General features: G+C 38.5%; 1 protein-coding gene and 2 pseudogenes across 1 annotated transcript; all 3 read right to left on the bottom strand.

Moving 5' to 3' along the window:
- Positions 1 to 8,638: 8,638 nt before the first annotated feature.
- LOC120291671 lies at positions 8,639 to 13,971 on the bottom strand (annotated as a pseudogene).
- Positions 13,972 to 33,829: 19,858 nt separating this feature from the next.
- Positions 33,830 to 39,602, bottom strand: LOC120291670 (annotated as a pseudogene).
- An 8,475-nt stretch (positions 39,603 to 48,077) lies between these two features.
- Positions 48,078 to 52,844, bottom strand: LOC104439480 (glutamate receptor 2.7-like). Its single transcript, XM_039309353.1, has 5 exons — positions 52,637 to 52,844; positions 49,440 to 50,779; positions 49,019 to 49,331; positions 48,523 to 48,923; positions 48,078 to 48,407 (listed from the first exon to the last, which is right to left on the bottom strand). Exons 1-5 carry the CDS (start codon positions 52,842 to 52,844, stop codon positions 48,078 to 48,080), a joined length of 2,592 nt encoding a protein of 863 aa, XP_039165287.1.
- Between the last annotated feature and the right edge of the window lie 10,770 nt (positions 52,845 to 63,614).

Below are 63,614 nucleotides of genomic sequence, written 5' to 3'. Positions count from 1 at the left end.
AAGCAAGCTAATCAGTCAATGCAAAGAGCAAAACCCCCATCTGGGTTCGACGAGATCACTCAAGAACGGCATCGACACGCACGAAAAACGACTAAAAACACACAGCAAAAGGATCCCGACTCGCACTAGCAGCTACTCGAACAACTAGAAAGATCAAGAAACAACAACAGAACAAGCGCGCACGAATGTCACGAAGGGCAGTGCAGATCTGACTGACCTTCTGGAGAGGAACGCGCATGGAGAGGGAGGGAGAGAGCAGGGGAGACTCAGCGGCAACCACAACGCCAGAAAGGTGAAATCTTTGGCCTTTATTTATTGCTGGGGAAGGAGGAAGTCGAGAGAAGACGCGAGACGCGATGATATTTCTACGATCCGTCCGATGGCGGTTTGGCGTCTTTGCGTGAGTACGCTGAAATGGGGGATACGTATCCGCGGGGGGGCCCAATTACCGGTTTGCCCCCCGCCGGTCCATTTAATTTTAATTTCTTGATAGTTGCTGCTACTCGATCAAAATATTATTTATGGTGAATTATGTGTAATTGCATATTTAGTACGATAAAATAGGATTAATACTATTAATAATTCTTAACTGATATACTTATGACAAATTCACACTTTGTTAATTTCCATTAAATTTTATTGTTAAATTACTAAGTTTGATGATAGTTTGAGGTTTTACGCTCCGTTTGTTACAAGTATAGAGTTTTGTGATTTTTCGTGGTATAAATTTAATTTAATGAAAACTGATATATGGTAAATTCGGCATAAATATACCGATTTTGAATTTTTGATTTTGATAAAATTGTCATAAGTGTATTAATTTGGGATTTTCATGATATTAATCTAAATATTATAATTTACAATTTATGAAAAGGGGAAAGAAACAACTGGCTTCAATATGAGAAATTTTGGTCACCTTATTCACTAGGGACAAGAGAAACGAGTCTCCATCTTAGATTTTATTATACCAAGATGAGCAGCATGCGTTAGATGGCTTTGATAATAATCCATTTGGAGCACCACGTTTGTAAAATTTTAGTCTAGGTGAAGATCAAATGCTTTGAAGAGAAGGTAGAGATGTTCTGACATCGTCTATTTAACGATTGCTGAGTAAATTTATGTTGATTGAAAATAAAAATAACATATAATGCGCTCAAGAATATCCCAAAGGGATCGCACTTGAATACTCCGCTTAGAAATTTCAACTCACTTGCTGACGAGGAGGAAATAATAAATGGCATCGAAGCATGCATTCCCGTGAGAGGACACAACACGCGCTATGTCTTGATTGTCAGATTTTATGAAATCACTATTAAAGGTGAGCATGATTTAGATTTGAAAATCAGCCCGATAAAAGCTGGTCTGCTTTCGACGAATTTTGGTGGGATTCGATCTAATTCCCGAGTCCATTGTTTTGAAACCTTACTATGCAGCTTGGTTCTTGATTCCATATAGGAATTGAACTAGATGTATCAAAAATAGATTCACTAAGGTCATGTTTGGTAACCGGCCAGTTGTTGACTATTTATGTTATTTTGTTCTTCAAAATTAAAAAATAACATAAATCCGTTTGCTAACATTAATTAATTTTTCAACTCCTAGGAGTAGATCATTGGCCAGGAAATATATTTAGAATAGAAACAATAAATAAATAAAAGTTACTTATTTGTTCTCGAGAATAATTTTTGAAATCGAGTAATTTTCTTTTTAGTTCTTTTCTTCCTTTTCTTTTCTTCTTCTTCCTCCTCTAGAAGAAAAGGTCAATAATCCGCCAAAGATGAGAATCAACGACCTTGCCATGGCTAGGCAAGGCGAACCTCTCTGATGGTCGACAAGGCTCCCTCAAGACTCGTAAGGTTGCCAACTCTCATTTCTAACCGGTCGCCAGCCATTATTGAGGCCCGACGACCAATTAGAGGAGGAAAAAGAAGAGAGGAAAAAAAGAAAAAAAATAATCTTAGAAAATTACTAAAAATTAAAAGAAATTTCATGTCACAAAAAAACAAATTGAGGATAGTACTAATTGCATTCCCTTTTTTTTTTTTTTTCTATTTCGAGAATGGTAATTTTGTACAATTATCAAATGTGTTCAAATGTTGAAAAACTCGTTCGGAGAATAGAATAAAAAAAAAAAAACTATTTCTAAGCAAAAATCGTTCCTAAAAATAGAATGATCACTAAACGTACCCTAAGTGGCCCTCATGAATTTATTTGTAAGAATTTATGCTTAAATTGTAAGTGAGTTGATAGCCAAATTTTCACGGATGATTGAGAACCGACATTCTATAATTTAAGTTTTATGTTACGTGTTATGAATTTTTTATAATTGATTTTATTTTACATTTTCATCTTTTATAGATTGTTGCTATTAATGAATGGGGATTTTCATTTTCGTTATTGCACTCACTTTCATCTTGCTTAACTAAAAAAAAAAAAAAACTAGCCAGTTTTTAGGTAGACTTTAAAATCGACCTCGGAACTTATGATAATGTAAGTTCTAGGTTTCAAGGTGTATGACAGATTTTAGGTTCCAAAAAATAAGGAGTTAATTCTGACAAGTAGGTCCTAAGTTATAGGTGGAATCTGGACTAACCCTAAAACTGCTTACCCCTAAACACTGCTAACCTTTTTTTTTTTTTTTTTTATAATAAATTTAAGCTTTTAGATAAAAGTGTTATTTAACATTTAAATATTTACGTATTGATCCCGTGGAGTCGTGCCTGAAAGACTATGCCAACTATTCGATTGTGGCGGTGATGCGTTGGCTTGTGCACTCCAAACGCGCGACAATATTATAGCGAGTTTGTCACGTTGTAGTCCTGACATAAAAATAGAGAGGTTATGTATGATTGATGACTAGAAGCCTAACCCCTAATAATCGCCATTCATACATCTTTTCTTTTTCAGTACTTGTCTCGCATGATTAGTTTGTTGGGTCATCATATGTTTCGTGTGGACATGAATATATAGATCCCAAATATTTAATTTGGATTTAAGTCAAGGGTAAGCACTGCTCCATGCTAGGCCTTGGAATCGAATTAGATCAACCCTACTTGGCCAATTCTAATCTAGTTTTAAATTCTACATAGTAGGTTCCGGGTTCCACAAACTGAAAACCAATCTCAGCAACTCACCATGGAACTGCTTACCCCTAACTTGCATGCCTTTTCTACCCATCCAGTGGAAGTTTTTGCACTTTGGTATGATGCTTATTTGTTCTATAACACCGAAAAAGTCACAATCACCTCCCTAGTTGAATGTTGTGCTCTGTAATTTCTAATGGCATCTAATCTGTATCCAACTTGGTGAATGCCGGCACATTGGGCAAACTTTGCAATGACATGCATCATTTGATCTCGACCTCCTTCAAAGAATCCAATTCTTTCAGGTCGTTGAAGGCTAGTTGAAGATGCCATAATGTTTTGTTTTGTTTTTTTTTTTTTCCATCTTTTATGGAATGTTTCTTGGAATTTCTATTGTCGCTTACTTAACTAAGTGATGAGTTGGACATATCCCAATTTCTTCATTTTGTTGTTTTGTACCGTATTTCTCCCAATTGCGTTACTTTACTATTTTGTTGTAACTGTTATTTATCTTGATTGTAAATTAGGAGATGTTTTACTAAAATTTGCCCTTTCAAGGAATATAAAAAATAAAATGAAAACATGAATTAGTTAGTTTCTAGGTAGACCTTGTAACAGGGTCGGTTCTAAGGTCGGCTTTAGAATCTACATGATAGATTCTAGATTTTAAAATTTGGGAACCTAAATTTTATTTAGGTTCCCACATTTTAAAATCTGGGAATTTAGGAATCGCTCACTCCTAATTAAGTGGGCTCGACAAACTCGAGAAATCACTGCCCCATTTAGCTAGTTTAAGTCATTCATATCCAAAGAGAATAAGACCACGTTTAGTTCTACATTAGAAGATAAAGTTTATTGTATTTTTGGTATTGCAACGTTGTTTGAATTTGTATCGATGGAGTCAATATAATTCCTAGATCGAAAGAAAGTGAAATACAAACAGCCAAGCCAGTTTCAACCCACTTAGGTGCATTTTGTTGAACTTTTGGGAAAAGCCTTTGGGAAAATGTAAAGGACTTTAAGTTAAAGGGGTTTTTCAAAATGCAAATTGTGTTTATTAAATTGTAATTTGAAAGTCCATTGTAAAGTACCTTTAAGTAAAAAAATATTTAGATAAATATATATATATATATATATATATATATATATATATATATATTGGTATAAAGAGAAATTATATTTACAAATGACTTTTGTGATTAAAAAAAATTGTTAAAAGAAAATTACAAAAGTTGGCTGATGAGGGTTGGCAGCCTCAGGTAGCCCTCGAAGACAACTGGTGAGGGCCACCTAGGGTCGAGCGACTTCGCGACCATCGACGAGAGCCACTTGAGGTCGAGCGACCCCTAACGGCCCTTCACGGAGGTTGCGTGACCTTTGGTGACACAAATCTGGTTATGGCAAGGTCATGCGACCTCCAGCCAATTGAGATTCGGGTTGCGTGATCTCGTCGTGACTAGCGACCCAGCCTGAGGTCACGCGACCTCTAGGGACACGTCTGGTCATGGCTAGGTCGCGCAACCTCGGGCGATCCAGATTTGGGTCGTGCCTGAGGTCACACGACCTTAGGCAGCCCTTCACGGGGGTGGCGTGACCCAGAGCTAGATCGTGGCAACGCGACTCACGGGCGGTCGCCACCACTCACCGAGGTTGTGCGATTGGCTAGTGACAGTTGCCGGGGTAGTCGTGACCTCGCTAGCCTCTCTCCAGCCCGTCGTCAACCAGCCACACGCAACCATGCCATTGGAGAAGAAGATGAATAGTAACTCATGGGGCCTTCCCAAAATGCTGAAAGCCCAAGGCAGCCTAAAGCATGTCTTGGGCTTTCAACCTTTCAAAGGCTAGTATTCTCTTAATGTGCGTTTTATAAATTTTACCAAACACTCAATTTTTGGCCAAATGGACTTTGGACAATCAAAATCCCTTCTCAAAGCAAATCCCAAACGCACCCTTAGAAGGGGCAGAAAAGGAAAAAAGGCCGACGCTTTGGCTCTAAGCACATGAAGGACGAAGCAAGAGCGGTCCAAATTAAGAAAGAGAGAAGATGAACGTGGGTACCACTTTTGTTGCATCGAGGTTTCGATGATTTTTAATGTCACGATTCCTTGATAGTTGCTAAGTCAAATTTCTTGTAACGTAGATCTAATTCTAGCTGAAGAAACCCTCAAAAGTGGTGCCAATTAGTCAGATCTAAAGCGACCTCGGGATCATGTACAAGCTCCCTAAAGAGCAACACCGATGCACATATTTCTCACTTATACTATAATAAAAACATTTTTTTTATAGAGAGATGGATAGAAATCCGGGAGAGTTTGAATGGCCCTCCGTCGTCGTAGTTAGTTCTGTCCAATCCAAAAGATCAGTAAAATTCCAAAAAATGGTCGATGGGTTCGATAAGGCGTCATACTAAATGACGTGACTTTGTTCATAAGAGAAGACATCATAGTTCTAATCGGCTGCTGAATGATTGATTTGTTGGACGGTAGGTTCCCTCGATGGAGGAAGCTTACCAAGAATTAACAATTGAGCAATTTAGTTGATAATTATGGGAGAGGATTTAACGCCGTTCGAAGAAAGTTATTTAATAATTCTTTGAAGTGATTGCGTTTTGCACTTTTCTATGCGAAATCAAATTTCTATTTCAAGTGGGTCTTCTTTAGTCTCCCAATGACCCATGAAGTAAAGTCAAAAGCGACAAAAATTAATTTGATATGGCTTAAAAAAGTAGTTATTGTTTTCCCATTTTGACAAGATTTTCAAGGTTCAAATTCAATCGGAAGTCAGATAGGTCAAAAAAAAAAAAGTTGAAAGAACAGTCTATCAGTATCCCGTCCACATTGCAAGGTGATTTATAAATTAATAATTAGAAGACAAGTTAGAGCAACTATTTTGCTGGAATTTCTCCCACAAATGAAATAGGCTTTATCGAAAGTCATTTTTAGTTTTATTAGAGGAAAACAAGTTCTGTGCTAACCACCACCTGAGGTGGCTCAGTTGGATAAGGTTTTGCTGATCCTTTGCGAGGAGGTGAGGAGTTCGAATCCCACTGGACGCACGGGGTTTTAAGCGCGACGTTGTCGCTCTAAGATTTACCCGCCGACTACCGGCTATACGGGGTTTCCTGGGTAACCAAAAAAAAGAAAAACAAGTTCTACGCTGACTTCGAACATGAAATATCCAAGCAGATAAGAAAATCAAGGCTCGGAAAGTACAACTATTACAAGCGAACCAAATATAAACAAACTCTACCAAAATTTTATTGACAAGAAAGCCTGAGTACGCCAAGATAAAGATACATGTTGGAATTTCATTGATAGTGCGAATTTGAAAAATAAAAGTTTAGCGCAGTAAAGTAAATATATTAGAAGATAATAAATTTGTTTAATTTGTACAATGAGCCTTTAGTAGATGGACGATAGTATTGCTAGTAGTTGTGCCATAACTGTTTCCAAGCAATTAACTTCCTAAAGTTTTGTGTCCATGTTCTCACGGCGCCATGATATAGTGTTTGCACAGTTATTCCTTAAAAAATGTATATTAGTTGTTTCACGATCTTGATTGTGACAATGTCGAGATAATTACCAACTCTCACTCTTTTACACATTTTTGAATCCCTTAGTTTCTTAACCCATAAGCCGAGTCTACATTGCGTCCCTTTAAGGCATTTGAATTAGCGTAGAAATTCATATGTTTATAAGCATCGCTCAAGAAGTACGAGTAATAATTCTATAGGGTTCTTGACTTATAAACCCAAAGATGATTGCACGACATTTCTTTTATAAGCATTGACCTTGATAGTCCTCTTTGTCAAGCTGCTGACCAAGCCTATATTACTGTCCCAACAAAGACCTCTTAGTAAAATCGTATCACTTGCGAGAATACTCAAACCCTTGTCGACATGATGACAGTGAGATGACGTGATTCTTGTAAATCCTGCATTAATGGTTAGGATAAAATAGCATTTTCCTTGAGAGTGAGTAGAAAGCCGTTTTGAATTGATAGTCCCTCATTTGACATAAAAATTGTCAACTAGATTTGTATTGCATGAAAGTGTTTTAGTGATATCATTTTTTTTTTCTAAAATCATAAGAAATCAACTTTCCTAAATTTAGTAAAATTGGTTGGATATGGGTTAAGAATTTTGCACTACAATAAATGGGTCATAAACGGGTTAAATGAATTGATTTGGGTCGGATCATTTATGATCGGACCCAAATCCGACCCGACTCACCCGTTTCAAACAAGTCTACTTTGTGGTGATTGTGCATCTTTGACTATTTTTCCTCTTGACAGAACATTGCTTTGCCCCCTTCTTCCTTTAGATCTTGCCGTGAATGGACCATATCTGCACAATACTTCTTTTTGTCTTGTTCTGATTTTAAATTCTTGCTTCTCATGTTAACCCAAATATTTGGTCATTCATTTTTGCTTTATTTCTTGTTTTAAAGCAAAAATATCCCCATGTGTGATGCTTCTTTCTCGAGCATACGCTTCCATCAAAAATCTTTTTTTTTTTTTAATAGTAGCAAATATGCACTGCTGCTACCAATCCACGGCCACTTAAAAGATAATGGGCTGAACTTGAGTTTTTTTTTTTTTTTTTTTTTATAGGTTTAGTCCAATTAACTCAATTAAGCTTAGGACTATTCACTAGAATCCTTCGCCGCCAGTCCAATGCAAATGCATTAACTAAATTATATGATGAATGCTCCTAAAATTATATGTTACGTAATTTAATTTAATATTTTTTTTCAGGGGTTGGGGTCGCTCTCTAATATTTATATGCAATAAACAACTATATCTATCAATAGAGAGTATAAACCATGTTCCAGCAAAACTTGAACCTTCAGCAAGAGAGAGAACCAGCTTTAAGGAATAGAGGGCCATCTCATAGGCCGTGGGCCAAGGTCAAGCGTTTGATGGACTTGGGCTGCTGGGCGGAGGATGATCGAATTGGAACTGGTTTTTTGGATGGGCTGGAGAGTGATGGGCCGAATTGAGTTGGCTCTGATTAGACCAAATTCAGATGTTAATGGATTCCTTTAGTTAAATAGAATGGTTAAATAATAAAGTGAATACTTAGGAGCACTTTACATGTCATTGGGTCAATTGACCATGTCCCTTTATATAAAAGAGGAAAATATAGGATTTTGACAGGTTCTTCAGCCATTGAAGCCTATTCTACCGAACTTTCTCATTATACATGTTAGATATTTTTAAGAAGTCATCTTTTGTTACTAAATTAACACACTTTGGGCTAGTTGCTGAAATAACAATAAATACTTTCATTGCTAAGACATTAAAGAATAAGAGACGCTAATACATGCATGTAATGTCCTCTAGAAAATGCTTTGAGAAGCATCTATCTTTCGTTACATTGTCTGTGATTAGACGATAAGCATTAGCAATAGTAGCGCTTACATGAGAAGAGAATGAGGGGGAAATTATTATCGTCTCGAAGTACAAAGTTCAACAAGTAAAAAAAATTAAAGTTTATATCTAAAGTTGTCGAGGCATGTACCTCTCTACACTTACATTTGTAAGATCGATGTTTGTCACTCGTCGGGGCACCCTTCGTCTACATGATTAGAAAGTCCTTGTTCTGTAGACGGTGTGCCTTGCTCATTGTTTATATCATCATTGTTTTGGTTGATATCTCTTGACAGACTCAGAAGGAAGTCAGTGTTTTCCAAAGTTTCAACAGCTACAATCTCATTGTCGCCATCATCCGTATTTCTATCTCTAAATCTGGCTTTCTTAAAAGTAAGGGAGTTGAGGTCTCTTTTGTAAAATCTTCTTCCCAATGTAACAAATTTCTCCCATAATGAACCTGAAGGACTTGCAACGACATGCCAGTTTCTTTTGACGAACATGATCATAAAGATGAGGAGAGCTAAACCGCAGCAGCTCCCGCAATCAAGAATAGGCCCCAAAAACTGTCAAGACCCAAGCTGTTGGAAGAATCCAGGCAGTTGGATTTCGGTGGAAACCATTTATTTTCGATTTCCATCATTTTAAGCACTTCAGTATCATTAAGGATTACTCGGTTAATATCAGGTACCAGCGGAGACCCTTTGGGAAAACCTGTAAACGAAAGGCAAGACATGAGAGTTTTTAAACAAAAAAATAAATAATAATCCTAGTAATAGGAAATTTTGAGGGTTTTCTTTTCGGGGCTAAGAGATTGACGGCTTACAAAGCCAAATCCAGCACTTCTTAATGTCGGGATCATGGTATATCTTTTGCAATATTGAGAAACGGCAAGTTTAATGTAGGGGACTTCATCGAATGCTGCTGCAATCTTGCCCTTTTCACTTCCCTTGGAAAGAAGCACATCGCATTCTTCAGCAGACTTATAAGATATAAGTCTGGAATCATCGAACTTCATTTGCTTTAACATTCCATAAACAAAAGAGTTTTCCAAGTAACCCACATTTTCTCCACTCTTAAGGAGCTCATCCACATCAACCATAGTTGGTTGAAGATTTTGCACCACCAAAAGAGAGCTCAAGCTTGCCGTATAACATTGCGTTAGTATAAGTACCACGAAAACCCACACGATCACAACAAATCTGGCTAGGTTGCTTAATACTCTCTCCCCTGCAATCCAAATTAAGGGAAAGCACCTAAATTATCCAAGAACAATATGTAGATTACAATGTTAAATTGATTTTTTAAAGTGAAGGGTGATTACTTTGTGCAAAGACCATGATTGAAAACGAGAACCAAAAGCTCGTGCCAACTTGATGCCCGGCCGGACCCTGGAAATATTCATTAATTTGGTGTTCAAGAATCCACACTACGAATGCTATAAACACAAAGAAGCATCCGGTTGTTAACCAAAGGTCCCAAGTGAGTGGCTTCAAGAAAACCCAAGCATTCTTGCCCTTGCTGTCCTTGTATGGCACAACCATTGCGACCCCCGGTTCGGTGTATGGTGCCGTGAAGTCCACGTATAGTGATCTGTTTGCAGTGATTGATATATCATCCACGATTCCATCGTAATTCTATTTCAACAAAAAAAAAAAATGGGAATGTTTCTTTGTCAACAACATGCTAGCATAGTAAGTTTCAACAAGTATTCCAACAAAATCAAGCACTTGCTCACCTGGTAAATTACTTGATCGATCATGTCGTCGTAACTGCCCATGCTACTTCCATTGGAAAAGGCAAACGGAATAAGGTCATAAGCCACAACATAAGGCAATTTTTCTATAATGGTTTGAAAGATGTCGATACAGTATCCAGTGACTTTGGATGTATTTGTGCTAAGATCATGAATCACCTGCACGAATTGATGCAACACAGGGACTAAAATTTTCAGCCTCTTCCCATTTGTGGGAATGTCCCATCCCTTAGGAATAGAGGTGGAATCTCCTGGCCATATTATCGATCCGAGATTACTCTTCGAAGTGGAATATTTACTTTTGCTGAATGAATCCAAATCTCTTAGCAGCCCATTTTCTTGCGTCCAAAACCCAATCCCTCTTTCTGCATGTCCATTGATATTAACAATCTGGAATGTTGACCGCTCTAGCTGCCCATGAACGAGTCTAAAATTTCCAGTGAGGCCCGTGAATGTCGTATTGGCTAGTTCTTGGAGAAGTTTCGGACCACTTTTAGAGACCCCAATAATGTCGAGATCTGTTGTATCTATTGAAGCATCAAACATCTGGAAAGTAAAATTAGCCACACCCATTTCCTCGACAGCCATTGCCAGAGCCTGAGCAGCGTCATAAGCCCAGTATCCAAAAATGTTCAACGTAGGATTAAGGACGGATGGATTGTCTTGTTGGAATTTCATCTTCCATCGGGCCGTGAAGTTGTTCAGGTTTGGTGTGTTCGGGATGTAAGTGTTGATGCCCAATACTCCTTGCATCGAACTAGTTACAACGGATGAATCCACAGAACTCAATTGGTCAGTGATTACATTAGTCAAGATCCACACATAACCTTCGCTCATCATTCCCACCTCTTTTGCTTTGACAAATAGCCGAGATCCGAGGGTAGGTAACATGTGCATTATGAAGACCCTCGTTTGCATCATTCTTAACTTGTAGAGTTCCTGTAGGATTTGACTGTCCGTGGCCGAAGGAGGAATGAGGCTCCTATAAGACACTCGCGTGTCGACCTCTTCCAAAGCATCCGTAAGAGAAGGTATGATGCCTTCTCCGAACTCATTGTCCACGTATATGAGGACCACTTCTCTCCAGCCAAAAGCTTGCACGACTGCGCTTATGGCATTCACTTGGGATGAGTCATTTTGCGCAGCTCGAATGAAGTAAGGACTCCGAATGGAACTGAGGGAAGGACCAGTAGCAGAAAAAGAGATGATCGGCACATGAGATTTTTTTCCAATGTGAATGATGAAGTTTGCTTGCAATGACCCTTGAGGTCCTATTATGGCTTGGACTTGCTTATTCTTTATTAGATCAAGTGCTGCAAGGGTGAAAAAAAGATGGAGAAACAATAACAATATGGCACATAATGGAAATTCTTATTGGAAAAGGCATGGTATTGATCAGAAGCCAATTAAAACTTTATGCGGTATTATAGAAATAAAACGTTTAAGAAAAAGGAAAATAGAAGTTTGAAGTTGGATTATAATTATTTACCAGATTGCATGCATTCGTTGTTGGCTTTGATATTCTTTGGCATATGATATTGCACACCGATCAGAAACTAATCTTTCATGAAAGTAAATTTAGAACAAAATAAGAGTGGATAAATTGGCCCGGACAGATAAGTTGATTTCTTTAGTTCATGGCATCAAAAAATTCCACTCTAGAATCCAAGCCCCATATTGCAATTGTATGAATATTGTGAGGTCAGACCTATGTGAAGTTTTATTATATATCAAGCCTCTCGGCATCCACTGCTTTCATGCATTAACAATTATTTGGTGGAACTGGAAACCTTAGTTGTTTTATTTCATCATTAATGACACACAACTTCCATGGAAATAAATCATTGGCTCAGCTTGAACAATCTTGTTAACCATGATGTTTGGGTCAACTGGAAAAATAAATCAGTAGAATTATGTAGAGATATGTACCATGTACATATTGTTTCCAAAGAAAATAATTTGAAATTATCTCCATCAGCCTTCCCCCTGAAGTGACTATTTTACTACGTAATATGTATCGTTTGCAAGATCATTTCTATTAGGATTCACTATGCAGACATAATTTGGTAGAATATTACTACATTTATAATGGGACGAGAGTCATAAGAGAGCTATATATTCTTCAAAGAATATAATAGATGATAGTAGTCCTACTATACCATCCAAGACCATAAACAAAAATCCTCCATTCACACGTTGTTATCAATATCAAATTTTGTATCCATAAATCTATGTACATTTGTATATTGGTCAAATATGAGATAATAGAGATGGTGGACTTCTCAATTCTAAGATCAATGAAATAAGTGCATTAAAAATCCTAGATTTTTTTCACGAAAGTACAATTAAGTCCTAAAACTTGTTACGAAAGTATAAGTAAGTTTTAAAGTTTCAAAAAATGTAATTAAGTCCTAAAATTTGTTACAAAAGTGTAATCGAATCCAAACAACAAAATGATTCAATTGGATCAATTTGATAAGTTTTAGGATTTGATAGTGCTTTTTAAAAGTTGTAGCATTTAATTGCACTTTTTGAGAGTTTTATAACTCAATTGTAATTTCATGATAAGTTTTAAGATTTTCAATGCATTTATCCCAAGATTAATTTGTTGACTGACCGTAATACAATACTATTTCAATGGTGCTGCACTCCTAAACCACAAAGACCAAAACCACAAGAAGTATCTCTCTTAAGCTATTACAATTGGATAAACCACCCCCTCAGGGGAAAACAACCCAACCACGCCCCCAACAACACAAAACTCCACCCCTCTGGAGGGAAGTTTTATCTGGCAACAAATTAAAGGTTCCACGGTCAAATGTTACTCTCAGTGACCAGTCTTGTTGTGAAGTCCGCGTGGCGTTGATTGACCAAAACCCACGAATCCCCTCCACTCTCAAGCTAAGCGTCAAAATGCCGGTCTCGTACGACCGAAAGACTTGGGGGGATTATATTGTTACCCTCCTCATTCCTAGTGTGAAAGAGATCAAATTAAATGTCAAGTACCGACTTTTTGTTTTTGATTTTATTAGAAGATGATAACGACTTCCTTTTCACAATGATTAAAGCCCCCTTGGAGATAATGCACTAAACAGTTGTTTAGTGCAAAATTCACGTTGGTCGTTTCTTCTGGGAGCTCTGGAAATTGGGGCTGTGAGAATCTCTGCTGTGAGAATGCATATAGCTTTCAATGGAACACAAATTATTCTGTCGTGTCCTTGAAAATTTAACTGGGAATTCTTCTCAAATGAAAATGAAAATTTCATAAGATTGGCAAACACCTCATTATGAACAATAATTAGATTCATCTTAAATCGCACAAACAGCTGCATAAAGTACTTCATCCTCTATGACCAGTCAATACGCCACAGAGAGAGAGAGAGAGAGAGAGAGAGAGAGAGAGAGAGAGAGAGAGAGAGAGAGAGAGAGAGAGAGAGAGAACCTGCGGCAGCAGCAGCAACCTCATCTCCTTTGGAATCTCTTACATTGAGGACGAGCCTAGTCTTGTAGGAAGGGTTTGAAGTATAGAAGTCAGAGAGAGAAATGTTAATGCAGCTCAATCCCATCCGACCCACCCACGTCTCCAGATCAAGAACCACCCCAACGTTCACCAGGAACGTTTGGGCATTATTGTTACCGCTCTGCGCCATGGTGAACTGAGGGCCCTCGCTGAAAGTCGTAACGATTGTGAAAAAGGCGAGAGCCAAAAGGAGGAGCTTTTCAGCATCGGACGAGACTCTTGGAGGAACCATTGAAAAGGGTTTCGGGAGAAGGCAAGTGTGCGTTTTTCGCATGACAGAGAGACTTGGAGCATATGACGACGACGACGTATTTGTAATGGGGAAAAGCATGGAAATCCCATTCAAGGGTTGCTCACGTGAAGGGGCCCCATAACTAATTTGTAATGCGAAAGCACTACGAGGATGATGAAAAGGGAAGCCAGCACATAAATTCAATTTTTCTCCCCATCTCAGTCTAATCTATGAGATTTTGCCTTTTTACCCCTGATAAAATGCCAGAATAAATGCTTCTTCACGCGGCTTTGAAAGAATGCAAGGAACCTTTCCCTTATGCGGATTTGAAAAAGAGGATTGCAATTATCCTTTCGCAGCCTCCCCGATGACCTAAGTAACATCGACATCAATACACACAACACAATACGACACACCGATACATTATTTCCTAAAAATAAATAGTTCCGAAACGTTGGGACACATTTTATAATTATTATTTTTATCAAATTAATTTGATTCAAATTCACAAATAAATAAATAATAATAAAAACATATAATGAATTTACACTAAAAACATTAATCTATAATTTGTCAATATCATTTATGGTTTCAATTTGACAAATTTAACTTCATTTCAATAATCTAGAAAAAAAAAGAAAAGAAGAAGCAAGCAATCCACGTTGTGGACTTGCATGTCGAGCATGTCGGAGAATAAAGGGAAAAACAAACTTGGGGGGTCAATTGTGTGTCACAGGAAGTGAGAGTTAAAAGATAAGAGAAGATTAAGTTTTTCTTCTTTCCCATTTGTTATTTTTATTATTTCTTATCTGTTTTACATATTTACATTTTGGTCCCTCATTTATTGAAATTTTTTAAAATTGATCTATGGGTTGTTCAAATTCCGGAGTCGAGTGTTGAAGAGTGTTGGGAGAGTTAACCGGGTGTCGGATTTTCCGATATCTATTGACTTAGTATTGAAGAGTGTTGGAGAAAGTCGGACACGTATTGGAGTGTCCGACACGAGAGGCTTTTGGAAAATGTTAGTGCTTCCTAATCGATGATATATGCACAGTTAGCTCTAGTTTCCCTCCTAAGAAAACGAAACTATGTGGGGTCTTCTCTTTTGTGCGGGCTAAGAAATCTATAGATGTAAAATTAGTTGCGTACTTAGCTAAGAAATTGGTCGATTGGTTTTTTTTTTTTTTTTTTTTAATACTGGAAAAGCCAAGAATCATACTAGTGTATTTTATAATAGAAACAAGACAATAAGCTTTTAAAATTCTTTTTTGGGTCTCACTATCAAGTTATCATAAAAGATAAAGAAATATTTTCATTCCCAATCCAATGATGCAAGTAACATGAGAGGTGTTGGGATATAATATGCAGAAACGACATGATCTTACAATTTACGTCAACGCGAAATCACCAGAGAAATAAACGAAAAATAATAAGGACACTAGAAATTTACGTAATTCGGTCTAAGTATCAGTACCTACGTCCACGGGTAGAGTCAGTAGCAAATAATCCACTATAATTAGAGATTCAGAGTTTATAATCACTCACACGCTCAAGTGTTTCTCACACCTAGATTTAATCCAAAACTCAAAATGTTTATAAATAAACAACTCACTTAGATATAAACTCACGGTATAAAATTACTGTGCGTTCAAGTCGTATGCCAAAAAGGAAAAGATCTTGAGTTTTGAGTTTTGCCAACACCCCGACGGGCGCTCACTCTCCACAAACGCCAATGAGCTCAAGCAAAGCTTGAGTTTTGCTAAAAGAACAGATTTAGTCATCATATTTGCCGGGTTATCTGTTATTGGAATATAATACATGGAAACGACATGATCTTGTAATTTACGTCAACGCGAAATCACTGAGAAATAAATGAGAAAATAAGGACACCTGGAAATTTACGTGGTTCGATCCGAATATTGACACCTACATTCACGGAGAGAGCAGCAGCAAATAATCCACTAAAATTGGATAATCGAGTTTACAATCGCTCAAACTCTTAAGTGTTTCCCACATCTAGATTTAACCAAAAATCTAAAGTGTTTATAAACAAATAACTCACTTGGATAAAAACTCAAGGTATAAAATTACCGCACAACAAGCTCAAAATACACACTCTACGTACCATTGGTTCGCATACGTACGAAATCGCGTATCTCTTCAAGCTTCTTGTGGAGGACTTGCGGCTTCGTTGATCGTCGTTGTGTGGCTTCGTAGGGTTTCTTTAAGCTGCTCACGCAAGCCACACCAAAAACGGAATTCGTGTGCCCAAGGTCAAATAGTTGACCTGGCCCCACGAGCTCCTTTATTCGGCAATCTTCACGTGTAGAGGACTCCTTCACGTCAAAAGGGTTTCGGCGAGCTTCACGCGTGCATAGGGCTTCTTCCTCACGCCAAAGGGGCCACCACAATTTATTTTATTCCATCTTCCACGTTTCAAATTCCGCAGCAAAGAGGAAACTTTGCTTCTTCATTTTTATTTTATATTTCCTCTTTTGTAAATTCATCCCACGATCAAATAACGAAAAAAAATTTATCCAAGTGAATCGCATTTTGCAAACGCTCAAGCTCAAGACATAATTTAACAATTTTTTTTTATCTTGGCTCAATGTTTGAAGCCAAGTTATAGTGTTCATCATCTATACTGCTCTCCCAAAATCCAGCCCCAAGCTCTAATACCAATTGTTGGGATATAATACGCGGAAACGACAGGATCTTACAATTTATGTCAACGCAAAATCACCAGAGAAATAAACGAGAAAAATAAGGGCACCGGAAATTTACGTGGTTCGGTCGGAGTATCGGTACTTACGTCTACGGGGAGAGTCAGCAGTAAATAATCCATGAAAATTGGAGAATCAGAGTTTACAATCACTCAAACGCTCAAGTGTTTCCCACACCTAAATTTAACTAAAAACCCAAAGTGTTTATAAATAAACAACTCACTTGGATATAAACTTAAGGTACAAAATTACCGTGCGTTCAAGCTCAAAAGAAAAACACACGCGGCTCCTCTTTCTCGTAAAGTTGCAGTGGGTTCTTCTCAGAGCAGGACATGCGGCCCCTCATTCTTCGTAGGTTTTTTTCACCCACTTCTTGCATGCCCAAAAATGAAATTACCTTCTGCTCACGTTTATATGTGTGCCCAGAGTCAGAGTTTGACTCTGGGCCCCACGTTACTTTCCTTCTCTACGTGCAGGGGGCTTCCTTCGACGTGAGTGTGTGTGTGCGCCCAAGGTCAAAATTTTGACCTTGGGCCCCACCTCTTTCTCTTTCACGTGCAGGCTTCGGTAGCTTCGTTCTTCTTTCCTTCATCGGCTAAAAGAAGAAAACCCATGCTGTGGAAATCGTGTGCCCAGAGTTTAGGTCCCACCATGGATAGCAAAGAAAGAATTCAGCTCCTCTTGCATTAAGCAAAAAAATTCATATCTTCCAATTATTTTCTTTTGTAAATCTTCATGGAGTCCCATGAACTTCTACTTGTCCAAGCAAATTGCGTTTTGCAAACACTCAAACTCGAGACATAATTTAACATCTGCTATAGCAATATTTTTTAAAAATAACATTACCCTTAGCTAAGACATCTCGGATAAAGTGGTACTTGATGTTGATATGCTTCGTTCGCTCGTGATAAATTGTATTATATGATAAATATATCGCACATTGGTTATCACAGTGTATATCAACACTTTTCTGTTCTAAACCAAAGTTCGAAAGCAAACTTCATAACCATATCGCCTCATTCGCTACAAAAGTTAATGCTATATACTCTGCCTCAGTTGAAGACAAGGCAATATAATCCTGTAAGGATGCTTTTCAAATTGCATCACCCGCTAGCGTAAACACGTACCCTGCTAAAGATCTGCAATCATCTAAGTCACCGGCATGATCTAAATCCATACAACCAATGACCTCACCGCCATTGCTGTCCCTTTGATACATTATACCCACGTCCGTTATCCCCTTCAAATATCTGATGATCTACTTCACAATTTCCTAATGAGCCTTACCAAGATGCTTCATATAGCGACTAACCACGCTCACAGCTTGTGAAATATCAAGCCTAGTGCACACCATAACATACATAATACTACCCATAGTACTAGAAAAAGAAACACGGGACATATGCTTCTCCACCTTCTTAGTATGCGGTGATAATTTATCTAAAAGTTTAAAGTGCTTCGCTAAATGTGTACCTACATATTTTGCCGACTATATATTAAAATGTGTCATCATTTTCTCAATGTATTTCTTCTGAGATAGACATAAAACTCCTACAGTCTTGTTATACAAAATCTCCATACCCAAAATTTTCTTTGCAGCACTTAAATCTTTCATCTCAAATTCAGTATTTAACTGCCTCTTCAACACATCAATATTAGACATATTCTTAAATGCTATCAGCATTTCATCAACATTTAAGAGTAGATAAATCAAAGAATCATTCTCTAATCTCCTAAAGTAAACGTAGCTATCCATCTGACTTTTTGTGTAGTCTTGACTAGTCATGAAAATATCAAAGCGTTTATACCACTACTTAGGAGATCGTTTCAGCCCATACAAAGATTTCTTTAACAAGTAAACATAATCTTCCTTACTTGGAATAGCAAATCTCTTTGGTTGTCTCATGTAAATCTGCTCCTCCAACTCACCATGAAGAAATGCAGTTTTCACATTTAGCTGCTTTAACTTGAGATCCTGCGAAGCAACTAAGGCAAGTAAAACACAAATAGAAGTATGTTTTATCACAGGAAAGAACATATCATCGTAGTCAATGCCCTCACGTTGTGTATACCCCTTTGTCACAAGTCTCGCCTTATACCTTGCTGTCTCGACACCGAGAATGCCCTCTTTTCATTTAAAGACTCATTTACTTCCGACAATCTTTTGGCTCTTTGGTACTTTGACCAGCTCCCATGTCTGATTTTGATGGAGTGATTCCATCTCTTTACTCATAGCCCCTAGCCACTACGACGACTTCGGATTAACCATCGCTTCAGAGTAAGATGAATACTCATCTGTCTCCACCTCATTACCTACAGTCAATGCATAAGCAATATCTGTATAACTATAACGTACCAGTGATTTAATTTGCATTCTCTGTCTATTTGCAGCTACAATGTGATGTGGCTTTGTTGGTTGTTCACTATCATCAACTTCAGGAACTGCAGCTTCATCTACAGTCTCAACTTTTGTTGCCTTCGAGGTCTTCGAAATCTCCACATGAAGCTCTACCTCACTAATGACACAATGATTCGTCTTCTGCTGGTTGTATCTCAGAACTCCTTTATTGAAGTATTGTAGTTTCATCGAATATCACATCTCTGCTAATTAGAAAACCTGGTAATCTGAGATCAGTGCACCACAGCCGGTAGCTTTTCACCCCATGTGCATAACCCAAAATATGCATTTCTTTGCCCTCGACTCAAGCTTACCATCACTTGCAAGAGCATACGCAAGACATCCGAATATACGTAATCGGAAATAATCAATAGGTTTCACCGACTATACTTCCTTAGGAGTCTTCCACTCGAAAGCATGCATCAAGCTCGCTCAAGTAAAGTTATGTTCTTCTGTTCTACCATGCCATTTTGCTGTGGTGTCCCAATACTGTACAATGTCTTATAATACATTCTTTCTCGCAAAACTCGGTAAAATATTTATCACAAAACTCCATGCCATTATTGGTTCTCAAGCACTTGATTTGTTTATCTGACTGCTTCTCAATCAATGCCTTAAATTTCTTGACTCGATCAAACACATCATATTTTTGCTTTAGAAAATATACCCATATCTTCCTAGAATAATAGTCGATAAATGTCGGCATATATCGGGCACCTCCTTTCGAAAGAACTGAAGATGGGCCCCAGACGTTTGAATGAATATATTCAACTGGTCATTTGGTCGAATGAATAGTTGTAGTAAACTTAACTCGCTGATGCTTCCCAAAGATGTACTGCTCACATAAGTCCAACTTCCTTGTCTTTTGACCCCTCAACCACCCCCTTTCACCCAGCATCGTCATACATGCCTCGCTCATGTACCCTAAATGCATATGCCATAATTGAGTCAAGTTAGAGTCTGACTCACCTGATGAAACTGTAGCGGTTCCGGTCACGGTCTCTCCCAGTAGAGTATTCACTTTTTTCCCCTTCATCACTGTTATGGCACCTCGAGAGATCTTCAGTACTCCACCTTCAGTAGTGCACCTACACCCGATGTCATCGAGTGTCCCCAAAGAAATAAGGTTCTTCTTGAACTCCGGTACATGCCTCACATCTATTAATGTACGCATCATCTCATCGTGCATCTGAATCTGAATTGTCCTTATCCCCACAGCCTTACAGACTACATTATTTCCCAAAAGAACTCTACCACCATCTGCAGTCTGGTAAGTAGTAAACCAATCCTTATGAGGTGTCACATGATAAGAACACCCCGAATCTAGCACCCATTCGTCTCCTAATGAAGTAGTAGTCACACATAAGACAACTTCTGCATCACTATTGCTCCCCTCGACAACGTTTGCAACACTACTTGTGACATTCTGCTTATCAACTTTATTCCTTCGCTTAGGACAGTCTCTCCCGATGTGCCCCTCATCGTGACACTCAAAGTACTTCATGAGTCCCTTGGACTTTCTATGGCATGATTTTGATTTGCTTTTACCTTTGTTGCTACTAGGTCCTCGATGTTGTTCTCTACCCCGAATGGTCAGTGCTTGCGTTATTCCTTGCACTAGACCGTCATCTCACAACTTTCTCTGCCACTCCTTAGAGATTTAGGCAAATTTAATCTCTTCGGAGGTAATTATAGTATGCCCCTACAACAGTGAATCAGTAAAGTACTCCGATGACTTTGGTAAAGAGGCTAACATGCCCTGTTCTTCATCATCAAGTGTCTTACCGAAGTTCTTCAGATCCATCATGAGTTTATTAAATTCATCTAGGTGGGTTCGATAGATGTACCTTTAGTATATTTAAATTGAAACATCTTCTTCAACATGTACAAGCAATTGTGCAAATCTTTCTTCACATAGAGTGCTTGAATTTTTTCCCATAATGCTGCAGCATCATTCTCCTTAGCAACCTCTATTAAGACCTCACTCGACAAATTTAACAGGATTATGCTCTTTATTTTTTTCCATTACCTCTATCCTCTTAGAGGTTTTCATTATAATAAGCAACTCATCTTCACCATCCAGCGCCTTGGAAAAATGTTGTGTTGTCAATAAAGCTCGCATCTTGATGCTCCATAACATAAAATTGTTGCTCTCATTAAACTTCTCAATTTCAAATTTCATCTCAAACATAATTTAATAACAAAATTTCCAAATAATAATCAGACAAGCAAAAGCTCCAAATGACAATCAAGAAATCCAACCCCAAGCTTTGATACCAATTGTTATGATATAATATGCAGAAACGATAGGATCTTACAATTTACGTCAACACGAAATTACCAGAAAAATAAACGAGAAATAATAAGAACACTAGAAATTTATGTGGTTCGGTCCCAGTATCGGTACCTACGTTCACAAGAAGAGCCAATAACAAATAATCTACTATAATCGGAGATTCAGAGTTTACAATATCTCACACGCTCAAGCGTTTCCCACACCTAGATTTAACCCAAAACCCAAAGCGTTTATAAATAAATAACTTACTTGGATATAAACTCACGATATAAAATTACTGCTCGTTCAAGTCATGCGGCTCCTCTCTCTCGGCGGCATGCGGCTTCTTGCAGATCGTTGTACCTAAGGCTTCGGCGGCAACTTTCGGAAGGGGGAGAGAGACCTGCAAGAATTCTGTTTCTTCTTTTATACATGTGCCCAGGTCAAACTTTGACCTGGGCCCACCTACACTTTGTTTTATAGGCATGCAGGGATTCCATCTTGACAGCAAAGAAGAAAATCGTGTGCCTAAAGGTCAAATCTTTGACCTTGGGCCCACCAATGTTGGCTTCTTGCTTCAGCGGCTTCTTTCGAGTGCAAACTTGGGCCCACATAACAAACTTTCGACTTTTACAGGTTCCGCAAAATAGAAGAAGAAACTTTTTTAGCTTTTCTTTTTTTCTTATATTTCCTCTTTTGTGCAGCTTCAAGAGTCCAACGAATCGTGTTTTATAAACGCTCAAACTCGAGACATAATTTAACAAAAGAGATTGTGTGATATTGCGAAATTTGATTCCTATTTCAAAATATATGATAGGATTATTTCATCGATGCGCTTATATTTACTTTACTTTGACTTGATCACTTACAAGTTAACTAATCTATTAGGTGATGCCATAAATGGGTAAAATGCGAAAGATTAGAGAATTCGATCGGAAGTCAATCACTTGACCATAAGGATCGACAAGGGTTAATACTACACTATTATAAGTCAATTAGCGAACGAATATAAATCAATTTGATGGAACTATGTAGTCATTTTGTAGGTGATTCCGCACAATTATGATATTCACATTGAATGATGATAACGATTTGCGATTCGAAGAGGCACAAACATGAATCGAAAATTATTGACCATGGGTCAACCGCACGAGAACCTCTAAAAGCCACCAGATAGATTATGTTGTACTAAAATCACATTCGATCGATTTTTAATCACGAAATTTAATTCGATTTTGGATATCGAACTTATTCACCCACTGTGGGATGCATACCTACAGGAAATTTACTCTCCTTCCCTGGTTCTAAGCCTAGGTCCATTCATGGTATCAGAGCCATGGTTTCATTTTTAAGGTTATCCACTCCATGCGTTTGGTAGGTGAATCCAATGCTGAGAAGATCTCTTCACATCATGTCTTCAGAACCAGAAATCCTTGAAGCACCTGTCTCTCTTGCACCTTCTCCTTCATCCTCAACCCCTCAAGAGTTTCAAGTTTCCAATGCTTCTAAGATAGATTATCTTTATGGAGTCTCTCTTAGTGATGAAACTAAGATTTCTGAAACCCAACTTCCTCTTATGAACCCTTACTCCGCTTTTGCCAAACCTAACTCATCATTCTCACCTATCCGCTCCATCTGCCAACTTATTCACCAAACCCCAAAGCAAGTAAAGGAGTACCTCCAGTCTTCCAAATTCGACCAGCATCCCATTCCTACTACTGAAAAGGAGTACTTTGTTACTCTTCAAATCCCTCCCGAATTTCCCAGACAATGGGTTCAACGGGGATATTCTCATGTCCATTATGGAGCTGTTCATCTTGCTCTTACCTTTCATGGTCATAAAGGTTTGCCAATTGTGGCAAGAATTGTATTGTTAGATACCAGGTTTTTACAATACCAGCATGCTTGCATCGGTACTGTCCAAACTACTTTGAATGCTGGAATAGTCTTTGTGACTTTGTATCCAAACTTCAACGTCTCTCTTTCAGATCCCCAGCTACTTTCTTTCTTAACAGTTCAAGTCCAGCTCACTGGAGCCCCTCAAACTGCTGACTCTGTAGCTACAACCCTACATTACCAAATGGTTTATCGAGTGCAGAATCATGCTCTTGATCTCAACTTTAACAATGGTAATGAAGATACTTTATTCATCTCCATGCAGAATGATCAAGCATCATGTATCCATGTTCCCAGACAGATCCCGAAGGATACATTGGCCAAGCTCCTTCCAGAGACTTAGATCACCAACTACGAAAAACTACATCAGCATAACAAGCATTTCCAGTCTACGAACTCAAAGTTCGATTTGAAAAAAAAAAGATGGAACTGTTTCCATCAAATTTGGCAAGGAAAAGGAAGAAAGCCCTTCTATCTTCCAAACCCTTTTCATGATCGAACCATGTGTTCCTGAATCAATTTCCGAGCCAGATCCCAAAAAGTTTGTTCGACACTTCAACAGTGATGGACATCTTGTCCATTACTACAAAGACAACTTTGGTCATTGTTTTTGGGACCCCTTTTGTCAATGTTCCTATTGTACAAATTTCCCTGACGAGGTAAATCATTTTGCAAGACCTCCACCTAAAAGGAATAGACCAAAGGATAAGGTGTACCAAAGGTACTTAGATGGAGATTCCTCCGTTGACACGTGGTGAGTGTGATAAATACCAGTTCATGGTTTCTTACGCTCCATCTCCACCACCAGAGTTCAATACTACATCCCAAGCTTCACCAGATCCACCAAAATCACCCCCTCCATCTCCTCCTCAGAAAAAGCAAGCTCTTTCCCCGTTTTATAAGCCAATTCTCAAATGGGCTAAGAAGCATTCTTACCCACTTGAAGCCCCAGTAGAAACATCATCCACTTCTTCCATTGCCATGTTCCATGAAGTTGACTTTCTCCCTCTTGTCAGAAAAAGTTCCAAACTATCGTTTCCTGCTCCCGAGGAATTCATTGACCCACAAAACAGATATTGTCATGTTCCAAAGATAGCAACCCCCACTGATGTGGATGAACATGGGAGATAGAGAAAGACTCCTGCTGCTAAAGCAGATTTAAACTAGCAATCAAAGATTCTATTAGCACAAAACAATGCCTTCAAGACAATTGATTCCAAGATTGGAACTGTGCAACAAGATCTCTGAAGGTATAATGAAACCACCAAAAAGATACTTTCTGAGTTCCAAAAAAGGCTTCACGCCTTGGAATCAGGACAACATCTTGGGTATCATTATCTTGAAAGTCCAAAGCCAAAAATAGAAAAGCTCAAGAAGCAAATCCAACTTATTGAAGAATGAAGGTTTAGACCTTTTGATATATTGGCACATTCTGTCAGAATTGGGTATTTACCTCCACCGCCACAAACGTCTATTTTTGCCGCCATTCCAGAAGACCCTTATAGAAGAGAACCAGATATGGCAAAAATATGAAACCGCCTCAAAAACCTGCAGAAGGACAAAGGAAAAGAAAAGATGCCACCTACAGAATCAAGTTCGATTGTTATAAAAGAAATGTCAGATCATATGATGATATCCAACCCATTAGAATCTTTTTTAAAGGATTTGGGTACTCAGAAACCTGATCCTGCTATCCAACAGCCTGATTCTGCTATTCCAGAAAAACAAATTATGTTCCTAGTCAAGCAAACATCTTTTGATACTGAATCAGATTCATTATCTCTTTCCTCCTCTTCATCTTTCTCTATTCCTACAATTGATTCTCTCCCTATTGCGCCAGTAACTTCATCAATATTCATGCCTGATCCTCCATATGATGAAATGGAATCAAACTATTCTGAGCCAGAAAATGTTCAGACAAATAATCCTACCAGGCATGTGTCCATAGCATCAAAACAATTCTTCACCATCGATGATATTCCTTATCATAAATGGCCGGAAAGACTTGAAGACTTTCATACTTGGTTGAATACTCAGTCCATCACCAACCATGATATGAATGATGCCCTTTACAACTTTGTCACAAGGTTCACAAGCAGCCTCAAACTTTAGTGGTAATCAATTTCCGAACAGGACCAGATTCATTTTCTGATGTCCCCTAATTTTGGCCATGCCATCACTCTCTTATATCATGTCTTTGTAGGAAAACCCATTGATCTCATAGAAATGAAAATGAGAGAATTTTTCGAGAGAAAATGCTGCTCCCTCCAAAAGAAACATCTTGATAAGCATTATCAAGTAATGCTTCAGCTTTTTTATCAGGTTGGGGCAGATCCAAACCTGAAGCACATTTTCCTTACTTCCATCCCTAAAGAATTATTCCAGATGGTTGAAAGATCTTTCTTTGGAAAACAAAGGAGAATACAAAATATTCCCTTAGGAAAATACAGCAAGAAGTTCATCTATGCCTCGAAGAATTATGCTTAAAGCGCCAGATGATCCGTACCTATATCACATATGACAAACGCCTTGAATCAGCTTGTTCGCGCCAAAAATTAAAAATCAAATGCTCCAAGCAAGATTGTGATTGTAGTTGTGGTAAGTTCTCTTGAAAGAAGAAACATTACAAGAAGTTATGGATAAACAAATCCAAACATGGCTCCAAGAATTTCTAGAAAAAGAAAAAATAGCGATATCTACGCAAAAGGAAGGATTGCACAGGCCATAAGAAATCAAACCGTTGCTACATCTGCAACTAGAAAGGACATTTTGCCAAAAATTGTCCTCAAGCAAGAAAAGGTCAGAATCATCTAATTCATCACATTGAGAATGAAACAGGTATTTCTCTTGAAAATGATGATATTGAATCCTTATTCTTTGCTAATGAAGAACCATCTGAACAAACTATTTGTATCATTCCCTCTTACCAAACTTCCAGCGAAACTGAGTCAGACTCAGAGTTTGAAGATATTTTTCATATATCATCTTCATCCCCAGAACCAAACTTTGACATATTTTCAAGTCAAACTCATTGTCCCTATTTTCCTGTAAAAATCCCCACCTCGAAGTTTGCCAAACCCATCACTGTTATTGATCTTATTGACACAGGAACAAGTTGTTCAATATTGGACACCAAAGTTCTTCTTGAAGAATTCTGGACTCCTTATATTCGATATTTCAATTCTACTTCAAGAGATACTTTCTCCACGAATGTCAGAACCACCCCCATAACTATCCAGTTCTTCCCCTAATGTTTAATAACCACAAAAAATTTTGGATTTAGTCTTCCCAACAAAGATTTAATCATTGGTTGGACATTATGACTCAAATCCCTTAGCTTCGCATTATTCCTAGAAAAAGGTTTTAGGTATAGAGACTAGTTCTCTGAGTTCGTTAATATTCAGAGACTCTTCTCCATTCAGATGAGTCTGTTAGATCCGATCATGCAAAAATTGTTGGAATCCTATTCAGAATCCCACTCTGAATTTGCTCATAAATGTTCTCATCCTTTATGGGAAAATCCAGAGTTTTTTGTTCGCCTTCCTTTAAAAAAGAATGAAGATATAAATCCAACCAAGGCGAGTCATACGGGAATGAAGCTAGAACATCTGGCTTTAGCTTAGAGGGAATGCTCAGAACTATTGCAACAAAGTCTTATTGAAATTTTCTTATTGAAATTTTCAATTCTCAATGGGCTTGCGAAGCCTTTTATGTCAATAAGCGTGCTGAGCAAAACAGGGGAAAAATGAGACTAGCAATCAACTACCAACCTCTCAATATTTTCCTCCAAGATGATAAATTTCCCTACCATCTAGAGATTCTCTCTTTACTGGTCTAACCAAGGCCCATATCTATTCCAAATTCGATTTTAAAGCCGGATTTTGGCAATTGGGCATCCATCCTGAAGACAGATCCAAAACAGGATTATGTATCCCGAATCAGCACTTCCAATGGAAAGTTCTTCCTTTTGGCCTAAAGGTAGCACCATTCCTTTTTCAAAAGGCCATGCGTAGTATTTTCCAACCAATCTTGTCAAGTGCAGCCGTATACATCGACGGCATTCTGCTCTACGGTCCTGACGAGCAGTCACACTGTCAACTCCTTAAGCAATTTGCAGAAATCGTGAAGAAAGATGAATATCGCTCAGACAGAAATTGAATTTCTTGGTATGCACTTTAACAAAGGTACATATTATCTAGGCATTTTTTTAGAAACAATGGCAACATCCTCAACGCTCCATAGGAAATAGGAACCACATCCTATAGACCTCACTTAGACAGCCGAGAAACTCGGATTCACAAATCTTATCCAAGATCTGTTAGATTTTGTGAACACTAGTACCGAGAACTCTAGAGAATCCTGTGCCAGGAAAACAAGACCATTCCCGAAGATGTTTGGAATAATGTACCCACTACGTGGGATCATTATTACCTAGCACCAGAAGCTAAGGAAGCACTTAGGCAATACAGACAAGCTGCATCATCCCAAGATTATGAAATGACAAGCACAGATGACATTGTACAATCTACCCAGGACCCCTATGCACGCTTTGGAGGTCCTCTATCCCAGGATCCCTACGAACAGGGATCTTCGTCCTTATCTCAAAACATAGACACATCTTTTTATGCACAGCCATCCAACTGGCCTCAGTCAAACATCCCTGCCGACACTCAAGAAGATGATAGCACAAACTGGGCTGAAGAAGAAGCATCCCATTGGGCTCATGAAGAAGCATCCTCATCACGAAGGCTGAACCAAATCCTCTCACCAGAAGATCTTGAAGCCCTTGAACAGAAATATGAGGCACATCTCCTAGAAGACAGCTCAGATGATTCAATATATAGCTACAATGCCCGTGACGGACGAGACCGTTGAGTCCATACAATTTCACTATAACAAGTCACTGTTCACTTTTACTGTAGCACTAGGTTAGGGAAAGTACTGTTCACAGTATGATCATTGTTCATAGTGTGCAAATAATTCCCTCCGAAAGTTTCCGATACCTCTGTTTGTATCCGGACCCATGAGCTTGGTCCTTGTTTGTTAGTTTGTGACCTCTATTCGTCTATAAAAGGCGAGGAGGGTGTATTATGTTGGACAGAGTCCCCTGAAGTAAAGTAAATGTTTTATGAAAACTCTCTCTATGGCTTTCTAAATTCCTCTCCTTCTCTGGCCTGGTAGGATCCTTCAAGAAATGCAACTTGGGTAAGTTAGAAATGTTTCCATCCTGGCATCTCTGAGTGAGATTAAATTATTAGACGTTGTCTCATCGTCCGTCAAATTATCGGCATGTCCAAAATTTTCGAAAAAGGGATTATCAGACGAAAAATTGGAGATTGGAATAAAATAAAATAAAAAAAGAGAAATTCGGATCAAGAGGCAAAATTGAAATTTTTGGACTAAAAAGATTGTTTATATGAAATTGTAAATATAAGGAAAAGGGGGGACATAATACAAGAGGGTTCTAAGGAAGGAAGGGTGGGTGAAGAGAATGATGAGAATTTGGTAAATATCTTGAGAAAGCTTTTTTTTTATTTTCTCTCTTTCTTTCTTGCTTTTCTTCTCTCTCTTCTCTCTTTCTTCCCCTTCCACTCGCGCCTCTTCCCTCTGCAGACCGCCCATCCTCCCTTCTCTCCTTCTTCTCCACCTCCACTTCATTCCCCCTCCTTCCCTCACGCCTTTCTCCCCCATCTCTACCCATTCTTCCCCCTCCTTCTTTAGTTTTTCTTTTTCCTCAAACTCCCTCATTTTCTTTCCACTACCATCAAACCCATCCCCACCACCATCACCTACGCCACCCCCATCACCCCATCACCACCGCCCACACCACCGTACACCACCATACACCACCACACATCACCGCCATCTCCCACCACTGCTCACTGCCGTCATCTCCACCGTCGTCCGCTTGAGTCACCACTACAGCCATCGCCAATCTGAACCACCTTTTTTTTATAGAGAGATGGATAGAAATCCGGGAGAGTTTGAATGGCCCTCCGTCGTCGTAGTTAGTTCTGTCCAATCCAAAGGATCTATAAAATTCCAAAAAATGGTCGATGGGTTCGATAAGGCGTCTTGGTAAATGACGTGACTTTTTTCATAAGAGAAGACTTCATAGTTCTAATCGGCTGCTGAATGATTGATTGGCCGGACGGTAGGTTCCCTCGATGGAGAAAGCTTACCAAGAATCAATAATTGAGCGATTTAGTTGATAATTATGGGAGAGGATTCAACGTTGTTTGAAGAAAGTTACTCAATAATTCTTTGAAGTGATTGCATTGTGCACTTTCCAATGCGAAATCAAATTTCTTTTTCAAGTGGGTCTTCTTTAGTCTCACAATGGCCGATGAAGTAAGATCAAAAGCGACAAAATTAATTTGATGTAACTTGGAAAAAATAGTTACCGTTTTCCCATTTTGACAAGATTTTCAAGGTTCAAATTCAATTGGAAATCGGACCTCGAATCCACAGAAAAAGGTCAAAAAAAAAAAGAAGTTGAAAGAACAGTCTATCACTATCCCATCCACATTGTAAGGTGATTTACAAATTAATTATTAGAAGACATGTTAGAGCAACTGTTTCGCCGGAATTTCTCCCGCAATGAAATAGGCTTTACTGAAAGTCGTTTTTAAAATCTTATTAGAGGAAACAGGTTCTACGTTGACTTTGGATAGGTAATATTTAGGCAAATAAGAAAATCAATAACAAGGCTAGGAATGTACAAATATTACAAGCGAACTGAATGTAATGAAACTTTGCCAAAATTTAATCAACAAAAAAGCTTGAGTGCGTTGAGATAACGATATACGTTAGAATTTAATCGATGACACGAATTTAGAAACTGCAGCTTAGAAACATTTTAAAATTTAATTGGCAATCCAAATATGGAAAATAAAAATATAGAGTAGGAACGTAAAGATACAGAAGACAACAAATTTGTTGGATTTGTGCAAGGAGCCTTTAGTAGATGGATGATGGTATTTATAGTAGTCATGCCATAACCGCTCTTGAGCCATTGCCTCCATGTTCCCTTCGCTTCCTAAAGTTTTGTGTCCACGTTCTCACAACACCATGATATAGTGTTTGCATAGTTATTCTTTACAAAATGTATATTAGTTGTTTCACGATGTCAATTGATTTACTTTCCAGTAACTTTGAATTGGTGACCATATCTTGATGCTCCTCGTGTGTTCAACCTTCTAACACTTTGGTCACTCATCAATCCTTATTTATCAACACTCTTGTCGAGTTGTAATCAACAAGCCACCGGTAACAATTGTTGATGTGTGCCAACACATCAATACCTATTATAATCGCTAACAATGGGTCACGTTTTCCTTGATTTTTCATGTTTTGATCACGTGTCTCCATATCGATGGTCAGGTCACTTTTTGGTGTAAATAATGACACACAAAAAAGAAAGAAAAAAAGAAAGAAAGAAAGAAAACACACACACAAACATGAGAGAGCTATATCTCATGAGCAGGAGGTTTATTTATTTAGTTTTGATCAAGTGAAAATGAAATTTAATCTTACACTTGCTTTTAACTATTGTGATTCGCAAAAACTGATATAAATCCAACTAGAGCTTAAACTTAAGCTTAGAGTTCTATAATATATATGGGCCTCAAATCTAAGTTCTTGGATCTTTCTTGCTTGGGCCTCAAGCATAGAACTTCATCATCATGGATTAATGGTGTATGCATAACATGTTTGGCGAAGAAATGGAACTGCTAGATGAAAAGGGAAAGTGAGACAACAGATCAGATTGAAAGATAAATTCATATAATTTAAATGAGCATTTCAATTCTTACATTAGGTTGGACAGAAGAATGCATCGGAAGAGGGTGTGTTCGACTTTACAAGAAGAACATGAAAAGAGGATTCGAGTGAACTCCTCTTTTAGTTTGGAATAACGGCTTCCTTACAGCCTTCCTACTCGGATTACATCAAATTCGGTCTGAAAATATAGATGAGATCGAGTCACGTAACAGACATAAATCTCTTCAATGTAACGAATTTTACCTACATCAAATCCTAATCCCATACTAAAAAAGAAATGAAATGGATGGTTGAGAGACAAAATTATTCCAATGACTATCACCATTAGATCCTTTTTTTTATTGGGAATCATGCTTGCAAATTAATCAATCAATCAGAATTCACTGATTCGCCTCGAAAGGATTCCTCCGCAATTATCAGCACGTGCAGCAGTTGGGGAAGGCTGCGTTATCATTCCTTGGCCCGTCACGTGCCGTAGGAAGCGGCGCACTTGACGAGAGACCCCATGACACATGGTGAACCAATTGACATGTTGGGCACGCCAAAGACAATCCACCGCAAGACTTCCAAGAAAATAGGGTCGTTCCATTGTCACTCACGGGAATATCAGAACTTTATTTTTGTTATTTTCATTATTTTTTTTATTATATTTACATTTTGACCCATTAAGTATTGAAAAATTTTAAAATTGACCCCATGCGTGTCGAAATTGCTTGTCAGAATTTTAGACTCACGCGTTGGGAAGAGTTTACCACGTGTCGGATTTTCCGACACTCGTTGACCGTGTGTCGGAATGTTTGAAAGCGTGTCGGACACGTGTTGGAGTGTCGGACACGATATGAAGGCTTCCAGAGAGTGTCAGTGCTTCTTAGATTACGATCCCAATAAAGAACTCTCAGATTGGTAAAATCGTACCACTTGTGAGAATACTCGGACCCTTGTCAACATGATGACAATGAGATGATGTGATCCTTGTAAATTCTGCATTAATTGTTAAGATAAAATAGCATTTTCCATGAGAGTAAGTAGAAAGCCCTTTCGAATTGATCATCCATCATTTGAGATAAAAATTGTCAACTAGATTTGTATTGCATGAAAGTGTTTTAGTGATATCATTTTTTTTTTCTAAAATCACAAGGAATAAACTTTCCTAGATTTAGTAAAATTGGTTGGATATGGGTTAAGAATTTTGCACTACGATAAATGCGTCATAAACGGGTTAATGGGGTTGATTTGGGTCAGATCATTTATGATCGGACCCAAATCCGACCTGACTCACCCATTTCAAACAAGTCTACTTTGTGGTGATTTTGCATCTTTGACTATTTTTTCTCTTGATAGAACATTGCTTTGCCCCTTTTTCCCTTAGATCTTGCCGTGAATGGACCATATATGCACAATACTTCCGTTTGTCTTGTTCCGATTTTAAATTCTTGCTTCTCATGTTAACCCAAATATTTGGTCATTCATTTTTGCTTTATTTCTTGTTTTAAAGCAAAAATATCCCCATGCGTGATGCTTCTTTCTCAAGCATACGCTTCCATCAAAAATCTTTTTTTTTTTTTTAATAATAGCAAATATGCACCGCTGCTACCAATCCACGGCCACTTAAAAGATAATGGGCTGAACTTGAAAATTTTTTTTTTATAGGTTTAGTCCAATTAACACAATTAAGCTTAGAACTATTCACTAGAATCTTTATCGCTAGTCCAATGCAAATGCATTAACTAAATTATATGATACATGCTCCTAAAATTATATGTTACCTAATTTAATTTAATATTTTTGTCCAAGGATTGGGGTCACTCTCTAATATTTATATGCAATAAACAACTATATCTATCAATAGGGAGAATAAACCACATTCCAACAAAACTTGAACCTTCAGCAAGAGAGAGAACCAGCTTTAAGGAATAGAGGGCCATCTCATAGGCCGTGGGCCAAGATCAAGCGTTTGATGGACTTGTGCTGCTGGGCGGAGGATGATCGAATTGGAACTGGTTTTTTGGATGGGCTGGAGAGTGATGGGCCGAATTGAGTTAGCTCTAATTAGACCAAATTCAGATGTTAATGGATTCCTTTATTTAAATAGAATAGTTAAATAATAAAGTGAATACTTAGGAGCACTTTACATGCCATTGGATCAATTGATCATGTCCCTTTATAAAAAGAGGAAAACATAGGATTTTGACAGGTTCTTCAACCATTGAAACCTATTCTTTGAACTTTCTCATTATACATGTTAGATATTTTTAGGAAGTCATCTTTTGTTACTAAATTAACACACTTTGGGCTAGTTGTTGAAATAACAATAAATACTTTCATTGCTAAGACATTAAAGAATAAGAGAAGCTAATATATGCATGTAATGTCCTCTGGAAAATGCTCTGAGAAGCATCTATCTTTCATTACATTGTCTGTGATTAAAGGATAAGCAGTAGCAATAATAGTGCTTACATGAGAAGAGAATGAGGGGGAAATTATTATCGTCTAGAAGTACAAAGTTCAACAAGTAAAAAAATTTAAAGTTTAATATCTAAAGTTGTCGAGGCATGTACCTCTCTACACTTACATTTGTAAAATCGATGTTTGTCACTCGGCGGGGCACCCTTTGTCTACATGATTAGAAAGTCCTTGTTCTGCAGACGGCGTGCCTTGCTCATTGTTTATATCATCATTGTTTTGGCTGAAATCTCTTGACGGACTCAGAAGGAAGTTAGTGTTTTCCAAAGTTTCAACAGCTGCAGTCTCATTGTCGCCATCATCTGTATTTCTATCTCTAAATCTGGCTTTCTCATGAAGTATGGGAATTGAGGTCTCTTTCGAAAAATCTTCTTCCCAATGTAACAAATTTCTCCTGTAATGAACTTGAAGGACTTGCAACAACATGCCAGTTTCTTTTGACGAACATGACCATGAAGATGAGGAGAGCTAAGACTGCAGTAGCTCCAGCAATCAAGAATAGGCCCCAAAAACTGTCAAGACCCAAGCTGTTGGAAGAATCCAGGCAGTTGGATTTCGATGGAAACCATGTATTTTCGATTTCCATTATTTTAAGCACTTTAGTATCATTAAGGATTACTCAGGAAATATCAGGTACTAGCGGAGACCCTTTGGGGAAAACCTGCAAACAAAAGGCAAGACATGAGAGTTTTCAAACAAAAAAATAAATAATAATCCTAGTAATAGGAAATTTTGAGGGTTTTCTTTTCGGAGCTAAGAGATTGAGGACTTACAAAGCCAAATCCAGCACTTCTTAATGTTGGGATCATGGTATATCTTTTGCAATATTGAGAAACGGCAAGTTTAATGTAGGGGCCTTCATCGAATGCTGCCGCAATCCCACCCTTTTGACTTCCCTTGGAAAGAAGCACATCGCATTCTTCAGCGGACTTATAGGATATAAGTCTGGAATCATTGAACTTCATTTCCTTTAGCATTCCATAAACGAAAGAGTTTTCCAAGTAACCCACATTTTCTCCACTCTTAAGGAGCTTATCCACATCAACCACAGTTGGTTGAAGATTTTGCACCACCAAAAGAGAGCTCAAGCTTGCTGTATAACATTGCGTTAGTATAAGTACCACGAAAACCCACACAATCACAACAAATCTGGCTAGGTTGCTTAATACTCTCTCCACTGCAATCCAAATTGAGGGAAAGCACCTAAATTATCCAAGAACAATATGTAAATCACAATGTTCAATTGATTTTTTAAAGTCAAGGGTGATTACTTTGTGCAAAGACCATGATTGAAAACGAGAACCAAAAGCTCGTGCCAACTTGATGCCCGGCCGGACCCTGGAAATCTTCATTAATTTGGTGTTCAAGAATCCACACGACGAATGCTATAAACACAAAGAAGCATCCGGTTGTTAACCAAAGGTCCCAAGTGAGTGGCTTCAAGAAAACCCAAGCATTCTTGCCCTTGCTGTCCTCTTATGGCACAAGCATTGCGACCCCCGGTTCGGTGTATGGTGTCGTGAAGTCCACGTATAGTGATCTGTTTGCAGTGATTGTTATATCACCCACGATTCCATCGTAATTCTATTCCAACAAAAAAAAAAAAAATTGGGAATGTTTCTTTGTCAACGACATGCTAGCATAGTAAGTTTCAGCAAGTATTCCAACAAAATCAAGCACTTGCTCACCTGGTAAAATACTTGATCGATCATGTCGTCGTAACTGCCCATGCTACTTCCATTGGAAAAGGCAAACGGAATAAGGTCATAAGCCACAACATAAGGCAATTTATCTATCATGGCTTGAAAGATGTCGATACAGTATCCAATGACTTTGGATTTATTTGTGCTACGATCAGGAATCGCCTGCACAAATTGATTGAAACCGTCCTTCACAGGGACTAAAATTTTCAGCCTCTTCCCATTTGTGGGAATGTCCCATCCCTTAGGAATGGAGGTGGAATCTCCTGGCCATATTATCAATCCGAGATTACTCTTTGAAGTGGAATATTTACTTTTGCTGAATGAATACAAATATCTTAGCAGCCCATTTTCTTGCGTCCAAAATCCAATCCCTCTTGCTGCATGTCCATTGATATTAACAATCTGGAATTTTGACCACTCTAGCTGCCCATGAACGAGTCTAAAATTTCCAGCGAGGCCTGTGAATGTCGTACTGGCTAGTTCTTGGAGAAGTTTCGGACCACCTTTAGAGACCCCAATAATGTCGAGATCTGTTGTATCTATTGAAGCATCAAACATCTGGAAGGTAAAATTAGCCACACCCATTTCCTCGACAGCCATTGCCAGAGCCTGAGCAGCGTCATAAGTCCAGTATCCAAAAATGTTCAACGTAGGATTAAGGACGGATGGATTGTCTTGTTGGAATTTCATCTTCCATCGGGCTGTGAAGTTGTTCAGGTTTGGTGTGTTCGGGATGTAAGTGTTGATGCCCAATACTCCTTGCATCGAACTAGTGACCACAGATGAATCCACAGAACTCAATTGGTCAGTGATTCCATTAGTCAAGATCCACACATAACCTTCGCTCATCATTCCCACCTCTTTTGCTTTGAAAAATAGCCGAGATCCGAGGGTAGGTAACATGTGCATTACGAAGACCCTCGCTTGCATCATCATTAACTTGTAGAGTTCCTCCAGGATTTGACTGTCCGTGGCCGAAGGAGGAATGAGGCTCCTATAAGACACTCGCGTGTCGACCTCTTCCAAAGCATCCGTAAGAGAAGGTATGATGCCTTCTCCGAACTCATTGTCCACGTATATGAGGGCCACTTCTCTCCAGCCAAAAGCTTGCACGACTGCGCTTATGGCATTCACTTGCGATGAGTCATTTTGCGCAGCTCGAATGAAGTAAGGACTCCGAATGGAACTGAGGGAAGGACCAGTAGCAGAAAAAGAGATGATCGGCACATGAGATTTGTTTCCAAGGTGAATGATGAAGTTTGCTTGCGATGAACGTTGAGGTCCTATTATGGCTTGGACTTGCTTATTCTTTATTAGATCAAGTGCTGCAAGGGTGAAAAAGATGGAGAAACAATAACAATATGGCACATGATGGAAATTCTTATTGTAAAAGGCATGGTATTGATCAAAAGCCAATTAAAACTTTATGCGGTATTATAGAAATAAAACGTTTAAGAAAAAAGGAAAATATAAGTTTGATGTTGGATTATAATTATTTACCAGATTGCAGGCATCCGTTGTTGGCTTTGATATTCTTTGGCGTATGATATTGCATACCGATCAGAAACTAATCTTTCATGAAAGTAAATTTAGAACAAAATAAGAGTGGATAAATTGGCCCAGACAGATAAGTTGATTTCTTTATTTCATGGCATCAAACAATTCCACTCTAGAATCCAAGCCCCATATTGCAATTGAATGAATTTTGTGAGGTTAGACCTATGTGAAGTTTTATTATATATCAAGCCGCTCGGCATCCACTGCTTTCACGCATTAACAATTATTTGGTGGAACTGGAAACCTTAGTTGTTTAATTTCATCATTAATGACCCACAACTTCCATGGAAATAAATCATTGGCTCAGCTTGAACAATCTTGTTAACCATGATGTTTGGGTCAACTAGAAAAATAAATCAGTAAAATTATGTAGAGATATGTATCATGTACATATTTTTCCTAAGAAAATAATTTGAAATTATCTATATCAGCCTTCCCCTGAAGTGATTATTTTACTATGTAGTATGTATCATTTGCAAGATCATTTCTAATAGGATTCACTGTGCAGACATAATTTTGTAAAATATTACTACATTTATAGTGGGACGAGAGTCATAAGAGAGCTATATATTCTTCAAAGAATAGAATAGATGATAGTAGTCCTACTATACCATTCAAGACCATAAACAAAAATCCTCCATTCACGCGTAGTTATCAAGATCAAATTTTGTATCCATAAATCTATGTGCATTTGTATATTGGTGAAATACGAGATAATAGAGACGGTGGCCTTCTCAATTCTAAGATCAATGAGATAAGTGCATTAAAAATCCTAGATTTTTTTCACGAAAGTGCAATTAAATCCTAAAACTTGTTACAAAAGTATAAGTAAGTCTTAAAACTTCAAAAAGTGTAATTAAGTTCTAAAATTCGTTACAAAAGTGTAATCAAATCCAAACGACAAAATGATTCAATTGGATTAATTTGATAAGTTTTAGGATTTGATAGCGTTTTTTAAAAGTTTTAGAACTTAATTGCACTTTTTGAAAGTTTTATAACTCAATTATAATTTTATGGTAAGTTTTAAGATTTTGAATGCATTTATCCTAAGATCAATTGTTGACCGACCGTAATACAATACTATTTCAGTGGTGCTGCACTCCTAAACCACAAAGACCAAAACCACAAGAAGTATCTCTTTTAAGCTATTACAATTGGATAAACCACCCCCCTCAGGGGAAAACAACCCAACCACGCCCCCAACAACACAAAACTCCACCTCTCCGGAGGGAAGTTTTATCTGGCAATAAATTAAAAGGTTCCACGGTCAAATGTTACTCTTAGTGACCAGTCTTGTTATGAAGTCCGCGTGGCGTTGATTGACCAAAACCCACGAATCTCCTCCACTCTCAAGCTAAGCGTCAAAATGCTAGTCTCGTAGGAGTGTGCATGGTCCAGGTGGGCAGTTCCCGACCTAGAATCGGAAACCACCTGTTAAGGACCGGTTCCAAAAAATTGGAACTGAAATCCACCTGTTAGTTGCATGGATCCACCCAAGAACCGGACCGCCGGTCCGATCCGATTCCCAAGTGGATCCATGGAACCAGTTTCACAATAATAATAATAATAATATTATTATTATTATTTTCTCGAAAGCTCCGATCTTGACGGGAAACAATTTTGGTTTTCAACCAAAATAGTTGGTTCTTCACCGCCTGACCTATTCTTCTTCTCCTCCTCCTGCAGCCCTGCTTCTTCATGTGCTTGCATTTTGCCCACCAATTGCTCGACATTTTGTCAAGGTACGGTTTGGACTTTTTAGCTTCAGTGCCTCTCCATTTGGTTTGACTGGAGATCAACGCCTCCATTTGGTGCACTTTGGAATTTTTTTCCCACTTTAATTATTTTTTTTAATTATTTGATTTGGGTTTGTTAATTTGTAATTTTATTTTTTTAGTATTAAAAATTAATATATTATTTTAATATAATCGGTCCGGTTTGGATGGGTGGGTGGACGAATCCACCCATGGAACCAAGAACCGGACCGGTTCCCTCGAGAACCACCGGTTCTGGGCGATCCGGGTGAGTCATGATTCTATTGCACACCCCTACGGTCTCGTACGACCGAAAGACCTGGGGGATTATATTGTTACCCTCCTCATTCCCAGTGTGAAATAGATCAATTTGAAAGTCCAGTACCGACTTTTTGTTTGTCTTTGATTTTATTAGAAGATGATAACGACTTCTTTTTCACAATGATCAAAGCCCCCTTGGAGATAATGCACTAAACAGCTGTTTAGTGCAAAATTAACGTTGGTCGTTTCTTCTGGGAGCTCTGGAAATTGGGGCTTGAGAATCTCTGCTGTGAGAATGCATATAGCTTTGAATGGAACACACATTATTTTGTCGTGTCCTTGAAAATTTAACTGGGAATTCTTCTCAAATGAAAATGAAAATTTCATAAGATTGGCAAACACCTCATTATGAGCAATAATTAGATTCATCTTAAATCGCACGAACAGCTGCATAAAGTACTTCATCCTCTATGACCAGTCAATACGCCACAGAGAGAGAGAGAGAGAGGGAGAGAGAACCTGCGGCAGCAGCAGCAACCTCATCTCGTTTGGAATCTGTCACATTGAGGACGAGCCTAGTCTTGTAGGAAGGGTTTGAAGTATAGAAGTCAGAGAGAGAAATGTTAATGCAGCTCAATCCCATCTGACCCACCCACGTCTCCAGATCAAGAACCACCCCAACGTTCCCCAGGACCGTTTGGGCATTATCGTTACCGCTCTGCGCCATGGTGATCTGAAGGCCCTCGCTGAAAGTCGTAATGATTGTGAAAAAGGCGAGAGCCAAAAGGAGGAGCTTTTCAGCATCGTACGAGACTCTTGGAGGAACCATTGAAAAGGGTTTCGGGAGAAGGCAAGTGTGCGTTTTTCGCATGACAGAGAGACTTGGAGGAGATGACGACGACGACGATGTATTTGTAATGGGGAAAAGCATGAAAATCCCATTCAAGGGTTGCTCACGTGGACGGGCCCCATAACTAATATGTAATGGGAAAGCAATACGAGGATGTTGAAAAGGGAAGCCAGCACATAAATTCAATTTTTCTCCCCACCTCAGTCTAATCTTGGATGAGATTTTGCCTTTTATCCTTGACAAAATGCCAGAATAAATGCTTCTTCACGCGGCTTTGAAAGAATGCAAGGAACCTTTTCCTTACGCGGATTTGAAAAAAAGATTGCAATTGTCCTTTCGCAACTTGCCCAGTGACCTAAATAGCATCAACATTAATACACGACACGCGACACAACGTAACACGCCGATATGTTATTTCCCAAAAATACAAAATTCAAACATTGGAACACATTTTATAATTATTATTTTTATCAAATTAATTTGAATCAAATTCACAAATAAATAAATAATAATAATAAAAAGCATAGAATGAATTTACACTAAAAAAATTAATCCATAATTTGTTAATATCATTCATTGTTTTCAATTTGACAAATTTAACTTCATTTCAATAATCTGGGAAAAAAAAAAAGCTAGCAATCCACATTGTGGACTTGCATGTCGAGTGTGTCGGAAAATAAAGGAAAAAAACAAACTTGGGGGTGAATTGTGTGTTATAGGAAGTGAGAGTCCGAAGAGAAGAGAAGATTAGGTTTTTCTTCTTTCCCATTTTGTTATTTTTATTATTTCTTATCTTCTTATATATATACATTTTGGTCCTCATTTATTGAAATATTTTAAAATTGATCTGTGCGTGTCGAAATTCTGGAGACGAGTGTTGAAGAGTGTTGGGAGAGTTAACCGGGCTTTGGATTTTCCGATATTTGTTGACCTGGTATTAGAGAGTGTCGAACATGTGTTGAAGTGTCCGACATGAGAGGCTTTCGGAAAGTGTCAGTACTTCCTAATCAATGATATCATGCACGGTTAGCACTGGTTTTCCTCCTAAGGAAACGAAACTATGTGGGGTTTTCTGTTTTGTGCGGGCTAAGAAATCTATAGATGTAAAATTAGTTACGTACTTGGCTAAGAAATTGGTCAATTGGTTTTTTTTTTTTTTTTAATACTTGAAAGCCAAGAATCATACTAGTGTATTTTATAGTAGACACAAGTCAATAAGCTTTTAAAATTCTTTTTGGGTCTCGTTATCAAGTTATCATAAAAGATAAAGAAATATTTTCATTCCCAATCCGATGATGCAAGTAACATGAGAGGGATTGTGTGATATCCCGAAATTTGATTTCTATTTCGAAATATATGATATGATTATTCCGTTGATGCGCTTATACTTACTTTACTCCGACATAATCACTTACGAGTTAATTAATTTATTGGGTGAAGTCGTAAATGGGTAAAATGCGAAAGATCAAAGAATTCGAGCAGAAGTTGATCGCTCAACCATAAGGATCGACAATGGTTAATACTACACTATTATAAGTCAATTAGTGAACGGATATAAATTGATTCGACAGAACTACGTAGTCGGTTCAGAATCGATTCCGCACAATTACGATATTCGCGTCGAATGACGATAAACCGTTTTTCTATTGATCTTATATTCATGGTACGTAATTGAACCCTCGCGATTACATGACCACCGAGGGTTATCTGCGATTCGAAGAGGCATAAGCATGAATAAAAAACTATTGACCACGGGTCAACCGCACGAGAACCTCTAAAAGCTACTAAATAGATTAGGTCGTACTAAAATCGCGTTCAATCGATTTTTAATCACGAAATTTAATTTGATTTCGGGTATCGAATTTTCGAGGATTTCGAGATTAAATTATTAGATGTCGCATCATCGTTCGTCAAATATCAACAAGTCCCAAATTTTCAGAAAAGGAATTATCGGACAAAAAATTGGAGAACGAAAAAAAAGAAGAAATTCGGATCAAGAGGCCAAATTGAAATTTTTGGACTAAAAATATTGTTTTTATGAAATTAGAAATAAAAAGAAAAGTGGGGACATGATACAAGAGGGTTATAAGGAAATGTGGGTGAAGAGTATGATGAGATTTTGGGAAGTATCTTGAGAAATTTTATTTATTTATTTTTTCTTCTGTTCTCTCTATCTTTCTTCCCTCTTCCACTCGCGCCTCCACCCTCTGCAGACCGCCCATCCTCCCTTCTCTCCTTCTTCTTCTCCACCTCCACTTCATTCCCCCTCCTTCCCTCACGCCTTTCTCCCCAATCTCTGCCCATTCTTCCCCCTCCTTCTTTAGCTTTTCTTTTTCCTCAAACTCCCTAATTTTATTTCCACCACCATCAAACCCATCCCCACCACCATCACCTACGCCACCCCATCACCCCATCACCACCGCCCACACCACCGTACACCACCACACATCGCCGCCATCTCCACCACCGCTCACCACAGCCATCTCCACCGTCGTCCACTCGAGTCACCACTGCGGCCATTGCCAATCCGAACCACCTTTTTTTTTTTTTATAGAGAGATGGATAGAAATCCGGGAGAGTTTGAATGGCCCTCCGTCGTCGTAGTTAGTTCTGTCCAATCCAAAGGATCTATAAAATTCCAAAAGATGGTCGATGGGTTCGATAAGGCGTCTTGGTAAATGACGTGACTTTGTTCATAAGAGAAGACATCATAGTTCTAATCGGCTGCTGAATGATTGATTGGCTGGACGGTAGGTTCCCTCGATGGAGAAAGCTTACCAAGAATTAATAATTGAGCGGCTTAGTTGATAATTATGGGAGAGGATTCAACGTCGTTTGAAGAAAGTTACCCAATAATTCTTTGTAGTGATTGCATTGTGCACTTTCCAATGCGAGAACAAATTTCTTTTTCAAGTGGGTCTTTTTTAGTCTCACAATGGCCGATGAAGTAAGATCAAAAGCGACAAAATTAATTTGACGTAACTTGGAAAAAATAGTTACCGTTTTCCCATTTTGACAAGATTTTCAAGGTTCAAATTCAATTGGAAAACGTACCTCGAATCCACAGGAAAAGGTCCAAAAAAAAAAAAGTTGAAAGAATAGTCTATCATGGCGCGTTTGTTTGTATTTTGTTTAAAAGTCTCCAAAGAACATAAATAGAAAAACTATTTCTGTTCCAAGGAACAATTTTGACTAGAAAGACGCGTTTAGTAAATTTGTTTTGGGAATAAAAAATGAATAGAAACACGTTTAGTAAATTTATATTTTTTTTGTTTATTTAATTTTTAATATTTTATTTTATTTTTCCTTTTTTTTCTTTCTTTTTCTTTTTTTCTTCTTTTGGCCAATGGCCGGCCTCAACAATGGCCGGCGACCAGCAGACGAGGGCTGGTGGCCTTGCCCAGCCATGGCGAGGCCGAGCCTCCTTGGCTAGGCGAGCCCGAGCTCGCCCGGCCTCGGCTCGCACCGGGAGGCTCGGCCTCGCCTTGGCTGGGCAAGATCGGGCTCGCCCGCATCCGACGGGGCCGAGCCTTGCTGATGGCTGGGTGAGCTCGGCCTTGCCGAATCGGACGAGCTCGAGCTTGCCTAGCCAAGGCAAGGCCGAGCCTCACTAGGGGCCGGCGATGCTCGGCCTTGCCGTGGGCCAGCGACCCTTCGGCGAGGTCGTCGACCATGGGCGAGGCGGGCGGCGGCCAAAGAAAAAAGAAGAAAAAAAAAGAAAAAGAAAAAAAAGAGAAGAAAAGAAATGAGAGAGAATATTTGTTCTTCAAAAGTGTTTCTAAAACAAAAATCAACTTTTTTTTTCTTATTTCTATTCTAATTTTGTTCCCAGAACAAAAAAAATAGATTTTGAACAAAAACGCAAACAAACACATTTCTGTTCTTTTTGTTCCCGAGAACAAAAAAATAGAAAATCTGTTCATAAACAAAAAAAAAAAAAACACAAACATGCAGGCCCTCACTATCCCATCCACATTGTAAGGTGATTTACAAATTAATTATTAGAAGACACGTTAGAGCAATTGTTTTGCCAGAATTTCTTCGGCAATGAAATAGGCTTTACCAAAAGTAGTTTTTAATTTTATTAGAGGAAAACAGGTTCTACGTTGACTCTGGATAGGGAATATTTAGGCAAATAAGAAAAACAATAACTAGGGTAGGAATGTACAAATATTACAAGCGAACTAAATATAAAGAAACTTTGCCAAAATTTAATCAATAAAAAAGCTTGAGTACATTGAGAGAAAGATATACGTTAGAATTTAATTGATGACATGAATTTAGAAATTGCAGCTAAGAAACATGCTAAAATTTAATTGATGATCCGAATATGGAAAATAAAAATATAGCGCAGGAAAGTAAAGATAACAAATGACAACAAATTTGTTTGATTTGTGCGAGAAGCCTTTAGTAGATGGACGATGGTATTTACAGTAGTCGTGCCATAACCGCTTCTGAGCGGTTGCCTCCATGTTTCCTTTACTTCCTAAAGTTTTGTGTCCATGTTCTCACAACACCATAATATAGTGTTTGCATAGTTATTCTTTACAAACTTTATATTAGTTGTTTCATGATCTCAATTGCTTTACTTTCCAGTAACTTTGAATTGGTGACCATCTCTCTATGCTCCTTGTGTGTTCAACCTTCTAACACTTTGATCACTCATCAATCCTTATTTATCAACACTCTTGTCAAGTTGTAAATCAACAAGCCACCGGTGACAATTGTTGATGTGTACCAACACATCGATGCCTATTCTAGTCGCTAACAATGGGTCACGTTTTCCGTGATTTTCATGTTTTGATCATGTGTCTATCCATATTGATGGTCAAATCACTTTTTGGTGTAAATAATGATACACAAAAAAATAAAGAAAGAAAGAAAGAAAACACACACACAAACATGAGAGAGCTATATCTCATGAGTAGGAGGTTTATTTATTTTGTTTTAATCAAGTGAAAATGAATTTAATCTTACACTCTTGCTTTTAACTATTGTGATTCACAAAAACCAATATTTTAAATCCAACTAGAGCTTAAACTTAAGCTTAGAGTTCTATAATATATATGGGCCTCAAATCTAAGTTCTCGGATCTTTCTTGCATGGGCCTCAAGCATAGAACTTCATCATCATGGATTAATGGTGGATGCATAACATGTTTGGCGAAGAAATAGAACCGCTAGATGAAAAGGGAAAGTGAGACGACAAATGAGATTAGAAAGATAAATTCATATAATTTAAATGAGCATTTCAATTCTTATATTAGGTTGGACAGAAGAATGCATCGGAAGAGGGTGTGTTCAACTGTACAAGAAGAACATGAAAAGAGGATTCGAGTGAACTAGAGCTCTTTTGGTTTCAAATGTCAATTCTTTGATGCTTCTCAAAATGCCTGTCGAATAAGGGGAAAAAGGAATGGAAGTTGGACTAACGGCTTCCTTACGGTCTTGCTACTCGGATTTCATCAAATTCTTTATGAAAGCATAGATGAGATTGAGTCACATAACTTAGACATAAATCTCTTCATTGTAATGAATTTTACTTACATCAAATCCTAACCCCATACTAAAAAAGAAATGCAACGGATGGTTGAGAGACAAAATTATTCCAATGACTATCACCATTAGATCCCTTTTTATTGGGAATCATGCTTGCAAATTAATTAATCAATCATACTTCACTGATTCGCCTCGAAAGGATTCCTCCGCAATTATCAGCACGTGCAGCAGTTGGGGAAGGCTGCGTTATCATTCCTTGGCCGGTCATGTGCCGTAGGAAGCGGTGCACTTCACGAGAGACCCCATGACACATGGTGAACCATTTGACATGTTGGGCACGCCAAAGACAATCCACCGCAAGACTTCCAAGAAAATAGGGTCCTTTTTTTGGGTTAATTGCGATGATCTACTAATCTTTCTCCGATCTACTCAAAGTCCCACTGATGTTGCTTTCACCTGCATCAACCTTTATGAGATTATAATTGACTAATGTGTTCGAAAGTTCAACTCAAAAGGATAAATCACATGTCTTGAACTAGGAGTAACATGTATAATTTGGTTAACAGGGGTGGATGCACATGCGAAAGGGGAAATACCACATGTACATAAGAGTGCTTATAAACTAATCACCAGGCAATGTGTAACAGTTCAACGTACCATGAGATGAATTTTCATAAAATGGTGAAAGAAATGGATATATTAGGCAATTTTTAGAGGCTTTTCATCATGTTTGTCCTAGGGTGAGCATATCAAGCCCATCAAATTGGCAACCATCTGGATTGGACTAGACCAATTAGTTTGGTTTGGTTTCCAGGAATGTCGTTTCGGTTTCCAATTCAAGGGAACTGGACCAACTCTTTTTTTAAATATATATTTTTAATTTTTTTTAAAAAGCAATAAACCTTAAAATAGTAACGATTTTATTTTATTTTATTTTATTTGCTAAGTGATTGGTTCCATTAGACCGAATTGAACTGATTGGTCCGGTCCCCAATTACTAGGAAATAGTCCTCCTGGTCTAGTTCCTAATTCTTTGATTGGGAACTAGATCGGACCTAAAATCGATCAACCCTAATTTGTTCTTCCATGGACCTTGGTCAAAATAAAGCATAGTCTCACCATTAGGCAAGGGGCCATAGAGCTAAGATGGTGGGCATTAAATGAAATGAAATAGTCGCCAACGGAGTTCGGTAGGGTTTTATGGTGAGGTTGACGCCTGCCTAACAAAAGGCCAAGGCTTGCTAATTTATCAATGGTCGAGAGACAATCACGACCAGCACCGACCAAGAAATATCTTATTCTCTTCATCATGTCTACCTTAAAACCGAAAATTTTGATATCATTAAATAGGGGAGCGCTAAATATCACATGACCATTTACTAAAAAAGATCTTTAAACGATCTTTAAATTTCATTGGCATAGCTTCTCGTGAGCGTGAGATGAGAAAATTTTTGGTATTTAGATTCAATGGATGATCATATGATATTTCAACATTAGATGTATGTAAAATGGACGACCCGAATCAGGAATGGTTTCAATTGCACTGAACTAGCCAATTTGGTTCCGTTTCCAGTACCAAAAGGGAACTGGATTGGATCGACTACATATATATTTTTTATTTCTTTTTTAAAAAAAAAACTAATGGGTTTAGTTTATTGTTTTCGAGGAAATAGAAGTCTATAATTGGATAAAAAGATATTTTGATGAAAACATAGAATTTGTCTTGAGCTATGAATTTGTTCCTGATCATACTTTGGATAGTAAGATATCTGGATGGAAAATGAAATAAAAAATATCCGATTTCATTGGATCAAACCGGACTTGGAACCAATCATCCCTATTCAAAATCACATAAAATTTTAAAGAAAAGATAGGCGCCATTCCGAGTCGATATGTACTTTTTTGTACTTCTAAGTTGTGAATAATTTCCACAACTTGATATAAAGAATTACACTTAAGTAGGATGGCTCGAGCCAAACTAGGTAAGAAATGCGTGGGAAGATTCATTATTCAGAAAATAATTATGAATATGATATTGCCAATTGGTATAACTTTTTTATTTTCCTTTTCTTTTATAGAGAGAACCAAATTCGAAAATGTCATGAATGGAAAAAATCCAAAGTAAATTATGTCATCAACATGTTATGTTGTTATAACGTGTGTCGATCTCGATAGAATAAATCAAATCTGCAATTTCACCCATTTAAACGACACAAATCAATCATGATGCACCACTTAATTCAAAATGGAAACATCATCTCATGTTTCAAAAAAGTGAATACTTAGGAGCACTTTACATGTCATTGGGTCAATTGCTCATGTCTCTTTATATAAAAAAGGAAAACATAGGATTTTGATAGGTTCTTCAGCCATTGAAGCCTATTCTACCGAACTTTTTCATTATACATATATTTTCAAGAAGTCATCTTTTGTTACTAAATTAACACACTTTGGGCAAGTTGTTGAAATAACAATAAATACTTTCATTGCTAAGACATTAAAGAATAAGAGAAGCTAATACATGCGCGTAATGTCCTCTGGAAAATGCTTTGAGAAGCATCTATCTTTCGTTACATTGTCTGTGATTAGACAATAAGCAGTAGCAACAGTAGTGCTTACGTGAGAGGAGAATGAGGGGGAAATTATTATCATCTAGAAGTACAAAGTTCAACAGGTAAAAAAATTTAAAGATTAATATCTAAAGTTGTTGAGGCATGTACCTCTCTAAACTTAGATTTGTAAGATCGATCATTGTCAGTCGTCAGGGCACCCTTCGCCTACATGATTAGAAAGTCCTTGTTCTGTAGACAGCATGCCATGCTCATTGTTTATATCATCATTGTTTTGGCTGAAATCTCTTGACGGACTCGGAAGGAAGTTAGTGTTTTCCAAAGTTTCAACAGCTGCAGTCTCATTGTCGCCATCATCTGTATTTCTATCTCTAAATCTGGCTTTCTCATGAAGTATGGGAATTGAGGTCTCTTTCGAAAAATCTTCTTCCCAATGTAACAAATTTCTCCTGTAATGAACTTGAAGGACTTGCAACAACATGCCAGTTTCTTTTGACGAACATGACCATGAAGATGAGGAGAGCTAAAACTGCAGTAGCTCCAACAATCAAGAATAGGCCCCAAAAACTGTCAAGACCCAAGCTGTTGGAAGAATCCAGGCAGTTGGATTTCGATGGAAACCATGTATTTTCGATTTCCATCATTTTAAGCACTTCAGTATCATTAAGGATTACTCGGGAAATGTCAGGTACTAGCGGAGACCCTTTGGGGAAAACCTGTAAACGAAAGGCAAGACATGAGAGTTTTCAAACAATAAATAAATAAATAATAATCCTAGTAATAGGAAATTCTGAGGGTTTTCTTTTCGGGGCTAAGAGATTGAGGACTTACAAAGCCAAATCCAGCAGTTCTTAATGTCGGGATCACGGTATATCTTTTGCATTGAGAAATGGCAACTTTAATGTAGGGGACTTCATCGAATGCTGCTGCAATCCCGCCCTTTTCACTTCCCTTGGAAAGAAGCGCACGGCATTCTTCAATCGACTTATAAGATATAAGTCTGGAATCATCGAACTTCATTTGCTTTAGCATTCCATAAACGACAGAGTTTTCCCAGTAACCCACATTTTCTCTACTCTTAAGGAGCTCATCCACATCAACCACAGTTGGTTGAAGATTTTGCACCACCAAAAGAGAGCTCAAGCTTGCCGTATAACATTGCGTTAGTATAAGTACCACGAAAACCCACACAATCACAACAAATCTGGCTAGGTTGCTTAATACTCTCTCCCCTGCAGTCCAAATTAAGGGAAAGCACCTAAATTATCCAAGAACGATATGTAGATTACAATGTTCAATTGATTGTTTTAAAGTGAAGGGTGATTACTTTGTGCAAAGACCATGATTGAAAATGAGAACCAAAAGCTCGTGCCAACTTGATGCCCGGCCGGACCCTGGAAATCTTCATTAATTTGGTGTTCAAGAATCCACACGATGAATGCTATAAACACAAAGAAGCATCCGGTTGTTAACCAAAGGTCCCAAGTGAGTGGCTTCAAGAAAACCCAAGCATTCTTGCCCTTGCTGTCCTTGTATGGCACAAGCATTGCGACCCCCGGTTCGGTGTATGGTGCCGTGAAGTCCACGTATAGTGATCTGTTTGCAGTGATTGTTATATCACCCACAATTCCATCGTAATTCTATTCCAACAAAAAAAAAAAAAAAAAAACGGGAATGTTTCTTTGTCAACAACATGCTAGCATAGTAAGTTTCTACAAGTATTCCAACAAAATCAAGCACTTGCTCACCTGGTAAAATACTTGATCAATCATGTTGTCGTAACTGCCCATGCTACTTCCATTGGGAATGGCAAACGGAATAAGGTCATAAGCCACAGCATAAGGCAATTTTTCTATAATGATTTGAAAGATGTCAATACAGTATCCAGTCACTTTGGATGTATTTGTGCTAACATCATGAATCACCTGCACGAATTGATTTAAACTGTCATACACAGGGACTAAAATTTTCAGCCTCTTCCCATTTGTGGGAATGTCCCATCCCTTAGGAATAGAGGTGGAATCTCCTGGCCATATTATCGATCCGAGATTACTCTTCGAAGTGGAATATTTACTTTTGCTGAATGAATACAAATCTCTTAGCAGCCCATTTTCTTGCGTCCAAAACCCAATCCGTCTTGCTGCATGTCCATTGATATTAACAATCTGGAATGTTGACCGCTCTAGCTGCCCATGAACGAGTCTAAAATTTCCAGTTAGGCCCGTGAATGTCGTATCGGCTAGTTCTTGGAGAAGTTTCGGACCACTTCTAGAGACCCCAATAATGTCGAGATCTGTTGTATCTATTGAAGCATTAAACATCTGGAAGGTAAAATTAGCCACACCCATTTCCTCGACAGCCATTGCCAGAGCCTGAGCAGCGTCATAAGCCCAGTATCCGAAAATGTTCAACGTAGGATTAAGGACGGATGGATTGTCTTGGTGGAATTTCATCTTCCATCGGGCCGTGAAGTTGTTCAGGTTTGGTGTGTTCCGGATGTAAGTGTTGATGCCCAATACTCCTTGCATCGAACTAGTGACAACAGATGAATCCACAGAACTCAATTGGTCAGTGATTCCATTAGTCAAGATCCACACATAACCTTCGCTCATCATTCCCACCTCTTTTGCTTTGACAAATAGCCGGGAGCCAAGGGTCGGTAACATGTGCATTATGAAGACCCTCGTTTGCATCATTCTTAACTTGTATAGTTCCTGCAGGATTTGACTGTCCGTGGCCGAAGGAGGAATGAGGCTCCTATAAGACACTCGCGTGTCGACCTCTTCCAAAGCATCCGTAAGAGAAGGGATGATGCCTTCTCCGAACTCATTGTCCACGTATATGAGGACCACTTCTCTCCAGCCAAAAGCTTGCACGACTGCGCTTATGGCATTCACTTGGGATGAGTCATTTTGCGCAGCTCGAATGAAGTAAGGACTCCGAATGGAACTGAGGGAAGGACCAGTAGCAGAAAAAGAGATGATCGGCAAATGAGATTTTTTTCCAAGGTGAATGATGAAGTTTGCTTGCAATGAACCTTGAGGTCCTATTATGGCTTGGACTTGCTTATTCTTTATTAGATCAAGTGCTGCAAGGGTGAAAAAAAGATGGAGAAACAATAACAATATGGCACATAATGGAAATTCTTATTGGAAAAGGCATGGTATTGATCAGAAGCCGATTAAAACTTGATGCGGTATTATAGAAATAAAACGTTTAAGAAAAAGAAAAATAGAAGTTTGAAGTTGGATCATAATTATTTACCAGATTGCAGGCATTCCTTGTTGGCTTTGATATTCTTTGGCATATGATATTGCATACCGATCAGAAACTAATCTTTCATTAAAGTAAATTTAGAACAAAATAAGAGTGGATAAATTGGCTCAGACAGATAAGCTGATTTCTTTATTTCGTGGCATCAAATTATTCCACTCTAGAATCCAAGCCACATACTGCAATGGTATGAATTTTGTGAGGTCAGACCTATGTGAAGTTTTATTATATATCAAGCCTCTCGGCATCCACTGTTTTCATGGATCGACAATTATTTGACGGAACAGGAAACCTTAGTTGTTTTATTTCATCATTAATGACACACAACTTCCATGGAAATAAATCACTGGCTCAGCTTGAACAATCTTGTTAACCATGATGTTTGGGTCAATTGGAAAAATAAATCAGTGAAATTATGTAGAGATATGTACCATGTACATATTGTTTCCAAAGAAAATAATTTGAAATTATCTCCATCAGCCTTCCCCCTGAAGTGACTATTTTACTATGTTGTATGTATCGTTTGCAAGATCATTTCTACTAGGATTCAATATGCAGACATAATTTAGTAGAATATTACTACATTTATAGTGGGACGAGAGTCCCACAACACAAAACTTTTTAGTAGAAAAGGTACCAAACTTCAATATAGTGATTAAAGTGATCTTTTTCATATATTTTTGAGCCCTTTCTTTCAAATTGCCCATCTATGGTAAGCCAGATCTGGCGGTGGACGGGTCGGTGCATCACACGATCGCCGAGGAAGGCATTAATACCGAAAGCCCAACCCTCAACCGTCCCCGTCCCCTGCTAAGAATTTATGACACGTACCCGCGTTCAAACTCGCGATGGCCTCCCGAATTAATGTCGGCCAATGGGATTCGCCCATCGCATCATCGGTCCGCAGTCGATTACCCCACCGCCTCCGAACCTTCCCCGTTCCATCCGCATCATGGCGCGCGGTGGCGCCCCATTCCCATCTGAAGTCAATCGAAGAGGAAAACAACCCAACCACGCCCCCAACAACACAAAACTCCACCCCTCCGGAGGGAAGTTTTATCTGGCAATAAATTAAAATGTTTTACGGTCAAATGTTACTCTCAGTGACCAGTCTTGTTATGAAGTCCGCATGGCGTTGATTGACCAAAACCCACGAATCTCCTCCACTCTCAAGCTAAGCGTCAAAATGCCGGTCTCGTACGACCGAAAGACTTGGGGGAATTATATCGTTACCCTCGTCATTCCCAGTGTGAAAGAGATCAAATTGAATGTCAAGTACCGACTTTTTGTTGTCTTTGATTTTATTGAAGATGATAACGACTTCTTTTTCACAATGATTAAAGCCCCCTTGGAGATAATGCACTAAACAGCTGTTTAGTGCAAAATTAAAGTTGGTCGTTTCTTCTGGGAGCTCTGGAAATTGGGGCTTTGAGAATCTCTGCTGTGAGAATGCATATAGCTTTGAATGGAACACACATTATTTTGTCGTGTCCTTGAAAATTTAACTGGGAATTCTTCTCAAATTTCAAATGAAAATTTCATAAGATGGGCAAACACCTCATTATGAACCATAATTAGATTCATCTTAAATCGCACAAACAGCTGCATAAATTACTTCATCCTCTATGACCAGTCAATACGCCCCAGAGAGAGAGAGAGAGAGAGAGAGAACCTGCGGCAGCAGCAGCAACCTCATCTCCTTTGGAATCTCTTACATTGAGGACGAGCCTAGTCTTGTAGGAAGGGTTTGAAGTATAGAAGTCAGAGAGAGAAATGTTAATGCAGCTCAATCCCATCTGACCCACCCACGTCTGCAGATCAAGAACCACCCCAACGTTCACCAGGATCGTTTGGGCATTATTGTTACCGCTCTGCGCCATGGTGATCTGAGGGCCCTCGCTGAAAGTCGTAATGATTGTGAAAAAGGCGAGAGCCAAAAGGAGGAGCTTTTCAGCATCGGACGAGACTCTTGGAGGAAACATTGAAAAGGGTTTCGGGAGAAGGCAAGTGTGCGTTTTTCGCATGACAGAGAGACTTGGAGGATATGACGACGACGACGACGTATTTGTAATGGGGAAAAGCATGAAAATCCCATTCAAGGGTTGCTCACGTGGACGGGCCCCATAACTAATATGTAATGGGAAAGCAATACGAGGATGTTGAAAAGGGAAGCCAGCACATAAATTCAATTTTCTCCCCATCTCAGTCTAATCTTGGATGAGATTTTGCCTTTTTATCCTTTGACAAAATGCCAGAATAGATGCTTCTTCACGCGGCTTTGAAAGAATGCAAGGAACCTTTTCCTTACGCGGATTTGAAAAAAAGGATTGCAATTGTCCTTTCGCAACCTGCCCAAAGACCTAAATAGCATCGACATCAATACATGACACGCAACACAACGTAACACGCCAATATGTTATTTCCCAAAATAGAGAATTCTGAAACGTTGTGACATTTTATAATTGTTATTTTTATCAAATTCATTTGAATCAAATTCACAAATAAATAATAATAATAATAATAATAATAATAATAATAATAATAATAATAATAATAATAATAATAATAATAATAAGCATAGAATGAATTTACACTAAAAAATTAATCCATAATTTGTTAATATCATTCATTGTTTTCAATTTGACAAATTTAACTTCATTTCAATAATCTGGGAAAAAAAAAAAAGCTAGCAATCCACATTGTGGACTTGCATGTCAGAGTGTGTCGGAAAATAAAGGAAAAAACAAACTTGGGGGGTGAATTGTGTGTTATAGGAAGTGAGAGTCCGAAGAGAAGAGAAGATTAGGTTTTTCTTCTTTCCCATTTTGTTATTTTTATTATTTCTTATCTTCTTATATATATACATTTTGGTCCTCATTTATTGAAATATTTTAAAATTGATCCGTGCGTGTCGAAATTCGGAGACGAGTGTTGAAGAGTGTTGGGAGAGTTAACCGGGCTTTGGATTTTCCGATATTTGTTGACCAGTATTAGAGAGTGTCGAACATGTGTTGAAGTGTCCGACATGAGAGGCTTTCGGAAAGTGTCGGTACTTCCTAATCAATGATATCATGCACGGTTAGCACTGGTTTTCCTCCTAAGAAAACGAAACTATGTGGGGTTTTCTGTTTTGTGCGGGCTAAGAAATCTATAGATGTAAAATTAGTTACGTACTTGGCTAAGAAATTGGTCAATTGGTTTTTTTTTTTTTTAATACTTGAAAGCCAAGAATCATACTAGTGTATTTTATAGTAGACACAAGTCAATAAGCTTTTAAAATTCTTTTTTGGGTCTCGTTATCAAGTTATCATAAAAGATAAAGAAATATTTTCATTCCCAATCCGATGATGCAAGTAACATGAGAGGGATTGTGTGATATCCCGAAATTTGATTTCTATTTCGAAATATATGATATGATTATTCCGTTGATGCGCTTATACTTACTTTACTCCGACATAATCACTTACGAGTTAATTAATTTATTGGGTGAAGTCGTAAATGGGTAAAATGCGAAAGATCAAAGAATTCGAGCAGAAGTTGATCACTCAACCATAAGGATCGACAATGGTTAATACTACACTATTATAAGTCAATTAGTGAACGGATATAAATTGATTCGACGGAACTACGTAGTTAGTTCGTAACTGATTCCGCACAATTACGATATTCGCGTCGAATGACGATAAACCGATTTTCTATTGATCTTATATTCATGGTACGTAATTGAACCCTCGCGATTACATGACCACTGAGGGTTATCCGCGATTCAAAGTGGCATAAGCATGAATCGAAAATTATTGACCACGGGTCAACCGCACGAGAACTTCTAAAAGCTACTAAATAGATTAGGTCATACTAAAATCGCATTCGATCGATTTTTAATCACTGAATTTAATTCGATTTCGGGCATTGAACTTTTGAGGATTTCGAGATTAAATTATTAGATGTTGCCTCATTATTCGTCAAATATCGACAAGTCCCAAATTTTCAGAAAAGGAATTATCGGACGAAAAATTGGAGACCCAAAAAAAGAAGAAGAAATTCGGATCAAGAGGCCAAATTGAAATTTTTGGGCTAAAAATATTGTTTTTATGAAATTAGAAATAAAAAGAAAAGTGGGGACATGATACAAGAGGGTTTTAAGGAAATGTGGGTGAAGAGTATGATGAGATTTTTATCTCAAGAAATCTTTTTTTTTTTTTTCTTTTTTTTTCTTCTGTTCTCTCTCTCTTTCTTCCCCTTCCACTCGCGCCTCCACCCTCTGCAGACCGCCCATCCTCCCTTCTCTCCTTCTTCTCCACCCCCACTTCATTCCCCCTCCTTCCCTCACGCCTTTCTCCCCAATCTCTGCCCATTCTTCCCCCTCCTTCTTTAGCTTTTCTTTTTCCTCAAACTCCATCATTTTCTTTCCACCACCATCTGTTGGGATATAATACGCGGAAACGATAGGATCTCGACGCGACATGCTGTGGAGCTTGGGTTGGATAATCGGGTCTCTAGTCTCTCTTGGAATGACTTAAATTACATCGACTAAGGGTTACACCAAACACCGTGCATCGCATCATTGTTCATCTATGTGGTCAGCTACTCGGTGGGAATGGGACCACTCACGGAAGTTTACAACTTCCGAGCTATTCACGCTCGGGTTGTGAGCAAGATGCGCAATTGCCTTCATTGCAAATCAATTGATGAGTGGAATTATATCATGGGCATTCTTACCACCGGACGAGGTGATCATCCACGGGGCTAGAATCCCTCGGTGGCTCGTCATGCGGATGCATGTGTGATGCCTGTGGCGTCCTTGCTAGGATCTTAAACTCGGAGCTCATTTGCTTGTAAAAATCGAGGAGGCTATTAGCAACGTGGCGCATGGGCCAATCCTAGGCATGTGGTGGGATATCTTTTACCCAACTTGATATGTCTTCCCATGCTTGTTTTGCGCCATTTTGATGCAAGTGGCTCGGCAAGCTCTGTGGCTTTGATACAATCTTTCTTGACAGCTCTCGTATTTTCGAGATGATTGTACGAGTTCTCGGATGACAAGCTCTTAACGACCATCGCACTTGAATTTGTAAAGGCAATGTTCACCCCTAGTTTTTGGCTTCCTATTGGCAAGGTTGGACGACGGTAGATGCCGCCGGGAGCCTGGGCTAGATGATTGGGTCCCTCGTCTCCCTTGGAATGACTTTAAATTACATCACCAAGGCCACACCAAGCACTAATACATCGCATCATTGTTCATCTATGTGGCCAGCTACTTGGTGGGAATGGGACACTTCTACTCGATCCTCGAGCTATTCCCGCTCAAGTTATGAGCCAAGGGTTGCACAATCGCCTTCATTGCACAAACCAACCGATAAGTGAAATGATATCATGGGCATTCTTGCACTTTGACGGGCGATCATCACAAGGCTACCTTCTTCTTCGCGGTGGTGTCATTCATCTCATGGTTTCTCTTCTACAAAATAATGCCGAAAACTTGAGGCCTAATACTAAAGTAGATGATTCAATTTTGGATCATTTTTCAAGTGGAAGCACGTGACCGAGGACATGGCCTTGGGAATGTCCTTGCCGCTAATAACGCTGGGGACGCAAGTGGCCCAAACGTAGTTGCAAGTGTAATTATAAGATAAGAGTGTTATGTAAAAATAATGTCTGTTAGACTATTATCTCCGTGATGATGGTTGTGTAGAGCAAGGTTGCACCGACACGCGCACGACACGTCGACACGTCATTTCTCAAATGTAGAAAATTTTGATACGTTGGAACACGTTATTTATTAAATAAATATTTTTATTTTTAATTAATTTGAATCTAATTTATAAATAATTAATTTATTAAAAAAAGAACCTACTATAAATTTACACTAATCATTCAACAATTTCGGTAAGATTCTAGTTTTTTTTATTTCCATTGTCCCAAATTTACTTTTTATTTTCGAAATCCACCCCTAACAACCCCTTGCCCAAACTTCCTTTTTTCCCTCATCTCTCTCTCCCCCATCCCAATTTTTTTTTCACTTTTTTCCCTCCCTACCACTCTGATGCTGATAGCCCATCCTTCCCCCTCCCCTCCAAGTTCCAACACGCCAAGCCTTTTTTAATCTTTTATTTTCCTTCTCCTCCTTAGTGCTCGCCGCATGACGCCTATCCCCGAAAGCATCAAAAGACTCGATCAGAAAAGCACTAGCATTCGCCAAAGGAGCGGAAAAGGGAGTAACCCAGAAAAATTTCAGTGAAAAGGGATTGGAAACTAAGGCGAAACGCGCAGTCCCTGTGCGCCGAGAGGCTGCACACCACCGCGAACTCCTCCTCCTCCCCTTGCCGCCACCGCCGCCCCTCCCCCACGCGCCTTCCCTCATGAAGTTCCTCCTCACGGCCCTCGCCTCGCCCCCACTCTTTCGTGGTCATTTGTCTCTCGCCATCGCGAGCTCACCTTCGCCATGACTTCATCTCCACTCCCTCACCCTTGCTCGCCCTCCACCCTTTCAAACACGCGTTGAAGCGTGTCAACAAAAGTTGACCACATGTTGACAAATCCAACATGCGGTCAACGCGTGTCCCAAGCGTCGACGGTGTCCCGACGTGCTTCCAACACGTGTCGACACAACACGAAACACATGTAACATGTCCGTGCAACATAGGTATAAAGAGTAGGGACACATACATCATGAGAAACCTTTGACATACCTATCTTCCCATTGAAATGGGTGATTTTATTTTCCTATAACTTCAAATGGTGAATGTGACGACCCACCGCCCACAGTGGCGGCGCTGGCTTTGCGCTCTCACCCTCATCCGAGAATGGGGGAGTTTGAATCTCAGCACTGTCGTTAGAGATTCTTAAGTGTGGCGCCCTAGTGGTGGATCTTGGATTAGCGTCGCTCGATTTACCTTGCCGGCTACCGGCTACAGGAGTTTCAAGGTCATCAAAAAAAAAAATGATGAATGTGTTCAACTGCTCAAAGAGGCTTATGTATTGTCTAGATATGTAAAGCATCTTATAACAATATCAACAAGGCGTCTTGTTGTGCATTTGGATAATGAATCTTTGTTATTTTGCCTACTTGGATAGATGAGCTTTGTTCTATTCTCTTACCCCATATGCCTAGTGGATTGAGCTTAAAATGCTCACTTTGCGGTGGCAGAAATGTGTTCCAAAGTATTAAAAAAAAAAATGCTGCTGAAAGTAGCACTCATAATCCTAAAATTTCACTAATCGGCTATCTCGGCACAATTTACGCTAAATATAATTTATTAAATAAATAACATTTAAATTAAATAAATCTAATTTAATTAAACTAACCACGGTTAATTAAACTAACCGTGGTTAACTAACTAACCCTATAATTAACCAACCTAGGTAGTTAACCTAACCAAACTAACCACCTAACTAACTAGTCTAGGTAACTAACCTAAGTAACTTGATTTACACCAACTAAACTAACTACTAATCCTAATTAAAACTAAACTAACCATTAAGTGCAATTAACTTCCTAATTCGAGTGCAGCCTAGGTCCGGCGGCAAGTTGTATGTGCAATAATGTTGTGTAAATGCATAGGCATGCACGACGGTTTATATCAAACAATACTTCGTTCCATGAAAATAAACCATACATTCATACACCTCCCCGCAAACAAAAGATTAGCAAACACTTCTCCTTACACTTCCCCTATACCTCTCATCCTGCAAGAACATTTAATACCTTAAACGTTAGAGATGTGCCTAGGATTATTGCTGCCAAACAAAAATGTTTTTTCAAAAATAGAAGAGAAAATCGGCCTAAGTCCACTAAGAACTTTAACTCAAGTCCCTAGTGAACTAGTGAAGTCACCAAGTTATTGCGACCTAACCTCGAAAGTGCACCACCTAGGGTTTGGCTAATGGATTACCAAACCTAAACTTAGCTCGGGCTCTCCTATGTCCATGCCAATTCGCGACTTAGGTTCGAGTTCTTGATTTTTATTAGAAGTCGCCACTAATCTGTTTTTAGTGGGTCGATTAGAAACCCAAGTAAAGTAACTGGGATTTAGTTTAATCCTACGAACCCGAGAGATTGTGAGTTCAAAGACTTGCTTACACTAGACTTTTATAATGCCCTTTCTATCTTACCTTTATCTTTTATTTAAAAATTATTTTAAGGTGCAATTTGAGCTTGATTTTAATTTATTTTTCTAAAATGTGAGGTGACCATGCGGGTACGCAAAACCATCAATTTAACACTAAGAAAGCAATAAAGAAATTATGGATTTACCTCATAGCAATGAAAGCATCTACAATGTTCGTCGGAATTCACATCGACGGTCCCGTATATGATTTCTAATTAACACGCAATTTCTTTTTGTTTTCACTCATTTTAATAAGAATCATGCTTTATTTTAATGCATGCTACTAATCTAACATAAAATGATAGGACATGACAATATGACTTAAGTTATATGACATAAATAAAATATAAGCATGCGAGTCTATCCTAAAGAATGAAATTGAATTATTTTAAGACAATTTTTTGCATATTCATGAAATTGAAATTAATTAAATACTCTAATTCAAACACGCAAGCTATCCTATAGGAGAAAATTCAATTTATTCTAAAAAAGATATTTTTGGTGTTTTTTTAAATTCAAATTATAAAATAATAAACAGGCAATCCTATTTAGGAAATCAATTCTAACCTATATGATATGCAATTTTTTATTTTCAGCATAAATAAAGCAATTATAGCATGACAAGCATCAAATCACTCAAGATCGTATATCACCCAATTAATGCAAATAAAGAAATAATGTCCAATCAACTTGAAATTTATGAATAAAATCATGAGTTGATCTTAAGTCTTAAAGATCAAAGCATCAACTTTAAAGATTCCGTGGAATCAATAATTCTATCTAAAGAATTATAGATGGAATCAAAAAGATTATATGCGGTTGCAAATTAGGAAATAAATCCTAATTGGGAGTGCACTTATCGCTCAAATTTAGGAATCATGTAATATTCTCAATCAAATTGAATCACAAAAATATTCAAATTGATGGCAAACAAGATAATTACCTAATTCAAATTATTGCGCGGATAAATTTCGCAAATTGGAATTCCAAACAACAGAGCTCGGATGATGATGGGCGATGGTGCCGACGGCGCTTGACAAACGTCCATGAATCTGCAAGAAAGAACAAAGCGGACTGCAAGGCACGAACAAAGCAAAAAATTTGAAGCTGACGGACTTTCTTTTGTCCCTAAATTCTACGAGAATAGACCAAAGATTTCTCCTTTCCTCAATGTGCACTGGACAGAGAAATTTTAGCTGAATCACCCTTTGACCGCTAAAGGAAAACCACCATCGCTTTAACCTCTCTTCTTGTTTCAAATTTCCACCAAGGCTCTTTGACCACCGCTTGTATCTTTCTTTTGACTAAAGATTTGACCTTCCCTTGCGTGGCCTTCGACAGCTACGCACGATGATGTTTAAGGACTGGAAAACCGTGTTGCGTTTCAGCCGTGGATCGTCACAATAGGCCCCTAATATTTCCAAATTCAGACGGATGGTGGATGGCGAGAATTGCTATGGGTGATTGGCGATGGCCCGATGGTGACTTGCGGCATGGTGATTCACGGGTAGGTTGCTCACGAACGTGAAAGGGTCTTGATCACGGCAGTGTAGGAGCTCTCGGTAGCCATCGTGTGATTATCGTCGAGAGCTCACGATGAAGAGGCAACAGCAACAATGATGGGAAATTCGGCAAGGGTATCAGCAATTGGACTTCGCTTGGAGGGTATCTCGACTGCGTCAACACTGGACTAGTGGGTGAATCTGCAAAATAGAACTCGGGTGTGGGAAAGCAATAAGACAGCGAGTCTAGGCGTAACAAAATGGAGATAAGCTGGGTGAGGTTCTGGCGTCGAGATGGGTTAGGTGCAGTGGTACTCCTCGGGTAGTTGCTGGACGTGACTGCACTCGCTGGACAACTGACGGAACGACACCTTGGAGAGGCAATAATGTGATTCAACCAACGATGGATCAACTCCTACTAATCCGCAAACACAGAATCAATTTGGCTAAAGCATGCATCCGTCGGATAGGCTGCGAATCTGGAACTGCTTGAAGATCTCGGCGTGAGGTGTCACGGGATCAGGAGCTAAAAAGGCGTTGTCCGAGACAAAGTAGAGCCGCTGGTGGTTTCGGGACAGCGAGCAAAAGAGACGACACTTTCAGGCCAGCAAGCAGATATGTCGATGGGATTTGGAGCTCGCCAGAACTAGCGGATTTGAAGCTCTCTCAATGTGCCGTTTCTCAATTGTGGATCATGGCCGATCCCCTCACGATTTCTTCTCTCTCTATGCTCTCAATTGTGGCCGTATGTTCAACGAGTGACCTCGTATTGAATTGTGTGGCCCTCTTGGACTTCGACGAAACCTGCAAAGAACGAATACGAACAAAGCGCAAAGCCTGTTTTGGTGATTGTCGGTGGTCGAAGAAACACTTGCGCACGCCAGGCTAGATGGAACTTGCAGGAGTCCTCGCTGACCGAACAAGGCTGTAGTGGTTCAAGCGTCCCTGGGGTTCGCTGGTTCACGGTATAGCAAAAGCAGCAGATCGTGGATCATCAGGGATGAGGGCTGCTCGAGTGATTGCTGCAAGGGAGAAATTACGGTCCCGCCGGGCAGAAGCGAATCAAGCAACAGTTGAGCGCGAGGAAGGCAGTAACTCGTCCTTGGTCACGATGGTAGGAAGTTGGCACCAGATAGCAGCTCGTCGGAAAGGCAAAGAGGTCACAGCAGCGAGTCCATCGCTACAGGGGGCGACGCGGCAAAGACAGTGTAGTAACGGTAACTTAGGCGGCTCGGGTGAGCGCTGCAGCAAAGGAGCCTCGCACAACGTGGGGCTCCTCGGTTTTGGCCGAGAGCTCCTTCTCTTTATTCTCTCTCCGTGTATATCTCTCAATGCCGACCCCCTTTTCTTGATCGTCATACTTTTATACTAGCCGACTCTGAACTTCAGAAGGGAAACATGAATATATGAAATAGTGTCACGTATCCGACTTCCCTCTTTTGTGAGGGTCTATCTTCTTCTCTTTTTTTTTCTTTTTTTTTTTTTCCACTTTTTCCTTTGTATGTTTTGCGAATCCACGCGTCCTCATGGAAGAATCGTGTCCTTCTTTCCTTTTTGAAGAAAGACAGCTCGTTTACACAATGTATTTCCCTCTTACATGCACCAAACTTTCTTTTTAAAAATTCCTTTCCATATATGAATATGCTGATCTTTTCATGCCCTTCCTTCGGTATCTTTATCTGCATATTTATATTCACTAGGTCAGCAAAAGAATTCTTTCTGCCCCTTCTTTCTTTTTCTCCACGATTAACAGAATCAACCATGGCTTACTTGCTCCTTTTAAGCACACACGCAAGTACCTTGAGAATCATACCCGATTGCTTACTAGGCGACCAAAAGATTTCTTGATATCATTATCCTAGTTTGCCTCAACATTTCCTAAGATCAAGCTTTATTAGCGATTTTCACGCTTTTTGCATTAAGATAGACCCATTTAAAGAATAATGAGCTTGGCCAAATTCTCCCACCATTGATTCAAATCCATCCGTCACCAATCAATTGCAAATGTAATAAAAAAATGCTCCTAAAACTATATGTTATACAATTTAATTCTAATATTTTTGTTTAGGGGTTAAAATTAATCCCTAATTTTAATGGATGATTGGGTCGCCAAAATTTTGACGTGGATTTGTCTTTTAAAATATATATATATATATATATATATGTGTGTGTGTGTGTGTGTGTGTGTGTGTGTGTGTGTGTGTGTGTATTTATTTTTTTAACATTATTATGAAAATTTATATTTAAAAGTTGCATACATCATTTTTTTTCAATTTTAAGCAAATAAAAATTAAAAGTTCTAATAAAGGGTTGGTATTTCTTAAAAAAAAAAATTATATATGTTTTTGATTTTTAGTATAATTGTTAAATTATATTTAAAGTTGCATACAGTTTTTTTCAATTTTAAACAAATAAAAATTAAAAAATTCGAGGAAAAGATTTGGTCTTGTTTATATATATATATATGTTCAAAATTTATATTTAAAAAGTTGCATACATTATTTTTCAATTTAAATAAATAAAATTATACAACTAATATTAATCTTAAAGCTGTTCAAATGTGTTTCACGCTTTAAGCGACATTTTTATCAAAGTTGCTTCTTAAAGCATAGTTTGCAAAACGACCTTTGCATTTGCTTAAAAGACTTTAGGCTAAACCGCTTTGCATTTTCCCAATAGGTTTTCAAAATACCGAACCAAATGCACCGATTCAACCATAATTATTGGTCCTCATCAACAAAGAGGTATGGAATCCTTTATGTGAAGTTATAGGGGGAGAACCATGCCTCCTAAAACCTATGACCTAACCACACAGCTAGACCCTTTTGAGAGGCCACCGAGACCTCTTTCTTTTGTTGTTATATTTAATTTTTTGTCAGAATATTTAATGGTCGAATATTATAATTTTCTAGATTACTTGGTGTTTAGTTAATGGAATATAGAGACAATCACGAATCATCTTTAGACACTTGGAAAGTATGATAATGAAAGAAAAGGCCAGAAAGCATTTCTAAACTCTTTGTTTGACATTCATTGGCCT

This window comes from Eucalyptus grandis, chromosome 3 (genome assembly GCF_016545825.1).
Source record: "Eucalyptus grandis isolate ANBG69807.140 chromosome 3, ASM1654582v1, whole genome shotgun sequence".
NCBI lineage: Eukaryota > Viridiplantae > Streptophyta > Magnoliopsida > Myrtales > Myrtaceae > Eucalyptus > Eucalyptus grandis.
The sequence above is the reverse complement of the archived record's forward strand: the minus strand, read 5'-3'. Positions and strand labels throughout refer to the sequence as shown.

Coding starts and splice junctions, on each gene's coding strand:
- LOC104439480 (XM_039309353.1), bottom strand. CDS start 52,844: ATGGCGCAGAGCGGTAACAATAATGCCCAAACGATCCTGGTGAACGTT. Junction 48,924..49,018: donor AATCATGGTCTTTGCACAAA/GTAATCACCCTT, acceptor TTTGGACTGCAG/GGGAGAGAGTATTAAGCAAC. Junction 48,408..48,522: donor GAACTGCTGGATTTGGCTTT/GTAAGTCCTCAA, acceptor TTTCGTTTACAG/GTTTTCCCCAAAGGGTCTCC.